This window comes from Mesocricetus auratus, unplaced genomic scaffold, assembly GCF_017639785.1.
Source record: "Mesocricetus auratus isolate SY011 unplaced genomic scaffold, BCM_Maur_2.0 Super-Scaffold_4256, whole genome shotgun sequence".
In the NCBI taxonomy this organism is placed as follows: Eukaryota; Metazoa; Chordata; class Mammalia; order Rodentia; family Cricetidae; genus Mesocricetus; species Mesocricetus auratus.
The window spans coordinates 50,429,633-50,501,721 of record NW_024429182.1 but is presented as its reverse complement, the minus strand read 5'-3'; the positions used below and the strand labels follow the sequence as shown (position 1 = coordinate 50,501,721).

Below are 72,089 nucleotides of genomic sequence, written 5' to 3'. Positions count from 1 at the left end.
AGTGCTTGCTGCTTTTTCAGAGACCCACAGCTCAGTCTCCGGCACCTCTGTCGGGTGACTCACTAATCATGTCGGTAACTCAATGCCCTCTTCTTGACCACTTACAACAAGTATGTGCGAACACACGTGCATTCTCTCTCTCTTACACACACATACACACACACACACACACACACACACACACACACACAGACCGCTTCCAAGTTCATGGTATAAATGCAAATCTTCCTGTCCTGGGTGGGATGAGTGGGTCTGTTCTGCATGACCAGGTCCTTCCATGGTTGATTACCCCAACCTTTGTTCCTCAGCTTGGATGACTAGTTAATGAGACATTTTAGTAAATTAATACCCAAGCAATTAATTTTAACCCAGAGTCAAACATTGCCTTCTTTCACATGGCCTACTGACTCCTGATGAGGAGGTGTAACCATTCACTTTTGAGGGAGGGAGGGAGAGAGAGAGGGAGGGAGGGAGTGAGAGAGAGAGAGAGAGAGAGAGAGAGAGAGAGAGAGAGAGAGAGAGAGAGAGAGAGAGAGAGAGAGAGAGAGAATTGGGATGGAAAAGACATGACATGTATTGGTTAATACTAAAAAGTCATCTTACTCCATGTAAAAATTAAGATATAGCAAGCAACACTACACAATACACTAGATCTTTTATTTGTCAATGACATGGTTTTAATAGAGTTTTAAAATACTGTTTAAACATTCTGGGTATCACTTTAAATTATGCTCTTAGCTTTAGTTATTTTAAATTTTAGTTATTTCTTGATTTTTTACACTATTTTAAGGCAATTATACAACATCTTTTTTATCTTATTTATATAGTTAATTTATTTAAAGTGTTAAAATAAAATCCAGAGTCTTAGATGTACTGGACAAACACTCCACAACTGACCTATATACCCATATAGTCAGGCAAATAATAGACTTTAAATAATTTTTTTCATATTTTTTATTTAACTTTTTACACATGTCACTCTCAATTCCCTCTCCCTCCCCACCTTCCCCACCTCCCAATCTTCCCAAACTCTCACCCCCACTCCATCCCCCCTCCACTCCCCAGGGAGGGTAAGGGCTTCCATGAGGGATTTTCAGAGTCTGTCATATCATCCCGGGAAGGGCCTAGGTCCTCCAACATGTGTCCAGGCTGAGAGAGCATCCCTCCACGTGGTACAGGTTCCCAGAGTCCTTTTGTATGCCAGGAATAAATACTGCTCTACTCTCCAAGGTCCCACAGATTGCCAAGGCCTCCTCTCTGTCACTCAGGTTTGGTGGGAGGGATGTCTGGATCAGTCCCATGCTGGCCCCTCAGCCATCAGTCTAGAGTCCATGTGTTCCCCCTTGTTAAGGTGAGCTGCCTCTGTGGGTTTTGCCAGCATGATCTTGATTCCTTTGATCATCACTCCTCTTTGCAACTGGGTTCCAGGAATTCAATTCGGTTTCCAGCTGTGGGTGTCTACCTCTGCCTCCATCAGCTACTGGATGACATATAAGACAGTCATCATTCTCATTATCATGGGAGGGCATCTAAGATAGGCTTAGTGACAGTTGGTGTCATTCTTGTAGATCTGTGACGATCTCACCAGTGTCAGATCTCTCCTCCAACTTATAATGGCTCCCTCTTTTATGGTATCTCCCATCCTTCTCTCCTCTATTGTTACCCTGGCTTAACCTTACTGCTCTCCCTTGTCATCCTCTACCTTCCTGTTTTCCCCCTCTCTTCTTCACATCTCCTGCCCTCCCCTTCTCCCCCAAATCCAATTAGGAGCTCTCATCCCATAACCCTTTTCTGGGTTACCATGCATATGTCCTCTCTGGTGGTGGGATTGTAGGCTGGCAACGCCCTGCTCCTTGTCTAAAATTCATATATGAGTGAGTACATACCATGCTTGCCTTTTTGTGACTGTACCTCACTCAGGATGGTTTCTTCTAGTGCCATCCATTTGCCTGCAAATTTCAAGATTCCATTTTTTCCGCTGAGTAGTACTCCATTGTGTAAATGTACCACATTTTCTCTATCCACTCTTCAGCTGAGGGACATCTAGGTTGTTTCCAGGTTCTGGCTATTACAAATAATGCTGCTATGAACACAGTTGAGCAGATGTCCTTATTGTATGAGGGTACATCTTTTGGGGATATGCCTTAAAAGTGGAATTGTTGGATCTTATAGTAGACTGATTTCCATTTTCCTGAGGAATCTCCATACCAATCTCCAAAGTGGCTGTACAAGTTGACATTCCCACCAGCAGTGGAGGAGTGTTCTCTTTTCTCCACATCCTCTCCAGCATAAACTGTCATTAGTGTTTTTGATTTTAGCCATGCTAATGGGAGTGAGATGGTATTTCAGAGTTGTTTTGATTTGCATTTCCCTGATGGCTAAGGATGTTGAGCTCTTTTTCAAGTGTCTCTTGGCCATTTTAGACTCCTCTATTGAGAATTCTCTATTTAGTTCTGTTGCCCACCTTTTAATTGTATCCTTTGGTGTTTTAGATACTTGCTTCTTGAATTCTTTGTAAATTTTGGAGATCAGACCTCTGTCAGATGTGGGGTTTGTGAATATCTTTTCCCATTCTGTGGGGTGTTGTTGAAGCTTCTCAGTTTCAAGTTGTTGATCTCAGTGTCTGTGCTACTGGTGTTATGTTCAGGAAGCGGTCTCCTATACCAGTTTGTTCAAGGGTACTTCCCACTTTCTTTTCTAAGAGATTCAGTGTGGTTGGATTGATGTTGAGGTCTTTGATCCATTTGGACTTAAGTTTTGTGAATGCTGATAGATATGGATCTACCTGTTGTCTTTTACATGCCAGCATCCAGTTACTCCAGCACAATTTGTTGAAGATGCTTTCTTTTTTCCATTGTATAGTTTTAGCTTCTTTGTCAAAGATCAGGTGTTCAAATGTGTGTGGGTTGATATCAGGGTCTTCGATTCGACTCCATTGGTCTACCTGCCTGTTTTTGTGCCAATACCAAGCTGTTTTCAGGACTATAGCTCTATAATAGAGCTTGAAGTCAGGGATGGTGATGCCTCCAGATGTTGCTTTGTTGAGCAGGGTTGTCTTGGCTATCCTGGGTCTTTTGTTTTTCCATATAAAGTTGAGGATTGTCCTTTTAAGGTCGGTGAAAAATTGTGCTGGTATTTTGATAGGGATTGCATTGAATCTGTAGATTGCTTTTGGTAAGATTGCCATTTTTACTGTGTTGATCCTACCTGTCCAAGAGCATGGGAGATCTTTCCATTTTCTGGTATCTTCTTTAATTTCTTTCTTTAAAGACTCAAAGTTCTTGTTATACAGGTCTTTCACCTGTTTAGTTAGAGTTACCCCAAGATATTTTATGGCATTTGTGGCCATTTGTAAAGGGTGATGTTTCTCTGATTTCTTCTTTCTCATCCCCTTTATCGTCTATATATAATAGGGCTACTGATTTTTTTTAAATTTTGTATCCTGCCACTTTGTTGAAGGTGTTTATCAGCTGTAGGAGTTCCCTGGTAGAATTCTCTGGGTCGCTTACGTAGACTACCATATCATCTGCAAATAGTGAAAGTTTGACTTCTTCCTTTCCAATTTGTATCTCCTTGACCTCCTTTTGTTGTCTTATTGCTCTAGCTAGAACTTCAAGTACAATATTGAAGAGATATGGAGAGAGTGGACATCCTTGTCTTGTTCCTGATTTTAGAGGAATTGCCTTCAGTTTCCATTTAGCTTGATGCTGGCTGTTAGTTTGCTGTATATAGCTTTTATTATGTTTATGTATGTTCCTGTTATCCCTGATCTCACCAAGACCTTTATGAAGAGGTGTTGGATTTTGTCAAAGGCTTTTTCAGCATCTAGTGAGATGATCATGTGGTTTTTCCTTTTCAGATTGTTTATATGGTGGATTACATGGAAGGCTTTTCATATGTTGAACCATCCCTGTATCCCTGGGATGAAGCCTACTTGATCATGGTGTATGATTTTTCTGAAGTGTTCTTGGATTCGATTTGCCAGTATTTTATTGAGTATTCGTGCATCAATGTTCATGAGGGAGATTGGTCTGTAGTTCCATATCTTGGCTGTGTCTTTGTGTGGTTTGGGTACTAAGGTAATTGTAGGCTTATAAAAAGAATTTGACAGTGATCCTTCTGCTTCTATTGTGTGGAACAATTTCAAGAGTATTGGCATTAGCTCTTCCTTGAATTTTTGGTAGAATTCTGCACTGAAGCCATCTGGCCCTGGACTTTTTTTGGTTGGAAGACTTTTTATGGCTGCTTCTATTTCATTAGGGGTTATAGATCTGTTTAAATTGTTTATCTGTTCTTGATTTAATTTCGGTAAGTGATATCTATCCAGAAAATTATTCATTTCCTTTAGATTGTCTAATTTAGTGGAGTACAGATTTTCAAAGTATGACCTGATGATTCTTTGGATCTCCTCAGTGTCTGTTGTTAATGTCCCCTTTTTCATTTCTGATTTTGTTAATTAGCATGTTCTCTCTCTGTCTTTTGGTTAGGTTTGATAAAAGTTTGTCTATCTTGCTGATTTTCTCAAAGAACCAACTCTTTCTTTCCTTGATTGTTTATATTGTTTTCTTTGTTTCTACTTTATTGATTTCAGCTCTCAATTTGATTATTTCCTGGTGTCTACTCCTCCTGGGTGAGTTTGCTTCTTTTTGTTCTAGAGCTTTCAGGTGTTCTGTTAATTCTCTAATGTTGCAATTCTCCAGTTTCTTCATGTGGACACTTAGTGCTATGAATTTTCCTTTTAGAACTGCTTTCAAAGTATCCCAAAGGTTTGAGTATGTTGTTCCTTCATTTTCATTGAATTCTAGGAAATCTTTTATTTCTTTCTTTATTTCTTCCTTTACCCAGGGGTGATGCAATTGAGCATTGTTCAGTTTCCATGAGTTTGTGAGGTTTCTGCAATTTGTGTTGACATTGAATTCTAATTTTAAAGCCGTGGTGGTCTGACAGGATACAGGGGGTTATTCCAAGCTTTTTGTATCTGTTGAGGTTTGCTTTATTGCCAAGTATGTGGTCAATTTTAGAGAAGGTTCCGTGTGGTGCTGAGAAGGTATATTCTTTTTTGTTTGGGTGGAATGTTCTATAGATGTCTGTTAAACCCAATTGGGTGACAACTTCTGTTATTTCCATTGTTTCTTTCTTAAGTTTCTGTCTGGTGGACCTGACCAGTGGTGAGAGTGGGGTGTTGAAGTCTCCCACTATAAGTGTGTGGGGTTTAATGTGTGATTTGAGTTCTAGTAATGTTTCTTTTATGAACGTGGGTGCCTTTATATTTGGGGCATGTATGTTCAGGATTGAGACTTCTTCCTGATGGATTTTTCCTATGATGAATATGAAATAACTGTTGGGGAAGTCCTTTGTCAATAAAGCACTGCTGGCCAATAGGAATCTAGATATGTGGGACTAGGAGTCCAGGAGGACTCTGGGAAGGAGAAACACAGAGAGTCGAGATGTAACGCCATGGGGTAGGAAGCCCGGAAACTTCTCCGGTAAGAGACATACTTAGATTAACAATTATGGGATAATTACTTAAGTCAGAGCTAGCCAGTAAGAAACAAGCAAGGCCAACAGCTTCATAATTAATATAGCCTCCTGTGTGTTTATTTGGGACTGATGCGGCTCTAGAACCAGGCTGGCGGGAAGGCTTCTCTCAAGAAAAAGCTTCTCTTTACAAATAACCTTCTTCATATATTTTGATTAATTTTAGTTTGAGGCCTATTTTGTTAGATATTAGGATAGCTACACCTGCTTGCTTCTTATGTCCATTTGATTGGAAAGCCTTTTCCCAACCCTTAACCTTGAGGTAGTGTCTGTCTTTGAAATTGAGGTGTGTTTCTTGTATGTAGCAGAAGGATGGATTCTGTCTTCGTATCCATTCTGTTAGCCTGTGTCTTTTTATAGGTGAGTTAAGACCATTAATATTCAGGGATATTAATGACGATTGATTGTTGATTTTTGTTTGCTTTGGATCCATTTTTGGTGGTGGTTTTGTGTGTGAGTTTTTTCTCATATTTCTGATTTCTGGTAAAGTAAGATTATCTGTTGCCCATGTTATTTTGAGTGTAGTTAACTTCCTTGGGTCAGAGTTTTCCTTCTAGAACTTTCTGTAGGGCTGGATTTGTGGATACATATTGCATACATCTGGTTTTATCATGTAATATCTTGTTTTCTCCATCTATAGTTATTGAGAGTTTTGCTGGGAATAGTAGTCTGGGCTGGAATCTGTGGTCTCTTAAGTGTTTATAGAACATCTATCCAGGACCTTCTGGCTTTCACAATTTCCATGGAGAAGTCAGGTGTAATTCTGATAGGTTTGCCTTTATATGTCACTTGACCTTTTTCCTTTGCTGCTTTTAATATTTGTTCTTTGTTCTGTATGTTTGGTGTTTTGATTATTATGTGATGAGGGAACTTTTTTTTTTGGTCCAGTTTATTTGATGTTTGGTAAGCTTCTTGTACTTCCATAGGCATTTCCTTCTTCAGGTTGGGAAAATTTTCTTCTATGATTTTGTTGAATATGTTTTCTGCACCATTGATCTGGGCTTCTTCGCCTTCTTCTATACCTATTATTCTTAGATTTGGTCTTTTCACGGTGTCCCATATTTCCTGGATATTTTGTGTTAAGGATTTGTTGGATTTAAGACTTTCTTTTTCCTCTAGTTTATCTTCAGTATATGAGATTCTGTCTTCTATCTCTTGTATTCTGTTAGTTACGCTTGCATCTGTAGTTCTTGATTGTTTATTCAACCTTTTGATTTCCAGCATTACCTTAGTACCTCAGTTTGTGTTTTTTTTATTGTCTCTATTTCGGTTTTCAGGACTTGAACTGTTTGAATTGTTTCCTTCATCTGTTTGATTGTTTTTTTCTTGGCTTTCCTTGCTTTCTTTAAGAGATTTGTTGATTTCTTGCATTTTTTGTTTTGTGTTTTCTTCCATTTCTTTAAGGGACTTTCTCATATCCTCTTTGAGGGCCTCTATCATTTTCAGGAGGGTTGTTTTGAAGGTCATTCTTTTCTGTTTCATCTGTGTTGGTGTAGAGTTTCTAGATTCTGGTGGTGTCATACTGGTTCTTCTGTTGTTGGCTGTGTTTTTATATGCCTTCTTTCTGTCCCTTCTTTCAGTGGGATCTCGTGGGGTCTCTTCCTCTCCTGGTGGGTTTGGGTCTAAGGATCCCTTCCAGTGCATTCAAGCAGGTCCAATACTCCAATAAATGCAGGTGGGTCTGAGATACTCTCAAGCACAGGGTAGAGACCAGAGGGGACTGAAGACTCAAGCCCAGGGCAGGGGCTCAAGCACAGGGCAGAGAATGGAGGGCACAGAAGGCTGAGGTATGGCCAGACTCAGGGTGATCCTTCTGGGTGGGGTGGGTCCTTTCTAGGCACAGAGAACACCGAGGGAGACAGAAGCAGGGGGATGTTGGGAGTTGGGGCCCAGAGCAGAGTCCCCACTTACCTCAAGCACTGGGCAGAGGCCGGAGGGGGTTGAAGACTGAGGTGTGGCCAGACTCAGGGTGATCCTTCGGGGGATGGAGGGGAGTTCTCTCCAGGCTCAGAAAAAGCCCAGGGAGACAGAAGCAGAGGGATATAGGGAGTTGGGGCTCAGAGCAGGGCCCCCACTCACCTCAAGTGCAGGGCAAGGACCGGAGGGCACTGAAGACTGAGGTGTGGCCAGATTCAGGTGATTCTTCTGGGCGGGGCAGGTCCTCTCTAGGCACAGAAAATGCCCAGGGAGATGGAAGCAGGGGGATGTATGGAGTTGGGGTTCAGAGCAGGGTCCACACTCCAACTTTAAATTATCTTATATAACAAATATATTTGTCCTAAGAAGTGCTCAAAGACTGAGACAGATCAATAGTCATACTTCTTACTTAAAAAAAATCCACTTCCACAGATAGAGAGTCTGGGAAACAGGAAAGAACCTAAAAGATATGCATATATGCATAGTACCCAAGAGAAGAGGATGGAGACAAGATCCTCTGAATGGATGGGGAACACGGCGAGGGGGGGGTAGTGGGACCTGGGAAGAATAGAGGGGGTAAAGAGGAAGGGAGTTGGTCATGGGGGAACAGGAAGTTGAGGGGGTGGGGGTAAAATAGGGGGAAGAGGGAATCATAGGATCGAAGACAGATCAGGCACCAGAGTGACCTCGAGTGATCTAAAGGTATAACATCAATTGGCAAGCTAAGCAATAGTGGAGAGACCACCTCGAATGCCCATTCCTGATAATGAACTTGATGTCTATAACCATCCGGGAGCCTTCATCCTGTGACTGATGGAAGCAGAGGCAAACACACAACTAAGCACTGAACTGAACCCAAGGAACCCAGTGACAGAGAGAGAGGAGTGATGAGCAAATTGGCAAAGAATGGGCTGGCAAAACCAGCAGAGACAGCTGATATGAACAGGGGAGTGCTCTTGGACCCCAGACCGACAGTGGGGAGGCCAGAATGGGACTGATCTGGACCCCCCCCAAATGTGAGTGTCAGTGAGAAGGCCTGGGCAACCTATGGGGCCCTGAGCTGTGGATCAGTGTCTATCCCTGGTATACAATCTGTCTTCATGTGCCTATAGCACAAAGAGAGATGCTCTCTCAGCCTGGACTCTTAGGGGAGTGCCTTGACCCTACCAAGAGTAAAATGATAGACTCTAGATATCCCCTATGTGGAAGGATTTGGCAATAGGGTGGGAGGGAGGGTGGAAGGGGAGTGTGGGAGGAGGGGAGGGAGAGGGAACTGGGATTGACATGTAAAACAAGCTATTTAAAATTAAAATAAAAATGATATAAAAAATCATTCCTTTTCATAAGATGTCTCTTTTTAAAAATGGTTTGATTTTTGAGATAATATAATTACATCATTTTCCCATTTCCTTTCTTTCCTCCAATCCTTTCATATACTCCTTCTTGCTCTTTTTAAAATTTAAGGCCTATATTTTAACTAATTGTAGCACCCTCATACACTCATATATATGTATATTCCTAAATTTTTACGTACAATGTGTTCAGCCTGTATGATGTTCTGTGGGCCTCAGCCTCACACATGCTAGTCACTTATACTTATACCCCTGCAATTCATGGAAATTATTTAGCATGCCTCTTTTCTCCTGTCTTTACCATGTTTCTGCTCTTGTAATCAAGTTGACTTGATGTGCTGCATGCAATAGAATTCAGTTTCCCCATTTTCAGTCCCTAGATTAATCAATTCCCACATGTTCTACCCAACATATTAAATGCATCTTCTGTCTTGATTTGAAGTGATGCCAGTAAAAGTGCTAAATGTTATTGCCTTACTTGAATTTAACATGGACTAGCAGTTGAGGTGCTTGATAAGAAAAGAATAAAAATGGCTACCTCATCAGCCACTTAAACTATTCTTTTTATGATGTTGCTCTTAAAGTCAGTCTTTTATAATGCAGTGGCCAAGGTCAATTCTCTAGTCCTTCTGGTATAGGCAGTTCAAAGAAATTACAGGTCTGTAGATCTACAGAAGACAATATCTATTATCTAAAGGAAGAGCAGAATGTTGACCTATCGAAATAAAATTTTGACTAGTGTCAGATTACCATGCTAACAAAGTTTCTGCCAGCTTCTTTCATAGAATAACCTTCAAATCTTTACTCATTTTTTAAAATTGAAAACATTCTTCTCTCACATAATACACCCCAATCACAATTTCCCCTCTATCCACCCCTCCTAGCTCCCTGCTCACTCCTGTAGATCCACCCCCTCTCTGTTTTCTCTTCAGAAAAGAGCAGGTCTCCAAGAGATGACATTCAGACAGGATAAAACAAGATACAATAAGACAAGGCGAATGCCCTCATATGGAGGCTGGACAAGGCAACCCAATAGGAGGAAAAGAGATAAACGCACTCCCACTGTTAGGAGTCTCACAGGAACACCAAGCGAATGGCCATTGTAGGCCTTGTGCTTGCTGTTGCAGTCTTTGTGAGGCCATGTGAGTCCTGCTTAGTTGACTCACTAGGCCACGCTCTCCTAGTGTCTTCCATCCTCTCTAACTTTTCCTTCCCCTCTTCCATAAGGTTCCTTAATCTCCAAAGGAAGGGACCCAATGGAGACCTCCAATTTAGAATCTCTCTCCATATAATGTCTGGCTGTGGGTCTCTGAACCTGCTCATATCTGCAGCTGGAGGAAGCCTCTTTGATGACAACTGGACAAGGCACTGATCTATTAGTATAGCAGAATATCATTAGGAATCATCTCATTGATTTTCTTTTGCCAGTCATGTTTGGTTCTACCTTAGGTCTTTGGGCTATCCGGTCCCTGGTTTCGGGTCATCCAGGCAGTGTAGGTCATGGGCTCCCTCTCAGGGGATGGGCCTCAGGTTAAACCTAACACTGGCTAACTACTCCCATACATTCTCTGCCACCACTGCCCCAGCACATCTTGTGGACAGGACAGATTGTAAGTGGAGGGTTTTGTGGCTGGGTTGGTGTCCAGGGTTCTCTTTGCATAGCCTGGTGAGAACCTTCTCATGCCTAAGACTAGCACATGGGGTGAAGGCTTCATGTCCCCACCAACTCTATCTTTCCTTGGCAATGGGGCCCAGGAGGTAGTTTACAGAGAGTGGCCTTCTGTCCTAGCATCATCCTGCTTTGTTTAGAGATCTCCATGGAGTCTCCTCTGCCAACACCTCAAATGAATGCAACCCAGTGTCACCACTGGAAGCCTTGCTTGGCTACAAAAGATGGCCAGTTTAGATTCCATATTCTTTATTACTAGGTGTCCAAAATCTCTTTATCCATTGTTCAGTTGAGAGACATCCAGGTTGTTGCCAGTTTCTGGCTATTATGAATAAAGCTGAAATGAACATAGTTGAGCAATTGTCCTTGTGGTAGGATGGAGCATCCTTTGGGTATATGTCCAAGAGTGGAATAGCTGAGTGTTGAGGTAAATCCATTCCCAATTTTCTGAGGAACAGCCATATTGATTTCCACAGTGGCTGTACAAGTTGACATTCCCACCAGCAGTGGAGGAGTGTTTCCCCTTGCTCCACATCTTCTCCAGCATGAGCTATCACTTGTGTTATTTATCTTAGCTATTCTGACAAGGGTAAGATGGAATCACAAAGCAGTTTTACTTTAAATTTCTCTGATGGATAAGGATGTTGAACATTTCTTTAAGTGTTTCTCAGCCATTTGAGATTCCTCTTTAGAGAATTCTCTGTTTAGATCTGTACCCCCATTTTAAAATTGGATTATTTGGTTTTTAAATATCCAGTTTATTTAGTTCTTTATATATTTTGGATATTACATTTCTACTGGATGTGAAATTGGTAAAACTCTTTCCCATTCCACAGGCTGCTTTTTCAGGATTGTTTTTAACTACCCTGGGTTTTTTGTTTTTCCATATGAAGTTGAGAATTGTCCTTTCAAGGTCTGTTAAGAATTGTGTTCTCTGGGGAACCAGCATAGGACTGAACCAGGTCACCTGAAAGTGGGTGTCAGTTGGGAGGCCAGGGTAGACTATGGGTCCTCTGGCAGTTGAACCAGTATTTATCCCCAGTACATGGACTTTGGGAGCCCATTCCCTATGGAGGAATATTCTCTCAGTTTAGATACATAGGGAGGGTCTAGGCCCTGCCCCAAATGATGTGATAGACTTTGATGACCCCCATGGGAGGCCCTAACCTCCCTGGGGAGTAAATGGGGGGGGTGGGATGGGGAGTTGGTGTGGGGTATGGGAAGATTTGAAGGAGAAGGAACTGGGATTGGTATGTAAAATAAGATTGTTTTTAATTTAAATTAAAAAATTAAAATTGTGTTGGAATTTTGATGGGGATTACATTGCATTTGTAGATTGCTTTTGGTAGGATGACCGTTTTTACTATGTTAATCTTACATGGTAGATTGCTGCTCTAAGGACTGACCTTCAGCAGTTCAGGAATTGAAGGGGCGTCACACAGTCAGTGACTAAATCACTCAATTGACCTTTCTACCAAGGGAGTAAAACTTTATTCTCTGGTGCTGGTGAAAAAGGGACACACACACACACACACACACACACACACAGACACACACACACACACACACACAGCCCTCCAACATGCCAAGATCTCTCCAAGGGGGTGCTGAGGAATGGCAAGCCTTCAGCAGGTCAGAGAAACTGAAGAGGAGATGCAGAGTAGGTAAACTACTGCACAGATGAACAGACACACGAGTTTTCTGAGGGTCAAGACTTAGTTCTTCATTTTATTATTCTTTCTGCTGTTTGTTCTGCTCTGTTACTCTTCTGTTCTTCTGCCCTGATGTTTCCTTTCTTCTTTCATGATGACTTCCCTCTCACTTCTTTACTTTTTTTCCTTACAGCTTATATCCCCCAGCAGAATCTTTCAAGCAATACAAAAATTACAATGTGGTTATATTCTATTTTTTAGTGAATGATTACAGTGAATATGAGAAAAACCAGCATATTTCCCATTTCCCTTATATGTTACATTTTAAATGTTACAGATGAAAAATTATCTACAAGAGCCCACACATGGTTAAACATTTATCTTTTAGACTTCTCATGGAGCAGGAGCCTTTCAGCCAAAGCTATTTAGATAGGCAGTAGTTTTTATAATTGCCAGAAAAACAGGTTGCTAGTTTCACTTTTCATATTTCAGAGTCTTGTCCAATTATCTTAACTAATTATGTAATTCTTTGTTTTCTAGTTGCATGAAGTCAATTGTTTAATACCTTATTTTAGCTATGATGCACACCAAAATCCACAAACACATTTCCCAAAGTAAAAAAGAACTTGAGCTAACTCCTGGGACTTGATTATTTTCCTTAATCATTAACCTAAACCATAGTCTATAATGGCTCCTCAAGAGAAACTCCTAAGTCCTAGCTGCTCTCTGTAGCCCTTGTTTTATTAGGTTTGGGGGAAACACTATATTCTACCTTTACCTATATTAATTTCCCCATTAAACTAACCTCTATCATAATCCCTTACAATATTTGTTAAAGACCCTTAATCATCAAAATTCTATCTAAACTAACACTATTATTGTATAAAATCATTACTTCAATTAAACAGTGCAGCTTAAGAGGAAATCATCACATTATAATCCACAGATAAAAATGTTCAGTAGAGACCCTAAGGGGGACACATGGATCACCCTGGGAAGGGGAAATAGATGAGATCTCCCGGGTAAACTGGGGACGGGGGTGGGGAGTGGGGGTGGGGGTGGGGGGTGGGGGGTGGGGGGGAGGGTGGTGGTGGTGGTGGTGGTGGTGGTGGTGGTGGTAGAGGGGAAGGTACAGGGATTGAGAACATGAGTGAATGGGACAGTCTAGTTGGGGGAGGGACAGAGTAGAAGAATAATGAAAGAGATATCTTGATAGAGGGTTAGAGAGTAACCAGGTGTTAGGGAAATTCCCAGGAATCCACAGGGAGGACCCCAGCTAAGACTCCCAGCAATAGTGGAGAGGGTGCCTGCCTGACCTGGTCTTCCCTGTAATCAGATTGGTGACTGCTCTGTCATCATAGAAACTTCATCTAGTAACTGATGGAAGCAGATGCAGAGATCCACAGTCAAGCACCAGGCTGAGCTTCGGGAGTCCAGTCAAAGAGAGGAGGAGGGGTTATATGTTCAAGGGGGATGGGGTCAGAATCATGATGGGGAAACCCACAGAGACAGCTGACACAAGCTCATGGAAGCTCATGGATTCTAGACCAACAGCTGGGGAGCCTGCATGGGACCTAACTAGGTCCTTTGCATGTGGGTGGCAGTTGTGTAACTTGGTCTGTTTGTGGGACGCCTGACAGTAGGACCAGGATCCAACCCTGGTGCATGAACTAGCTTTTTGGAGGCAATTTCCTATGGTGGATTGCCTTGCTCAGCCTTGATGGGGGGGGGGGAGGGGTTGGTCCTAAATCAACTTAATGTGCCAGGCTTTGTAGAAGCCCCATGAGAGGCCTTACCCTTTCTAAGGAGTGAATGAGAGATGGCTTGGGGGATGGTGGGGGGGAGTGGGAGGAGGGGAGGGAAGGGGAAACTGTGGTTGGTATGTGAAATGAATAAAAAAATACAAAAATTTCCAGTAGAATGGGATATTTCCATGAGACAATCACATTACATTAAAAGCAATGGGGATTTCCCCCACACCCTTTCACACAATGCCAGATTGTTTCGGGATTTCTGCCTGGGTCCTATCGCCACTTCAGAGCCCCCAAGTAACACGCAGAGACTCTGTAGTTACAATGCTGTTGGCCAGTGTTTAGGGCTTCTTATCGGTTAGCTCTGTCTTAAGTATTAACCCATAACTACTAATATATATATATTTCTACAAGGTCTTATGTTACTGAAGATACCAGACTCATGCGTCTTCTCCTCCTGGGATCACATGGCAAAACTCCCTACTACATTTCTCAGAATCCTCCTTCTCTCCTAGCCCCGCCTATTTGTTTCCCTATTGGCCAACAGTGTTTTATTCATCAACCAATAAGAGGGACGTATTTGCAGAATGACATCTCCCATTACCTGATAACAAAGAAAAATGTCAGTGGCAAACATGTAAAGGCACAGTAGTAGCAGGAGACATTCTGGAGCTGAAGCCCTCTGGGCCTGTCTGAGATTCATTCATCAGTATCTTGGTTCCTGGTGTACTGAATTCCTGAAGCTCAATTGCTATCTACTGCCCTTCTGACATGGCCATTGGCAGGAAATCTTCCCATTTTCTGATATCTTCTTCAAGTCCTTTCTTTAAAGGTTTGAAGGTTTTTTTTTTTATCATGTAACTCTTTCACTTTCTTGGTTATAGTTACCCCCAAATACTTTCTATTACTTGAGGCTATTATGAAGGGTGTTTTTTCCCTGAGTTTTTCCTCAGTCTGTTCGTCATTTGTATATAGCAGAGCTCCTTTTTTTTTTTTTTTTTTTTTTAGTTAATCTTGTGTCCATCCAGCCACTTTACTGGAGGAGTTGATCAGCTGTAGGAGTTCCCGTGTAGAATTTTTAGGGTCACTTATGTAGACTATCCTATTATATGCAAATAGTGATACTTTGACTTCTTCCTTTCCAATTTGTATCCCCTTGATCTCCTTCAGTCGTCTTATTGCTCTAGTTAAAACTTTAAGTACTATATTGAATTGATATGGATAGAGTGGAAACCTTGTCTGGATCTTAATTTTAGTGGAACTACTTTGAGTTTCTCTTCATTTAATTTGATGCTGGCTGTCAGCTTGCTGCAAATTGCCTTTATTATGTCTATGTATGTCCCTTGTATCCCTAATCTCTCCAGTACTTTTATCATGTAAAAAGTTGGATTTTGTCAAAGGCCTTCTTTCTGCATCTAATGAGATAATCATGTGGTTTATTTATAGTGAACCACATTTACTGATTTTCGTATGTTGAACCATCCCTGAATCTCTAGGATGAAGCTTATTTGATCACAATGGATGATCATTTTTGATGTGTTCTTGGATTCTATTTTCAAGTATTTTATTGAGTGTTTTTGTATCTATGTTCATAAGGGAATTCTGTAATTCTCTTTCTTTGTTGAATCGTTATGTGGTTTCAGTATCAGGGTAACCATAACCTCATAAAATAAATTGGGCAATGGTTCTTCTTTTTCTATTTTGTAGAATAATTTAAGAAGTATGACATTAACTCTTCTTTGAAAGTCTGGTAGAATTCTCTGCTAAACTGTCTGTCCCTGGACCTTTTCTTTTCTTTTTTTCATTTGCTTTTAGGTTTATTTTCAAGGTGCATTTCTTTTTTCCCCTTTTTTTGAAATTTTTTTTTACTTCAAAGCAATCTTATTTTATATATCAATCCCAGTTCCCTCCCCAACCCCCCATCTACTCCTCAGGGAGGGTGAGCCTTCCATGGGGGATCATCAACGTCTGTCATATGTTTGGGGGAGGGTCTAGGTCCTCCCATGTGTATCTAGGCTGAGAGAATATCCCTCCATGGGGAATGGGCTCCCAAAGTCCATTCGTGCACTAGGGATAAATACTGATCCATTGTCAGGGGTCCCTAAGATTGACCCTGGGTCTTTTCTTGTTTGGGAGACTCTTAGTGGCTGCTTCTAGTTCACTATGTGTTATAGCTCTATTTAAATCATTTATCTGATCTTGACTTAACTTTGCTAAGAGCTATCTGTTGAGAAAATTACCCATGTTTTTAAGATTTTCCAATTTGGCGAAGTACAGGTTTTTAAAGTATGCTCTTATGATTCTCTGGATTTCCTTGGTTTCTTGTTATTTCCCCTTTTCATTTCTGATTTTATTAATTTGGATATTCTGTCTCTATTTTTTAGTTAGTTTGGATAATGGTTTGTCTACCTTATTGATTTTCTCAAAGAACTGACTCTTCGCTTCATTGATTCTCGGTAGTGTTCTCTTTGTTTCTATTTGACTGATTTCAGTTCTCAACTTGATAATTTCCTGCCATCTACTCCTCTTAGATATGCTTACTTCTTTTTTTCTAGAGTTTTCAGGTGTCCCGTTATGACATCTCTCTCCAAATATTTTTTATGCAGGCACTTAGTGCTGTGAACTTTCCTCTTAGCACCATTTTCATTGTTTCCTATAAGTTTGGGTATGTTGTGCACTCACTTTCATCAAATTCTAGAAAGTCTTTAATTATTTCTGTCTTGACCCATTTTTTTCATTGAGTAGGGTTGTTCAGTTTCCATGAGTTTGTAACTTTTCTATTGTTGAAATACAGCCTTAATCTATGGTGATCTGAAAGGATCTAGGGAGTTATTTCAATTTTTTTTAATTGAGACTTGCTCCGTCCACCAGCCCCTCATCCCATTCCCCCTCCGCTCCCTGGGGAGGGTGAGGCACCCTTGGGGGATCCCCAAAGTCTGTCATATCATCCTGGGCAGGGCCCAGGTCCTCCCCCATGTGCCCAGGACGAGAGGGCATCCCTCCACGTGGAATGGGCTCAAGTGTGTTTGTGTTTGGGTGGAATGTTCTGTAAATATCTGTCTGGTTTATTTGTTTTGTAATGTCAGTTAGCACCAGGATTTCTTTTTTGTCTGGATGACCTGTCCATTGGTGAGTGTGGGGTACTTAAGTCTCCCACTTTCAGTGTGTGAGGGTCAATAAGTGATTTAAGCTGAAGTAGTGTTTCTTTTACAAAGGTGGGTGCCCTTGTGTTTAAGAAATAAATGTTAAGAATTTAAATGTCATTTTGGTAGATTTTTCCTTTGATGAACATGTAGTGTCTCTTTCTATTCTTTTGATTAATCTTTGTTTGAAGTATATTTTGTTAGATAAACATTAAAATGGCTATACCAGCTTGCTTTGTAGGTTCATTTGCTTGGAATATCTTTTTTGAACCCTTTTCCCTGAGATAATGTTTTTCCTTGATTTTGAGGTGTGTTTCTTATGTGTAATAAAAGACTAGGTTCTGTTTTCATATACATTCTGCTAATCTGTCTCTTTTTATTGGTGAATTGAGGCCATTGATATTGAGAGATATCAATGACTAATGATCATTAATTCTTGTTATTTTGTTGTTAGTGGTGATAGTGTGTGTGTTTCCCTTCTTTTGGTTTTGTTGATGTGAGGTTATTTGCTGTGCTTTAATGTGTAATTAACCTCCTTGGTTTGGATTATTCCTTCTAGAACTTTCTACAGGGCTGGATTTGTAGATAGGTATTGTTTAAACTTGACTTTATCATGGAATACCTAATTTTCTCCACTTACAGTAATTGAAAGTTTTGCTGGGTATAGTAATCTGAGCTGACATGTGTGAGCAGCACTTCTGTTTAAGTCCTCCTGACTTTTGGTATGTCCATTGAGCAGTCATGTGTAATTCTAATAGTTCTACCTTTATAAACATTTGGCCTTTTTCTTTGCAGCTTTTAATATTCTTTCTTTGTTCTGTATGTTTAGCGTTTTGATTGTTTTGTGGCTAAGGAGCTTCCTTTTCTGGTCCAATCTATTTGGTGTTCTGTAATCTTCTTGAACCTTTATAGACATCTCCTTTAGGTTAGGAAAATTTTCTTCTACGATTTGTCACGTCAGCGCCACAAGCAACTCCAAGGTATCAGGAAAAGAGAGACAAGACGTCCAGCTGTTTGTACTAATAGAATGCATGTGTTGCCTTTATTGCCAGGAGAGTGTGTATGTGTGTGTCTTCATTGCAAGTGCTAAGAGGTCCTTCCCTTGTAGGAGGGAGGAGCTTTTTATACAAGTTTACAGCACAGTGGAAAAAACCCCAGGTAGAAGAGATTGTTGTTTTCCTCCTGCTGGATGTTGATGTCAGAGGGTCAAGGCCAGGGCAGTAAGCCAGGACTAGAAAACAGAAAGCACTTGGACTGGAAAACAAGTTGCACTTGTAGGCTGACCAGCAACTCACAGAGACCCCATGGGGCTGGGGCCCAACAACGATTCTGTTGTAAATATTTTCTGGGCCTCTGAGCTGGTATTCTTTCCCTTTTTCTATTCCTATTATTATTAGGTTTGGTCTTTTCATAGTGTCCCAGATTTTCTGAATGTTTTATGTCAGGAATTTTTTTTTATTTAACTTCTTCTTTGACTAGTGTATCCATTTCTTCTATCGTCTTTTGAATGCCTGAGATTCTTTCTTATATCTCTTGTATTCTGTTGGTGAAATTTGCCTTTGTAGTTCCTGTATTCATTCCTAAATTTTTCATTTCCAGAATTCCCTCAGTCTGTGTTTTCTTTATTGCTTCTATTTCCATTTTCAGTTCTTGAACAGTTTTATTTGTTTCCTTCAACTGTGTGTTGTTTTTTCTTGGTTTTCTTTAAGGAATTTATTCACTTCCTCCAATTGTTTGTGTTTTTCTTCATTTCTTTAAGGGATTTATTAATTTCCTCTTTAAGGACCCCTATAATCTTCATATAGTGGTTGTAAGGTCTTTTTATTGTGTTTCAGCTGTGTTAAAATATTCAGGACCTGCTGTGTTAGGATAGCTGGGCTCTGGCAGAGACATATTGCCCTGGCTGTTATTGTGTCTTTATACTGACATCTTGGTATCTGGATTTGGTATGTATAGTATAGGTACTGATTTCTGGTTTTGTCTTGGTTGCTTGGGTGTTTGTCCCTTTGTTTCTGTTTCCTCTCTGGATTTTCAGAGAGTGTGTTGGCTGAGTGTTGCCTGTTTTCTGGCCTACTTAGCTGGTGTGTTCACAGTGAATGCTTTCTGGTGTTGGAGGCTGGAATAACAGGAGGTCAGAGGTAGATGGTCTGAGGGATTCCCAGGAGGCCTGGGCGTTGGGGAGGAGAAGCTGCCCATGGCATTCTGTTGCGGCTCTGGGGTGACTTGAGAATTGGGTCTGAGGTAATAGAGAAAGTGGGTGAGGTACATGGGCAGCCTATCTGGTCTTCTGGCAGGTGTTGCCTGTGGTTGAGTAGGGGTGTTCATCTGCCTGGCTTGTGGGCAGGGACACATCTATGAAGTGGGAAGGGAAAGGCAGTGGGGAATGGTCTGTATGATCCACAGGAGGGTGCCAAACTATGCTCTTTCTCTCTGCATTAAATTGAGAGTCTTTTGGTTTAATCCAGATTACTACTTAAAATAATTGTTAAACCCAAAAGAGTTATGGTTTTGAAGAATACCTGATTTTTTTCTCAGCAACAATTTTCTGAGACCCTCTTCTTTATTCTCCCTCCATTCTCCTGCTCTTTCTCCCTGAAATACCATAACTTCCATTTTACATTTTCATCCGTTAAAAATTATTTTTGTGTCCAGGCATGGTGGCACATACCTTTAATCCCACCATTCAAGAGTCAGAGGCAGGCAGGTCTGGACTACATAATGAGTTTCATGCCAGTGAGGGCTGATGGGGGATGACCTTCCGTATGCTATGAATATATGTTTCTCTTATTGGTTGATTAATAAAGCTGTGTCAGCCTATGGGCATACCAGATGTAGCCAGGCAGGAAGTATAGGTGGGGTGACCAGACTAGGAGAATTTAGGGAAGAGGAACTTGGAGAGTGAGTCTCAGAGGAGACTCCATGCAACTGCAGAGGAAGCAAGAGGTCCAGGCATCACCGGTAAGACAAGACCACATGGAGATACACAGATTAATAGAAATGGGTTAGTAATTAAGAGGGAGCTAGCCAATAGGAAGCCTGAGCCATCAGCCAAACAGTTTTTAATTAATATGAGTCTCTGTATGTCTATTTGGGACTAAATGGCTGAAGGACTGGCGCCCAAACATTTGGGAAGAATTGTCATGTAAAACCTGACAAAAGCTTAAAAAGGGATTCTGAACAAAGAATGGAATCAAGCAGGGCTTCTTGGTAGCAGCATTTTCTCTGGTGCGCTCTGTTTGCTAGAGGCAAGCAGAGGCATGGCTGCTTTATGAGAGGCTTCCTCTTCCTGACACAGTGTTAGTGGCAAATCCTGCAAGGCTCTTTTAAGAGGCCCTGCTACCAAACACCTAAATGGTGTTTACAAGCAGCAGGTGGCATGAGACTGAGAAACTCGGCAGAATTGTGGCAATAAACATGGCTCCTGCTAGTACCTCTGCCATGAAGCTAGACTCCCAGGAAGCCAAAGAACGGGGCAGAGCCAGCCATCAAAACTGCAGCTTTAAGCCTAGTCTTGCACTTTAGCAGAATAAGTCAGAAAAAGATAGGGATATATAGTAAACAGATACAGAGGAAAAACCCTCTAAAGCGTTTACACTGTGCTTAAAAATGTGTGTAAGTCTGGAGAGAACAGAAAAAACATAGAGAAAAATCCTTTAAAAGGAAATAGAGTAGCTGGGTGTGGTGGTGCACGCCTTTAATTCCAGCACTCGGGAGGAAGAGGCAGGTGGATCTTTGTGAGTTTGAGGCCAGCCTGGTCTACAGAAAGAGTTCAAGGACAGCCAGGGATATACAAAGAAACCCTGTCTCACCCCCCCAAAATAAAAGTAAAAGAAATAGTGTAATAAAACAAGCCATGTAAAGATGGAAAATACACAGAGAGTCTGGATACTGTATGACATTGTGTTGCCTTTGGATTGCTTGATTGCTGAGGAAAGGAACAACAGTTGTTAAAAGACACTGGATTATCAATGCTGCTGGATTAATCCAGCCTATATATTTTGAAAATACCTTGACTTCAAAATTTAAGTCTAAGGACATGTTACTTTGGAAAAGAGATTTTTTTTTTTGGTTTCCACAGGAGATGAAAAGCTATGGGTTTCTTCCAGACTAAGATGGTTTGATCAAACAAGACCCCTGAAGCAGTGGCCCAGGTGATCCAACATTCAAATCAGCTGAGACCATGCAGCCTCACAGACTCCCACAGACAGGATTTGGCCAGGGTTCTGGGTTTTCTCAGGATCCCCATGGGATTGACAGCACCCCAAACAGCAGGAAGCAGTTTGGAGAGAACTATGCCCACATTCCCAAATATTGCTTATAAATTTTGGTTTTCATTTAAATGGAGTTGGTTGTAAATGGTTAATGACTGCAGTCAATCTCTTTCTTAAAAAAGGGAATATGATATAGAAATGAATACTTTGCATTGGTATGGATTTTGGTTTATTAATACAAATTTAAGGTCAATTTTGTTATATGTATATTTCTACTCCTGTTTAGGTATTATGTTTATACAGTTCTTTTAAAAATGTATTGTATAATTAAAATACAGATTAATAGATAGTCATCTATAATAATCAAAACTTATAGTCATGTTAGTTTCTCTAGATATAGAGCGATATATTTCAGATGGATAGGTATTTTTCAAAACATTTGAAAGACCTATAGAATTTGGCATTTAAAATGGTTTATTAGAGCTTTTTATGACAATGAGACACATCTCCTGGCCACACCAATTATGTTAGAGAGGAAGATGGGCATTGAAGAAACTCATTATGAAGCTTGCCTTCCACATGGCAAGGATAGTCATTTGGACAAGACACTGCTCTTCATGGTCTTCTTGACAGCATGCTGTCCAAAATGGACAAGCAGGTTATAAAGAAAAGTGACTGCTGAACTTGCCAAGAGACAGAATGATCCTTCTAGGCTCCTGCTTCATCAAAAAGTCTGCTAAACATTCTGGGCTGATGGGGTATGTTCTTCTGTATATATATTTCTCTTGTTGGTTGATGAAGAAAACACTGATTGGCCAGTAGCCAGGCAGGAATATGGGTGGGGCTACCAGATGAGGAGAATTCTGGGGATAGGACCCAGAGAGGAGCCTCCAGGGAGATGCCATGTAGCTGCTGAAGGAGTAACATGCTAGAGCCTTCTCTGTATAAGGCCATGTAGAAATACATACATTAATAGTTATGGGTTAATAATTAAGAGAGAGCTAGCTAGTAAGAAGCCTGAGCCATCAGCCAAACAATTTCTAATTAATGTAAGTCTTTGTATGTTTATTTGGGGCTAATTGGCTGTGGGACCAGGTGGAACATAAACTCCATTTACACTGGGCCTATAGGCTGAAGATGGATGCCCCAACATTGTAGAGGAACTTTTGATGACTGTCCAGGCAGCAAGATGTCTCTGTAAATTGTATATTATCCTTCTGGAGTCTTTGATGGAGTTGAAGAAAGTTATGATTATGATTTTCCTTAGTTATGATAAAAGATAAGTTACATACAAAACTTAAGACTCTCAAAGATAAAATAGATGATAAAATATTTTCTTTAAATTTTGTCAAATGTTAATGGATTACATGCTAACTATAATTCTTGCTTGATAACTGTTTTGATACATTTAATTTTACTATGTTAAAGTTAAAACCTTTCTTTTTATTTACACATAAAAGAGGAGATGATGGGGGATGTCCTTCCATATGCTGTGAATATAAGTTTCTCTTATTGGTTGATGAATAAAGCTGTTTCAGCCAATGGACAGGCCAGATGTAGCCAGGCAGGAAGTATTGGTGGGGTGGCCACACTAAGAGAATTCAGGGAAGAGGAACTCGGAGAGTGAGTCTCAGGGGAGACTCCATGCAACTGCTGAGGAAGCAAGAGGTCCAGGCATCACCTGGTAAGCCATTAATATAAATGGGTTAATAATTAAGAGAGAACTAGCCAATAAGAAGCCTGAGCCATTGGCCAAACAGTTATAATTATTATAAGCCTCTGTGTGTTTATTTGGGACTGAATGGCTGCAGGACCAGGCAAGACAGAAACTTCCATCCACAGAGGGCTGCATAGTGAGTTCCTGCATCAAAAATTTTATCTCTTTGCTTTTCTGGCATTTCTCACAAGTCTCATTAGCTGTCCTTTAATAAATCAGTCCTTCATATTCTTCAAGGCTCACTGAGGAAGTGACCTCATAGATACAAGCTGGATTTCAAGTTCTTAAAACTATTTATTTTTAGAAACTAAAATATAATTACATTACACTTCCCTTTGCTTCCCTCTGACCATTCCCATGAACCTCCTTGCTTTCTATTTTTTAATTGTTGCTATACACATACTGCACACACACACACACACACACACACACTTTCCTAAAAATATAAATACAACCAGGAACTATTGGTAGTGAATGACAAATTTGAGGTTTTTTCCTTTGGGAAGACTATTTCTCCTGCTCTCAGCATTCCTCAGTTGCCTGTGGTTGAGATTTCCCCTTTTCATAGGCAGAAAGACTGTAAAATCAAAATAAATAAAAAACTTTCTTATCCCAAGAGGGCATACCCAGAGCACAGTTAATCACAAATCTGGACAAAGCAAAATCAAATTTCAACAGTGTAAAACGTTCAGTGACTGACTCATGATCCTCTGGGCCCCAAAGAGCTTCATTTCTCTAGCCCTGCTGCTCACAGCACACAGAGTTTGTAGGCGCAGACTTGTGGCACTCCATACCTGCTGCTGTCCTTGGCAGTCTTTGGATGATACTGCCATCTCCAAAATGCTGCGTTCCCTACTGCAGCTGGGCTGCACCTTTACCAATAGCCTCTTTTGGGGTCTCTTCAGGGTCTTAGACCCTGCTTTATGTTGACAATTCTCAACTTCTTTCCATGACCCCTTTACTCCTAGGGCTTCTACTTCATCTGAGGGTGCATTTTCACCAATGAATGGACTTTCCTAGCTCTCATGGCACCAAGCCTCTGTTGCTCCCCATGACCTCTTTATGCTTTCAAAGCCAGTACCATCTAGGAAACTCTTACATAACCAAGTTTGGCTTCCAGCACACAGTACATCCTTGGACCCCTCTAAACCAGAGCTGACCCTGAGGAAACATTTCCTAGGAAATTTCCTCTCAATGGTGCTGATACCTTCTTTATTACAGCTTATTCTTCAGCCCTGGTTGATCAACATCAATTGTCCCAGCAAAGAAGTTTCACTTTAGTAGTTCTAATCCAAAATATCAACAGACCAGATACAGTCCTTAGGGCACTTGCCAAATTTCCCTCTCAAACTTCACAAGCAAGACCTCTGTTGTCTTCATTATCTTCTAAGTTCCCACAGGTTTTCATTAAGCTCTCAATGAATTTCCCAGCCTAAAGTTCATAGATCACCATACCCCTCCTCAAAACATTAGTTGGGTAGCTTTGGAGCCTGTCCTGGAACTAGCTCTTGTAGACCAGGCTGGTCTTGAACTCACAGAGATCCACCTGCCTCTGCCTCCTGAGTGCTGGGGCTAAAGGCGTGCACCACCAACACTTGGCTTAGCTCCATGGCTAGCAGTAACTTGGGAAGGAAAAGGTTTATTTCACTTATACTTCCACATTACGGTTCACCGTCAAAGGAAGTTTGCAGAGACTCGGTGCAGGAACCCGGGCGGCGGGAGCCTGAAGCACAGGGTGTGGAGGATGCTGCCTACTGGCTTGCTCACAGGCCAGTCTGGTGGGGTCATTTTCTCCATTGAGATTCCTTCTTCCCAAAAGGCTCCAGTTTACATAACGTTTACATAAAACTAACCAACACAGGCATGCTTTTCCTTCTCTTCAGAACAGAGTACTCTTTTAGTATCTTCTGTAGGGCAGGCTTGATGGCCACATATTACTTTAGCCTGCTTTTATCATGGAAAGGTTTTTGCCACGGACTACCCCAGCCAGGTATAGAAGTCCCTGGGATTAGGGTTCTCGAAGACTAGGTGGGTAAGGATTCGGCAGTGACAAACAGAAACAAATACAGAGGCAGTTTGAATCTGAGTGTATTTTGCAGCTCTAAAGCAAGGCTTTTAATCCAGGATAAAACAAATAGTCTCTCAGGGATTGTGTTCAGTGAAAAAGATCCTGATAGAACAAATGACATCATGGTTACTAGGCCCAATAACACACAACTCATCCAAGGTTAACTAAAACAATAAATCAGAAAACCATTCAAGGCTAACCACAGGTAACCGCCTATTTCTAAGATCTGGTTAATAAATTTTTATCGTCAGTAATTGTTTGACATTTGTTGCCTAGCTCTTGTGAGTCTTTTAACAAAGCTATTTTGACTCTTTCTTATTAAAAAGCTTTCTTTACCAAACATTAAACCCACTCTTGATTACACATGTACAGTCAGATAAGATTTTATTGTTGGGAAAGTTTTTATCAATACTGTTTGTACTTATGTGAATGACATGAATGATTTGAAAAGCTCTGGCTTTCCTGGAGATGAAGTCACGGTCAGTGATCATGTCTCAGAGGACGGTTTCTCATTTATTTCTTTTGTTTAAAATGTCAGCGTAGGCTTTCAGGAATATCTCATTAATATTAGAAAGGAGTTATTATAAGAACAGAGATTTCCATGAGGACTATGGCTCAATATTTTCCTCTAGTCAAGAATTTTCACAACCGTTTCCAGAAGACCTCCTTCTTTTGAAGTTATTGCCTCAGTCTGTGGAACTTGTCACACAGAATCTACTAGATTTGGTGGGTGTGATAGGTTTTCTTTCTCTCTCTCTCTTTTTTTTATTACGAGACAGGGTTTCTCTGTATTGTTTTGGAGGATGTTGGTCCAGCCCAGCCTGGAACTCACAGAGATCCTCCTGCCTCTGCCTCCCAAGTGCTGGGATTAAAGGCGTGCACCACCACTGCCCGGCGGTTTTCTTTCTCTTTACACTATGAAAGAAAGTTTTGCTGGGCAAGCCCAGAGATTGGTTGGTCTTCTTGCTCAGGAATTGGTTGGTTTTCATGCATGGCTCTGGTTTCAGGGTCAGGTTGTGTTTCTTTGGCTTTGAATTCAGGGCCAAAGTGTGTTTGTTTCACTGGCTTCAGTTTTAGGGCCAGAGTGTGTGGTTTTTGTTGGCCCTTTACCCTACAAACCTAGGTTCCAATTGCCAGATGAGTGGATAAAGAAAATGTGGGGGCTGGAGAGATGGTTCAGTGGTTAAGAGCAGGTGCTGCTTTTCCAGAGGATCTAGGCTTAGTTCCCGGCACCCGCATGGTCATTTACAACCATCCCCAACTCCAGTTCCAGGGGATCTGATACCCCCTTCTGGTCTTCGTAGACACTGGGAATGCACGAAGTGCACATAAATACATTCAGGCAAAGCACCCACACATAAATTAAATCTAGAAAAAAGAAAATGTGGTGTGTATGTTAGCGTTTCGGGATGGGTCAGGACAGGATGGAACAGGATTGGGTCAGGTATTCTGGCACTCGGGAGTCACAGAATACTGAGTGTTACACAGCTCAGGTGGAAAAGTATCCTGGAGCTCGGGAGCCAAGGATACTGAGTGTTACACAGCTCAGGTGGAAAGGTATCCTGGAGCTCGGGAGCCAAGGACCACCACAGGTTGCAGTAAACTTGGCAGTTTACAGCCTTGCCTCAGAGAAAGGCTTCTCCGGTGTATCAGCTCCGCTCGGGCAGGACAGGGTCTTCCAGCTGGGGATGTTCGCCTAGTGTAGCAGTTTTGCCAGGCAGGAGGTTTCTCAGGCGAAGTTGCTACAGTTCAGCTCTGCTCCTGGAGAGCAGAGAACCGGGAGGAGAGCGTAACAACTCCGCTCTGCCAAGGAAGGTTTCCCGGGCAAGTGTTACAGCGCTGCTCGCTCTGCTCTGCTCTGCCCAGGGTCGCCTCTGCTTGCTCTGCTCTGCTCTGCCCAGGTCGCCTCTGCTCTGTCGCCGCAGCAAAAGAAGATCTTCACCCAAAGCTCATCCAAAGGGGTTTATTGGAAAGCAGCTGGAGCAGCCAAGCTGAACATACACAGGGTTTATATAGGGATTCTTGGGGTTGGGGAAGTTTTTCCAGGGTAGGGATTGGTCCGATTTCAGTGCTGAGCTCAGATTGGCTAGAGCTCTGCTCCAGGATTGGTTACTTTTTTACACAGGATTAGGGTCAGATTTGGCTCTGGTTTCAGGGCCAAAGTGTGTTTCTTTCTCTGGTCCTTTTTAGCCTTTTGGCTCCAATTTTAGGGCCAGGATGCATTTCTTTCACTGACTCTGATTCCAGGGATAAAGTGTGTTCCTTTGGCACTGGTTTTAGGGTCAGGGTACATTTCTTTGGTTCTGGTTGCAGGGCCAAAATGTGTTTCTTTGGCTCTGCTCAGGTTGTGTTTCTTTGACTGGTCCCTTTTCCCTACAGTGTATATACACAATGAATATTTAGTCAGCTGTGAAGAAAATAAAATTACATCACTTGCAGGAAACCTATCACAGTGATTTTATTGTTTTAGTTGTCACAAAGGAATTCATCTAAGAGTTTGCACTGCATTTCGTAGAAGTCTTTAGAATTGAACTTTGGAGAAAGGAGGGGACAGTTAAGAGCTGTGGGGAATCTGTAGTAGACCAAATACATTTAGCCTTGTGAGATGAACATCGTCTTAGGGTTTCTATTGCTGTGATGAAACACCACGACCAAAAAGCAGGTTGGGGAAGAAAGTGTTTATTTGACCCACTATTCCAGATCACAGTCCATCATTGGAGGAAGTCAGAACAGGAACTCAAACAGGGCAGGATCCTGGAGGCAGGAGCTGATGCAGAAGCCATGGAGGAGAGCTGCTTACTGACTTGCTTCTACTTGCTCAGCCTGCTTTCATATTGAACCCAGGACCACTGGCCCAGGGATGGCAGCACCCACCATTGGTTGGGCCCTCCCCTATTGAACACTAATTGAGAAAATGCCTTACAGTTGGATCTCATGGAGGCATTTCCTCAACTGAGGCTCCTTCCTCTCTGACACCTCTAGCTTGTATTGAGTTGACACACAAAACCAGCCAGTACAAACATGGACTGGCCACTAAGGGACAGACTTACATGTTGGGTCCTGGGTGTCCTGAGCAGGTGACACCATTGGGAGGTGGTAGAAACAGAGGGTGATGCCTTGAGTAAATTGTGTCACTGATGTTATATTACTGGGAACATGTAACTTCTGTTTTTTATTTTATTGCAATCATGAAGTTAGCAACTTAGTTACATATACCACAGGCTGTCTGCTCTGCTTCACCAAAGGACAAGGCAAAAAGGCAAAGCAGCCACAGCTGGAATCTTATGAAACTCAGGCAAAATGCATGTTTCTCACTCTGAGTTTTTTACATTATTATAAATTTTTCAATGCTGCAACACTTAGCAGGTGTCTATACTATTATTGTTAATCTACATAAACTTAAAATATATTTCAAGTAATTCTCAAGTCTGGTATTATCAATTATTCTTATTCCACCCCCCCCCATGAACTCTGAAAGAAACCATGCTTGTAGCCTAGTCTACCTTCCTGTTACAGTCTCCCAAAGTCTTATTATTTGAAAATGTTAGGGTTTACTACTGCCCTGAAGAGACACCATGACCACGGCAACTCTTAAAAAGGAAGCATTTAATTGTGGTGGCTTGCACATAGTTCAGAGGTTCAGTCCATCATGGCGGAAGCATGGCATTATGCAGGCAGACATGGTGCTGGAGATGAGAGTGCTTTCATCTTGACTCAGAGGCAACAGGAAGCTGGCTGACTGTCACACTCACTGAAGCTGGAGAAAAAGACCTCAAAGTTCACCCCCACAGTGACATACTTCCAATAGAAGTTGTGACCCAAAATGAAGGTATCCTCCAGCCTCAAGATATGGGTTAAAGATATGTGTCATCCAGCGCCCTCCAACAAGACCACACTTCCTCCAACAAGGCCACACCTCCTAATAGTGCCATTTCCTGAGCTTATGGGGGCCAAGCTACTACAGTATTATTTCAAAAGAAATGATAATTTTCAGGAGGCTCCTTCATGGAGGCAGTGGATTAATAATAATTATTTGAATAATTAATAATAACTTAATTATTTGAAGAGTGTTTTGTTTATGGACTTACCTCACTTCTTATCTCTTTTCTGCTTCTCTTCCTCTCCTCTCCCCTTCTCTGTCTCTCTGTCTCTCTGACTCTGACTCTCTCTGTATTTCTCTGTCTCCCGGTTCCTGTCTGTCTCTCTCCACACACTTGTCTTCTCAGCTGCCGTGAAATGGGCAGCTTCCCTTCAGCACACACTCTCCCATTGGGTGCTATCTCACACAGGCACTGAAGAAGTGGACTAGAATGGCCATGGAAAGGAAGCCAATGATATTGGAACCCCCACAAATCTTTCTTCTTTAGGTTAATTTTCTCAGATATCTCATTACAGCAATGGGAAGATGACTGACTTTTCTTGGGAAGACATAGCACTCACAGTGCACTCACCCCAGAAAGGAACCCAAACAAAGTAGTGTATCAAAGATTGGTGAACCAGTGAATTTTCTTGGGGCTAATAACAGGAATTTGAATGAAGGATTACTTGGGGGGCAAGGATGACTCAAAAGAGAAGCTATACCACTAAAAGCCCCCAACACCTTATGAAAATTGTTGGGGCTTTCTGCACAGCTTGTGCACAGCTCAACAGTTAAATAATCCCTCCTTTGAAGCTTGACTGCTCAGTTTCCTCCCACAATGTGGTTCACTTCTTTCATAAAGCTAGGGAAAGATCTTCCAGAATCTTCAAATTTGGGTTTTACCAGGCATGCAACCTTTGTTTACCTAGTGAGTCTCATAAGGTACCCACCCCACCCTTAGACTCCAAGACATAGAGGGAAGGTTTCAATCCATGAAACTGTCATGAATCCACATTCTATCCAGAAACTTGACTGCTATCACTGATTACAGAAGTTTTGGGCCAGGGTTTCTTCAATATATTATGGTTTTTTTCTGCAGATTTATTGCTGTGATTTATTATAGCTATTTTATATATGGTAAACTGGTATAATTTTAATTTAACTCACTACTTATACATATGGTTTATATGGAAAATTTTGATAACATTTACGAACAATCCTGGGGCGCTGTATCCTGAATGATTTTTTCTTTGTTTTTCTCCTTGATCAGAGGTCAATTGGTGGAATCCTTTAAAATGGTGTCACTTTGGTGACAGCATCCTTCTTTGCCTTTCTTGAACTTTTCCTCCTGGAACAAATGCAGCAAACACCGTAAACCAAAAGAAAATGGAAAAGGGCACAGAGAAGACGGATATATATCCCTGCATTCGTCACAGCAACCTCATCCTTTACCCATCAGCTTTGGGAAAAGCCACAGTTTTTCACAAAGATTGGAATAAATCTTGTGAATAAAAGACTGAAACCTCTGTAAACCAGCTCTGACTCCTACTTTTGTTATAATGGTGTTCTCAAATGGGTTCATGGGAAACACACCAAAATTTTAAAATCCTTCCCTTTTCCTTCCACGATTTTATTGATGACACCATTCTTCTCTGACATGAACATTTTATTCCTAGTAGAACCAATATTGTCTAAATTACACAGCAAACACAAGAGTCCATCCCTCAGATACATTGTCATGGGTGGCAGGTTCTTCAGTCTTATATATAATTTGTAAATTAGGTAGTGACTGTCACAATCCAAGTCTATGAAGACTATTAGTTTTAGAAAGCTTACAAGCATTCACTGGCCTAAGGGATGAAATGCCATTTATATTTATGTGTTATTGCGAAGTATCTTCCAGGATATGAGCTTCATAATGGGGCAAAGTAGACATAAGGTACATGAACTTGTCAGGATATGTGTTTCATAATGTGTCAGAGTAAAACAGAAGATATATGAACTTGTCATATTTATCGTTAAATCTTCTACTACCACCTGGTCAGACCTGGTTCTTATGATGTAGAGTTCCCAGGTACATACAAAATCCCTATATAGAGGGATGCACAAAAGGTTGCTATGCCAATAACCATATGTGGAAAAGCATAGCTGTCAGCTTACCAAGGAGAGACTGACCCTGAATTCCCATTCACCGTCCTCATCACAGACCTTCGACACACAAGTCCCCTACAGGGAAGGTAGAGGTGTTACTCACTCATTTTCCACATCTTGGATGGAGTCAGGCAGGGGCTGATTTTTGGTCTCAGGAAGGAGAAGAGCAATGAGGCCACCAATGATGGGGAAGACTCCATAGATGATCCAGGGCAAGGAATCAGAGTATATGGTGAGGATCATAAACAGAGGAGATACGGCTGCTCCAGCACTGCCAGCAATTCCCACAACTCCTAGACCGGTTGCCCTTGGAGCATAAAGTATAAATCAGAAGTAATCTAGCAAGTTCACACAGAATTTGTTACTTTACATCTCACATTAAGTCAATGAGCAGTGTAATTGACTTAAGGATGCTGGTAACTTATTCTTGACTTTCAAATTTCTGTTTCATTTGGTGTCATCTAAGTACTATGACACTTGCCTATCACAATAAAATGTGCTATGGAGGATAAATGCTACATGTTTTCTGTCATATGCATATGCTACACTTTGGTTTTCATTTGTGTATACATATGGGTGGGGGTCTGGGTATAGACTATGAAACTAGAAAATGATCATAAGAGAGGAGGAGAAGGTCTTAAGTAGAGAGAGGGATTTATAGTATATTTGTGACATGAAAGGAAAAGGGGGTACTGAGGAGTCGACTGGGAATTTGAGTGGGGATAGAAAGACAGGAGTTAGATGGATAAAAAGATAGTATTTGAAAATGTTCTATTGAAATACACATTTTATGTGCTGGCTTAAAGACATGCAACTAAAAAAAGACACGAGTATAGGAGGTAGGTCAGTGTGGAAGGAGTTAGCAAGGATGGCAGAGATAAGAGAAGGAAGATAATGGGGGAGTGAATGTCATCATACCTGCATGAAGTCATAAATAAATAAAAAGCACACAATGAAAGACCAATCCAAAATAAAACATTAAAAAAGTTGCATTTTTCTAAGTGGTTCCAAATTATACAGGTTAGTGGTTTAGATCTATCTGACAAAAATAAAATTGTGGCCATTCCTGTTATCATCACAATTAATTGCTTAATTACCCAGCAGTTTTTCTTTCTTCTTGTCCTTTCAGGAATAATGAATTAAACTGAGAAAAATCTGCTCTGACCCTGAATCATACCTGATTACGGTGGGGACTAGCTCATTTGCATGCACAAGAGTACTCGTTATACAGGCAGAAGAAATTGCTCCTCCCAGTGCTGCCAAAATTATACGCAGGGTCTGCATTTCTGGATAGAGGAAGACCAGTGACAGTCAAGTGAGACAGACAGATAATAAGTGTACAAATTTGCAGCTCCCCAGCCCCAAATGGATTGTAATTTTGTTGGAAGTTTGTATAGATCTAAAATATAGTGAGTGAGACTGCAGAGAGCTGTAAATTGTCAATGGTTACAAGCTGAGAAAGGTGACCTATCTTCATACACTGATTTACAATGAAGAAAAGCTTCTGAGATGACTGGATGCTGTATCTTTGATATTTGCTTGAGAAGTGGAGAGCATGGTAGATGCAGAAGGAGATCACAACCCCCTTCCTCTCTGTGGTCTCAGCAATCCTTCATGCAGAATGTAGGACTGCCATGGAGAAAATTATGGAGGACTGTCAACTTATTCAGATACACACGGTGTTTAAATCTATGGTGTATGTGCAATATTACAGAAGAGCGGAAGGACAGAGGTCTGCAGTGGTGTGCCAGCTGGGGACTGGTTTGATTTGAAATAGTGTCTGAGGACTCAAGTGTTCAATTCATACAGTCAATTTCCACTCCATTTAAAAAGTCTCATGAGGATTTGATTCCCAGTACCTACAAGGTATCTTACAACTGTCTGTATTTCAGGTTCCGATGGATCTGATGTCACTGGGCACCAGACACACATGTGGTGCACATACATGTGTGCAGGCAAAACTCATACACATAAAATAACTAAAGTTTTAAAATGACTCAGGAAAGCTTTACATTAAAGTGTTTCTTGAGGTAAGGAAGAAAACTGACATCACAGCTGACATTCAAGCATCACCACCATTGTTTGAGGATTTTATGGAATGCTAGAGTCCTGGGTTCACCAAAGATTGGTGATTACTTGGCTACTTCCTCCTGATATACACTCATTTAACTCAATAAAACTGATTTTAACAGTCCTGTGGCTTAGTCCATTCCTACTTCTTTCCCCTTCTTTTGAGGTTCAACACTAGTGATGTTTCTTTTCTTGAGACAACTCTCCAATCTAGGGTTGGATTCATGGTGATATAATGTGAGAATTATGAGTAGATAAAGTAATGAGAACCTGTAGGACAGAGGAAGTAATGGTGTGTTTTGGTCAGAATTATAAGGCTTTAACCTACGTAATTGCTATGAAAATTATAATTCACCAGTGACTGATTTATTGTTGACCTAAACACATTTGGGAATAAATGTAGCAGGCACTTCTTGCATGCAATAAAGACAAATATCTGAACTGAAATTTTGGCTGTTATCCAAATATCTTAATAGAACAATGTATTCTAAATTCTTGGACTACTTACAGCAAATCCATAGGGTACCCTTTCCCCCAGTTTCTTATAGGAAGGATCTGACAAATCTGGAGAATAGGATGGATGTTTTTCTGTGCTCATCCTGTGTTCTAATCTCACCTTGAGGCAAAAATACAGTGGAGAGGATGAAGATTCCCAACAGAGGCATGAAAATCAGCTGGGTTATTCTGCGTCCCATGTGGTTCATTGAGAAATTTCCAAGAGCATTAGCTGGAATGGATATCACACCGTAGAGACACTGCAGTAGGAACACGTTATTGCTCAGGTATTGGAAGTGGACAAGCAGGCCCAAAACAGGTATCAATGACACAAATCTGTGGGGAACATAGAGAATGTCACATTATAAGGTTTGGAGTGGTTGCTCAACACATGGCAACATAGTCATCTCAGGCAGCTCATTTTACTTGTTAAAATATTGAGGCATCTGTTTTCCAGAAAATTTACATGTGGGAAATAACTTTGTAATCACAAAAACATTCTACAATGAAGGAAACTTATCAACAATGTTAAATTTTGTTTTTAAGGGGTTAGGGAATTCTTGGGATACAAACTGGGTCCATCCAGGCTTTTAGAGTTTTTCTTATATCTTGATCTGAATGAAAGTTCTAACTTCATATCTGCATATACCTACTGGTATGTATACAGTTTTATAGTTGATGTTTGAAGTTTTATGACCTTTGAAATGGAAATAGACAAACGGTGAAGCTTAGATCCCAAGTTTTTCTATGACTGCAGTTCTAAGCAGCAGTTTCTGGTAATTAACTTGTCAGAATGATTGGATAAACAGTCTGTGATAGTATAATCGAAATCCTTTGGATTCCTCCAGCTATAGAAATTTCTCATCATTTATCTTCAAGTCTGTTAGTAAAAAATTAATGTCTACACTGTTTTTTGAGACAGGGTTTCAAAATGTAGCCTTGAACTCTGTATGTAGACCAGGCTGGCTTCAGACTCACAGAGCTCTGCCTCCATCTGCTTCCTGAGTATGGGACTAAAAGCAGGAGTCACCACCACACCATTTTCAGAGTTATCTGTGCGAAGCCCACCTCACAAAGCACAGGACGCAGATCCGCTTACGCAGGTTGGGTGAGCGGAACAAGTCCAGTAGGGAGTGTTCTGTCTGTGCTGCTCCCAGCTCCTCCTCCATGGCGTTCCTCACAACCTTCAACAACATCAATAAACTGTTGTCACAAAATGATGAACATTGTGAGAAGGTTAGATCGACAATTATTGTTTCTGTGTAGTGAACAATATATAGACATCAATGAAATAATGGCAGGCATAGACGTGGTTAGAAATGTGAGCCCAAGAGTGAAAGGAAGCTCATGCATTTCTGTTGTGAGAATTCGGTCCTATAAGCCAATGGTATTGGGGACGCTTGTCCCAATGGGAGTGGTCTTCTCTGGAGGTATATGACCCAATAAAATTAAGAGAGAAGAGGATCATGGAATCATGTGGTCTTGGGTGTAGTTGAGCTGGCAGCAAGCCATTTGGGGAAGGGGTTATTGCACAGTAAGGGAGAGCTGGTTCCCCAGCCGGAGGGCAGAGAGGCTGGTGATACAACCCAGATTCTTCCTTCTGTCTTGTAATCATTGTGCATGGATTTAACATTAATAAAAGGTAAAACAATCTCCAGGATTCTCGAATTACATTTCTACAGTGAGGATATGTTAAACAGGAGACTACAGTTGGGTGTAGATTATTGAAAGGTAGTTATAGGTTGCAGATACAGATTAGGAAGGAAAACAAGTGAAGAGTTATTTAGAATACAGTCCTGCATTCCACATACAGTAGATGAGTTTGCATGACATGGCATCTAAGCCTGATGCTCCACTGATAACTTAAAATTTTTTTTGAAATAAAAATACAATTACATAATTTCATCCTTTCTTTTCTTCCCTCCATCCCATCCTATGCAACCCACCCTGCTCTCTCTCAAATATATGGCTTCTAATTCTTTAATTACTGATACACACACACACACACACACATAAATAAATGAATATGATCTGCTCAGTCTGTATAATGTTATTTATGTATATATGATTCCAGGGACGATCACTTGGCATTAGAAAAAAATCTCAGTTTGGGCCTCTTCCCTAGGGAACTCTCTTGCTTCCATCATTCCCTTAGTTGCTACAATTCTTTCTTTGTAGTTGCGCCTCCATGGAATTTCCACTTTCCATTGACCGGAAGGTTGTAAGAGCAAGAGGAACATAAAATTTGCTGAGAGATTTTTGTTCTCTAGATGTGTCGAGAAACTACATTCATGAAGTCTTTTTTTTTTTTTTTTTGGTTTTTCAAGACAGGGTTTCTCTGTGGCTTTGGAGGCTGTCCTGGAACTCACTTTGTAGACCAGGCTGGTCTCGAACTCACAGAGATCCGCCTGCCTCTGCCTTCCGAGTGCTGGGATTAAAGGCATGCGCCACCAACGCCCGGCTCATTCATGAAGTCTTATCAATGTGGTTGCTTTAACAAAATATGAACAGGGGTGACACAAATATACATGCTAATTCAGAAGGGAGAAAGCCATTGATTTTTAATGATTGAAAAAATAGTCTTAAGTTGGGCATAAGACTAATAAACTCCTAGTCATGTTAATGAAAAGAAAGAGTTAAAGTCTGCATTAATAAAGTTAGACATAAAAAGACACTAAACAAATGCTACTAAAACAGAAAACCATAAAGACACAACACAAAACCAATATATCACCTAATTATAGAATCTTAAAATTGATGAAATTATAGATGCATATTGCTTAACAAAATTAAAGCAAGATAAAATGAATAATTAAAAAAAAGATACATAAACTGCCAAGATTCAATGGATTCACTGTAGAATTCCCAATATTCAAAGAAAACCTGAGACCAACATAGTTCAAATTATTCCACAAAATAGAAAAAAAGGCTTACCACCTTTTTTTTAAAGAAGCCAATATAACTCTGATGCCAAAACTGTTTCAACAAAACAAAAAGTTTTAATTCTGGCCAATAAAATAAAAAAATCATGATCAAGTTGGCTTCAGAGATTCAGTTTCAACATAGGTAAACTAATAAATGTAATCAATGGAGTCAAGACATAAATCACATAACTATCTTAATAGATGCAAAAAAATATTGAACAAAATCCACTATCCTTTCAGAATTGAAATCATGGAAAGGCTAGGAATAGATGGACTAAACAGCAACAGAGTAAAGGCTACATGTTACAACCCTGTAGATGACTCTGTTGGTTTCTTTTCTGTCATTATGATAAATACCCTGACAACTCAAGAGAGAAAGATTTACTTTGGATTACAGTCTCAGAGGGTCAGAGACCTTCATGGTAAGTAACACGTGGTATAAATTAGGGAAGGCGTGGAGGCATGAGCAGGAAACTGGGTGAGCATACTGCACATGAACACAGGAAGCAAAGACAGAGCAGCAAGTGGGACCAATCTGTAAGTCTCAGAGCCCACCAGCAGTGGATTACTTCCTTCAGTAAAGCCCACCTAAATGTTCATAACCTTCATGAATATTGACACCAGCTGGGGATCAAGTATTCAGACACATGAACCGGTACAGGACATTTTGTTTTCCTACAGATGAGGCTTTCCTAGTCATTTTTAAAATTTGTTTGTACAAATTACATACACTTTTTTATAAGTATGTTTTTATTTAAATTAGAAACATGCATGCGAGCCGGGCGGTGGTGGCGCACGCCTTTAATCCCAGCACTCGGGAGGCAGAGGCAGGCGGATCTCTGTGAGTTCGAGGCCGGGCTGGACCGATAGCCTCCAAAACAATACTGAGAAACTCTGTCTCGTAAAAACCAAAAAAAAAAAAAAAAAAAAAAAAAGAAACATGCATGCTTCAAATGTCAATCCTAGCTCACCCCTTCTCCTTCCACCAGCCCCACCCACACGTCCCATCCCCAGCCCAATCCCCACATCCTTCCCCAGAGAGGGTGAGGCCCTCCTTGGGGGGAACTCCAGAGTCTGTCATTTCATCCAGGGCAGGACCTAGGCCCTTCCCCATGTGTTCAGGCTGAGAGAGCATCTCTCCATATAGAATGGGTTCCCAAAGTTCATTTGTATGCCATGGTGAACACTAGTCTACTATCCAAGGCCCCAGAGATTTCTGAGGCCTCCTCACTGACACTACATTCATAGAGTCTGGATCAGTCCCCTGCTGGCCTCATCAGTCTGGGGTTCAAGAGCTCCCCCTTGTCCAGTCAGCTGTCTTTGTGGGTTTCACCAGGACAGTCTTGACTGCCTTGCTCATCACTCCAGGTCTTACTGGTGTAGAATCTCTAGACTCTGGTGGTGTCATATTTGTTTTTCTGTTGCTGTGTGTTCTCATATTGCCTTTTCCCCATCCCCTCTTCCAGTGGGTGTAGAAAGAGTTTCTTCCTCTCCTGGTGGGTAGGCGACCAGGGTTCCCTTTCAGTGGGTGCAAGTAAATCCAATACTGTCTGGCCTCTGCCCTGGGTTTGGGTAGAGCAGCTCTCTCTGCAGGCTCCTGGTGGCTTGGTCATCTGACCAGGGGTGGGGGTGGGGAGAGTCGACCTGGCTGCAGTCCCCAAGCCAGGGGATCCAACAGAGGTCGAGGGCGGAAATTGGGTCTAAGATGGGGACCAGGTGCTCACCTCTGCCCTCTGCCCTAGGTTTGGGCAGAAGTGGACCAGCTCTCTCTGCACGCTTCTGGTTGCTTGGTTGGCTGTCCAGGAGTGGGGATAGGGGAAGTCGACTTGGCTGCAGTCCCCAAGCCAGGGAATTCAAGAGAGGGTGAGCTTGCTCACCTCTGCACCACAACATGCCCTTTGCCTCCACAAGCTTATGACCAGGACATGTTGCAAAATGCATTTACTACAACTTCAAAAATCCTCATAGTCCTTAACAGTCCCAACATTGTTCAACAGTTTAAAGTTTCTTCTGGGACTTAAGGTAATCTTTTACCTGTAACCACCTGCTGAAACAAAGCCATTACATACCAGCATAATAGCACACATTATACATTTCCATTCCAAAAGATAAGAATGGGATCATAGTGAGGAAATAACTGACCAAAACAGGACCAAACCCAGCATGAAAACATCAAGTCCTATAGCTCCATGTCCCATATCTGGGACTTAAGTTTTAAAGGGGTAGATGGTGCCATATCTCCAGCTACATATTCTTTGTCACACAACGTCTATCTTAAGTTAGTTCCATTTAGGGCATGTGGCTTTTGTTGGCACTCATCCCACAGTTCAGATACAATATCTTTGCATTTCCATCTCAATTTAGTTTCACCTTCACAAATTCATGCAATGGTCTGTCAAAGTCACATTGCAGTGACTCCAACTCTGCTACTTAATTGTCTGGCTTCCTCTAATACCTACAACTGTGTAACAAAACTCCATGAACTACTCTATCTTGCATTTTTAATATCTGCAAAGCTAACACTATGTGGATCATGCTGCCAAGTATTGTTACCAGTTAAGGATGAATCCTAGTCTTCTTGGAACACATTTGTTTCTGCATCCTTAGGTTCATCCCAGGGAAATAGTTTACTAGGCAATTGCTTTTGAGGAAGAGGGAATCCTATCAACTGTGTCATCAGCTCGCACCTTGTATTTTTAAATAAGTTTGAGTTTCACAAGTGGGAGTCTATGATATGTAGGGTCTTGCTCCCAGGGTACGTTTTCCACTGTTTCAGATACAACAAGATGTTACTTAACAATTTCAGCTTCTTTTTCACAACATGCATAGGTTGTAAAGTTTAAGTTTCTTGATTTCTTTGCTTCTTGGCAAACTGCTCATTTTTTCTTTTCTTTTTTTCCACTGCAGACCTATGTAATACAGTAAAGACTAGCCATTCAATAGTCTGGAATTGTCTCCTGTTTTAAAATTTTCTCCATCAAACATATTCATTCAGTATCTTTAAGTTTCACTTAACGCAAATTCTCAGGATATGGGCATTGGTAAATTAATCACACGCATGGCATTGATCCTCTTTCTGGATATAGTCATTGTTCATGTCTGAAACCCATTAGTCTGACTGCACTGTTCATGTCTTTCAGCATTCTTGTTTTCTCAAGTCCAACCAGAATGGCCTGTTGATCTCCTCGTATCATTTTCTGTATCACTTACTTTCCTGTTGCTGTGACAAGACACTCTGACAAAACAAGGGTAAAAGATAAGGGTTTATCCTGGCTCATAGTTTGAGGGTCTGATCTTTTATGACAGGAAGTTGCCAGGCATCTGATCATACTGTATCTGCACTCGAGAAGCAGGGAGTAATGCACGCTCAGGCTCAGCTAGGTTTCTTTATGTAACTAGGGGCCCAAGCCCTAGGAAATGTTGCTGCCAGTTTTTGTAAGTTCTTTTACTTCAGTTAAACTAATCAAGATAATCCCAAGATCAATTATTTCAAGAGGTTAACCTAATCAAAACTGTCAAACACGGGTATGTTTGGGAACTTATCTTCTAGGACATTCTAGATATTTTCAAGCTTATAATTAATACTAACTATCAAACAATTTCATTTAAATTTCCTGACAGAACTAATGCTAAGGACCTTCTACTAAGTATACTGTCTGTTTTGGTTGCAGGATGTAGAGAAATAAAGCTAGAACTGATTTGGAAACTTCCTCCCTGCTGGCTAGCTTTCACAGTGTTAGAAGGCACTATGTATGTTGCTCTGGAGAGCTGTCATAATTTTACTCAGCTGTGGACATTTGTGCTGCTTGACTGATCCTTGCTTGGCAAGTTATACTCGAGGTGTGTCAGTGATATCACTGTTATGGTGGTAACCAGCATTTGAGGTATGCTTACAGGAGGGAATTTACATTGGTGCTTTAAACCCCATCAAAACCCCATTATTATAGATGTCACAGTACTTGGGGGGAACCTACTATAGTTATTTTGCTAGATAGAGATATTTTTGTTAATTTCTATAGATTAATGCTTTGGTTAGAGAAGCTTCTTTTTCTGTAGTTGGTGGCAGTTACTGTAGGGTTGCAACTGATCAATGTGCTGGGAATAAGCTACTTGCCCATAAATGGGATATCTATATACCTCTTTCAAAGTTCAAGGAACATTATGAAAGTGGGGAAAGAGAGAAGGTAAATGGCAGTGGAAAGGATGATGCATAGTCTTGTCTTCTTGTCTTGACATGGTTAGTGAGTTTTAAACTGCAAAGGGTTGGGCCCATCAACTCCCATGATGGGGAGTAGAGGAATTCATGAAGCCCTGCTGTAGTGATATGTTATTTATGATTTATTAATCACTGAGGATTCAGAAAAACAGAGTCAGCCTCAAGATATAGCGATCAGGCAGTGGTGATATACACCTTTAATCCCAGCAGCCAGAAGTTAGGAGGTGGTGGTACACACCTTTAACCCTAGGACTCATGATTAAGAGGTAGACAGATCTCTGTGAGTGCAAGGCCACCTAGGGGTACATGAGATTGAATCATTCTAACAGAGTAACAGATCACACTCCTTTAATTCCAGAACTAGAGGGGGATAAAAGATAGAAGCAGGGACTTCAGTAGTCAGTAGGTGGTATTCATTCAGTTTCTAGCCATGTTGAGGAAGGAGTATAGTCTGAGGCTTGGTGAGAGCTCATGGAGACAGGATCAGCCAATTCAGCCTGAGGTAGAGGTACAAAGCCAGTGGCTGGCTGCTTTGCTTTTCTGAACTTCAGTTTAAAGTTTGAACCCCAATATCAGTCTCTGGACCTTTTATTTATTTGTGTTACACCCTGCCTCTCTTTGAGGATTTATAGGTAGTTAGCTATTGTTAATTAGGAAAGGCTCATAAATCCCAACTGGGGATGCATAGGAAGTTCAGCAGTTAATGGTTGCTGGGAGAAGAAAAGTCATTTTCTTAAGTGGTGTAGCCGTGTGTTGTTGCTCAAGCTATTGTAATTAAATCTTCACAGTTCACAATGTTTCTGTAAGAAACTTGAATTAAATTATTTGTTTAGAAAGAGAGAGGGAGACACACAGAGAGATATTAAAGTAGAAGCAGGCTGGGCGTTGGTGGCACACGCCTATAATCCCAGCACTCGGGAGGCAGAGGCAGGCGGATCTCTGTGAGTTTGAGGCCAGCCTGGTCTACAAAGCAAGTTCCAAGACAGACTCCAAAACAATACAGAGAAACTCTGCTTCAAAAACAAAACAAAAAGTAGAAGCGGGACTAATTGGGAAGAGGAAGGAATCAGCAGAATTGTGAAGGTATGAAAATGGAGTTGGCATGATGAAAGATGATAAACATACACTATGTACATGTATGAAACTGTCAAAATGAAAACTAACACAACATATAACCAATATATTCCAAAAAAGTAAACAAAAATTAAATGAAATACCATGAAGAAGGTCCTAAAAATTGACCAAAAGCAACTTGGAAAGGAAAGGGTTTATTTCATCCTGTAGCTTACAGTATGCCATGGAGGGAAGACAGTAGGACTCCAGGCAGGAACTTGGAAAAGAAAAGGTCATGAGGAAAGCTGCTTACTGGCTGTCTCTCTTTGGTTCTCTCAGCTTCCTTTCTTATATAGCACAGAACTGCCTATTCAGGGTGACACCCCCACAGACGGCTACATCCTCCCCCATCAATCACTGGTCAAGGAAAGGCCTTACAGACGTGCCTAAAGGCCAATCTGATAGAGGCATTTTCTCACTTCAGAGTTCCTCTTCCCAGATGACCTTAGCTTGTATTGACAAAAAAGTAATCAGCACAGAATTCAAGAAACAAAATGAAACAGATGTGATTTAATTTTTTTTTGATTTTTCAAGACAGAGTTACTCTGCATAATCCTGGTCATCCTGTAACTCTCTGTAATTCAGGGTGGCCTCAAACTCAGAGATTCTCCTGCCTCTGCTTCCCCAGTGCTGGGATGAAAGGCATGTGCCACTGCCACTGTGATTTTAATTATTTTTGAATGAAACATCCTTATGAAGTGTTTTTAGTGACCACACATTGCATCTCAGTCACTAACATGAGTACATGTCAAACTTGTGTTTTCTTGTGTCATAACAAGCTCCCATTGTGCTTACCTCCATGGTTAGGACATCTCTAGAATTCTTCATTCCATTCCTGCATGCAGCCTTTTGAAGCTCCTTTAAGCCCTTCTGGGGTTTGTTGGTCATAATCAGCCACCGAGCTGATTCTGACAGCCACCTGCTCAAGATGTTGAAAGTGAGACAATTCTCAAGCAGTCATTTCAAAACCACATTTATCTTTGAACAATTATATTCTTTAATTTAATGCCTACTACTCATTCAGTTATATTAATAAATAAAATCTTACACTGTCTAGACCTACACTACAAAAATGGGAAATGACTCATGTATACATTATATTTGTACTTCCAGAATGCAGACATGGAGTTATGTTGGTCTGCTCACTCTTACCCAAATATGTATTTACATGGAGTTCACAGAACTGCAACATGAAGGCTACTTGTATACAGATATTTTCCAAATTCCTTGCTAAGGTGAACATTTATTCTTACTTTGTTCTTTTCCTAAAATCTAACCACTGGATAACTTTTGTACACTAATTCTATCATTCAAAGTGTAACCATTTCTACTCATAGCAACCATTGCTTTCTGGCCACACAAACAAGTCAACCCTACCTTCATTTCTAATCTATAAACCGGGAACAGCAGCATCATAATTTTTTCTGTTTTCTTTTGAGACAGGGTTCTCTGTGTAGCCTTGACTGTCCTGGAACTCAATTTGTAGACCAGGTTGGCCTCAAACTTGAAGAGATCCTCCTGCCTCTGCCTCCCAAGTGCTTGGGTTAAAGACGTGAGCCACCACCGGCCAGGTGTAGCAGCATCACACTTTTCATGGATGTGCTGTGAGGAAGAGACGATATGGAGGAGCCTGCTACAGGGTTCTCCCTCTTTTCTGTGTGGATTCATCTCACTATGTTACTCTATAAACATTTAATGGTCTTTCCTGGCCAAACATGCCTCCTTTGTTGATAGCATCATAACACTTCTTAATTCTTTTTTTTAAACGAAAAGCAAGTGAATCCAAAGAGCCAGTGAGAGAAGTAGACCATTCTGCCTACAGCTTTAATTAGAGAGGCCATGATTTTCTTTCATTGAACAGTTGTGAAGATAAACTTATTTTATATGCTTCTTACTAATATCAAAGTTACCATAATTTTCAAAGCATATTTTTTGTTTGAAAAATCACTCATAGAGATACAAACCACAACAGAGACAATATGATCTTGAAATGTTTATTCTATTACTTCCTGGATAATTTAGACTTAGTAGCAGAGACAGGCAGAAATGCCATGAACATTCTGGTAAGGATTCATTACTAATTTCTGCTTTTGGGTGTTTTTTTTCTCTAGTATATAAAATAAATTCGTGCATGGTAAAATTTGAACATCACTTAGTATACTTTTTTTAACTATAAATATACCACATCCATTACTTTGGATATGCTTACACTGAAAAGTACTTATTACTTTTAAGTAATATGAATACACTGAAATGTTATGTATTCTACCCAGCTATTAAACAAAAATACAGAACTAACAGGTAAACAGAATCTTCAAATAAAGAATGAGTTCTTGGCAGAAAACAAGGATCTTTCACTATACATATGTATGGTTATGATTTTATGAAACTACGTATTGCTTATCTTGAATTCAGCCTCTGCAGTTTTATCTGACAGAGCTGCTTGTCCTCATGTCACATAAGTGCAAAGAGGAGTGCACGCTGCTGCCTTGTGTAGACCAAGCACAAATACATTTCTTATGTCCTGAGTCCATGTACATGCTCATCCCTGGATTCCACAACAGAAGGGGAAGGAAATCTCCTACCTTGTGGGAATAAGGAAGAAGAACATTGGTACAGACATTGCCAACTGGAGGTGGTGCCAGTGTCGAATAACGAAAGCCAGGCCTCCCAATATTACCTGCCCAATGCCCCCAGAAGCAAATGCCAGTGCCATTACCAAAGCTTGGAATTTAGGGCTTGTCCATTCTAATACTGAAAGAAAAGAAAATGAAGCTTAACTTTTAAGAAAGCTGGAAAGGACATCCAGGTCAAGCCCAATGCTTGGACAATGTCCATCAAAAGCTTTGACTTACTGAGCAAAACACTGTTTGTCCTCATGGATGAGGAAGAAATCCCTGCCAGGAAGCGAAATGAGCAGTAGATGAGGAAGGTGGGAGCAAAAGCTGCACAGGTTTCGGTGATGGCCATCTGCAGTAAAGCACCTGTGAAAACAAGCTTCCTCCCAAACCTGGGGAGAAGGAAGGCTCTGGTTATGGGAACAATAAGAGTTTGCATAAACAAGAAGACAGGAAGTACTTTGAAATAATAAATAATCAAGAAATTAAACAGGGCAGACATCCTCTACAATGAAAAGCTTCTTTCTGCCCTGTTTCTTTTTTAGATGGAGTCTTATTATGTAGTCCTTGCCAGCCTGGAATTTACTGTGACTCCAAGGCTAGCTTCAAATTATGAGAGATCTGTCTGCTTCTGCCTTCCAAGTGCCGGGATTTAATGTGTGCACCTCCACATCTGCTCTTTTCAATTTCTTTTCTTTTTTTCCCCTCTTTTGGCTTTTCAATACAGGGTTTCTCTGTGTAGCTCTGGCTGTCCTGGAACTCACTCTGTAGACCAGGATGGCCTTGAACTCACAGAGATTTACCTGCCTCTGCTTCCCAATTGCTAGGGTTAAAGGTGTGCACCACCACTGCCTGGGTCTTCTCGATCTCTTACCATTAGTTTTATATGAGTTAAGCCATTTATGACAGTCTACAAGCCTGGAATTTTAACACAAGTACGTCATACTAAATTATGCATGTAACATACCTATTTTATTAATCTTGGTAACAAGATATCCGATGGAAGCTACTTAAGGGAAAGATTTATTTGGGTTCACAGCTTCTGAGGGGTCAGTCATCATGAGAATCTATGGAGAATCTATGGTGTCAGGAACAGATGACAGAGTCCTTCCCTTGAAGTCTAAATCAATTAGAATTCACACGGAAACCAAAGTGGGTATCTCCTTCAACATCAACCACAGCAACCCAATTATGCCAACCAAGTCCTACACTCCAAAGTCTCATAACTTTCCAAAGACTGTCCTTCAGCTAGGGAACAAAGTATTCAGATACACACACACCTATGGTTCAAAAGATTTTATTTCTAAAGAGAAAATATGAAATGAGAATCAATCATTTTTATACAAGTGCTTATATACAATCTTTTGATTATTGATTCTACAGAATTTCTATAAAAGAAGATCTTTGCATTCAGTGTCTTAGATTTTACCTTATTGGATTTATATATTGATATATCAAACATAACATATTTTTCAAAAAGTCTGTTCCTTTCCCACTCTCCTCCTTCTTATACCCCCATAATGGATATTTTTGGCCAGCTTGCTGATGTCCCATAAGTTCACTGAATGCTAGTAACTTGTAAATCTATCTTTTGGCTTCATAATCTTGACAGTTTTACTGTTTTGTTTCTCTTCTCTAATTCATTATTGTATTAGTGTCATCTTCTACTAAATGTCTCTAGTGAAAATTTTGATTTCTTGTATTTTTAAAATCCAGATTTCTATCTTGTTCTTTTATGTACTTTCTGTTGCTGATGTTGCTACACACTAATTTGTCATTAATACTTTGTCCATGCTCTCTTTCATCCTTTTGTATACATCTAAGATATGACTTCTAGAATGTTTATCTAGTAAATCTCCCACAGAGCCATTTCTAGGATGTTTCATTTTGAATAGGCTAAACTTCTTTTTCATTTCATATTTATTACTTTATTATTCTTGTAAAATTCATATTTGATTGTTGTAATGTGGAATTTGGAATTCAGATTCTCATTTTTACAAAGAATGTTCTTTCTTTATTTTATTTTTGAAGGATAGCTGTCTGTAACTTTTATGACTTTACCAAACTGTTGCAAAGACAGTTCCTTTGTCTTGTGTTGTCTGTCACTGAAGTTTTAGATTTCTGTATAGCCTACCATCTAAAGTTTTTAATGCATATTTCTTGGAATGCCAGGATAGCTTCCATTTTTGGTGGTAGACTGGCATTTGGCAGGATACTCCTTGAAGATGAAACTTATATTTCTCTAATATTAGAACTATTTGATATATAAGCTTAAGATCTCCATGCTGTTTAAGGACATGTGTCACCACTAGTTATACAATGCTGTTCTATTTTCACACACATGTCTGCTGGATTAATTAAAATAAAATGATAGAGTAAATGCAACCATATTGGAAAAATACCCAATGTGAAAAGGCTAAAAACCTCAATAAAAAAATAGAGATAATGAGAATGAGTTAAAGATAAAGATCTAGATGTGAACTAGTTCATTGAATAGATGAAATAATATTGTCAATTAACATATTCTATGCAAGAAAGAGATGGTTTAAGAGGCTATATTCATATTGGACAGAAATACATTCTAGAAGAACTATTTATCTGAGTGCAGTGGTATCCGCCTGTAATTCCATAACTTGGTAAACTGAGGTACCAGGATTATGGTTTGAATGCTACTCTATCACTCAAAGAATTTGAGGACAGTGTAGATTACATAGTAAGACATTATTAGGAGTTTTGTTTGCAGAAGTCTTGTTTCTTATGCTGCCAATGTACAGGAATTCACAGCAGTCCAGGCAGAACAATCAGTCATAGTTTATTCTTAATCAGGAGAGTGAGCAAGAGCACAAAGCCTACTCCAGAGTGGACAACCAAATGAGCTAAGTGACAACAAAGCTTTCCTCTAATATCTGATTTTGTACATCTGTGTTTATTAGATGTATTCCCCTTGTCACTTTCTAGCTGTTTATGAAGGTAGAAGTGCCCATAGAGTTGAGAAATTTACTAGGGCAAAGTTGCTTTGGGCATGCCCCTCGGAGGGGGTCTCTGTGGGTGCCAGCTTCATTTTCACAGTCTAATGGCCTTCCCTTTGTCTATGTGGTTTTCTATCTCATGGCCAACTGCTTGCCTTTTCATTTATCTTGCCCTGCATTCCCAAACCTTAACATCTGTTTCAACCCTTATTTTGGAATATTAATTTAAGTATGACATTTGTTTATGTTGTGGAATATTTGTTCAATATGCAAAGATGTGGTGCATTCTTTTATGTTGCATTTGTTTAACTCTGTGAAGCTGTGTTACTTTGCCTGCCTAAAACACAGCTCCAGATGCCCAGATCTCAGTGCAGAAGCACAAATATGGTTTAATAAAGATCTGAGTGGCCAATAGCTTTGCAGGAGAGGGATAGGTGGGGCTTCCAGGCAGAGAGAAGAAAAAGAAGGAAAGAATGAGAAGAAGGAGGAGCAAAAGGGGAAGGAGAGAAGATGCCAGGGGCCAGTCATCTAGCCACACAGCCAGACACAGAATAAAAAGAAAAGAAAAGATGAGCAGAAATAGAGAAAGGTAAAAGCCCAGTGGCAAAAGGTAGGTGGGATAAGTTAAGTTAAGAAAAGCTGGCTAGAAATAAGTCAAGCCAAGCCTAGGCATTAATAAAAAATAATAAGTCTCTGTGTGATCATTTGGGAGTTGGGTGGCAGGCCCCTCAAAGAGCAAAGAGTAAAAATGAAAACCACCAACATACCATAATAATCCTGAAGCTTGGCAACTTGAGGGAATACATGTAGAACCAATATATGCTACATAGTGCTAAATAATGAGACACTGTGTTTTAAAAAGGGAATAATAAATTTACAAACCAAGTAATTAATACTTGGAGGGTCATGTAGACACTTGCTTGGAAGAAATGGGTTTCTATTTAAAAGAGTCCAAATTATTTTTTATAACATTTTAAAATTTAAATTAGAAACAAGCTTGTTTTACATGTCAATTCCATTTCTTCTCCCTTCCCTCTTTCCCTGCCCCTCACCGACCCCCTCACCAGGGAGGGTGAGGCCTTCCATGGGTCCTTCCATGGGGGATCTTCAAAGTCTATCATATCATTTGGAGCAAGGCAACCTTGTGTCTAGGTTGAGAGCTCCCAAAGTCCATTCCCGTACTAGGGATAAATACTGATCCACTACCAGAGGACCCATAGATTTCCTAGACCTCCAAACTGACATCCACTTTCAGGGGGTCTGAAACAGTCCTATGCTGGTTTCCCAGCTATCAATCTGGGGTCCATAAGCTCTCCTTGTTCAGGTCATCTGTTTCTATGGGTCTCTCCAGCCTGGTCTTGACCCCTTTACTCATCACTCTTCCCTCTCTGCAACTGGATTCCAGGAGTTCAGCTCAGTGTTTAGCTGTGGGTGTCTGCCTCTGCTTCCACTGGATGAAGGCTCTAGGAGGGCATACAAGGTAGTCATCAATCTCATTATCAGGGAAGGGCATTTAAGGTAGCCTTTCTACTATTGGTTAGATTGGTAGTTGTAGATCTCTGGACATTTCCCTAGTGCCAGATTTCTCTTTAAACCTATAATGGCTCTCTCTATTATGATACCTCTATTCTTACTCTCTATTCTTCCCCTGACTCAGTCTTGCTAATTTGTTAGATATTAGGATTTCTACACCCACTTGTTTCTTGGATCCATTTGATTGGAAAATCTTATCCCAACCCTTTACTCTGAGATGTTGTCTGTCTTTGAAGTTGAGGTGTGTTTCTTATATGCAGTAGAAGAATGGATTCTGTCTTCGTATCCCTTCTGTTAGCCTGTGTCTTTTTATAGGCTAGTGATTGATATACTTTGTTGGGTATAGTAGTCTGGGATGGGATCCATGGTCTCTTAGTGTTGGTAGAACATCTATCCAGGACCTTCTGGCTTTCAGAGTTTCCATGGAGAAGTCAGGTGTAGTTCTGATAGGTTTGCCTTTATATGTTATTTGACATTTTTACTTAGCTGCTCTAAGTATTCTTTCTTTATTTTGTATGCTTGGGATCTTGATTATTATGTGGCAAGGGGACTTTTTTGTGATCCACCCTATTTGGTATTCTGTAAGCTTCTTGTACCTTCATTGGCATGTGTTTCTTTAGGTTGGGAAAGTTTTCTTCTATGATTTTGTTGAATATGTTTTCTGTCCCTTTGAGTTGGGTTTCTTCACCTTCTATTATTCTTAGGTTTGGTCTTTTCATGGTGTCCCATATTTCCTGGATGTTTTGTGTTAAGGATTTGTTGGACTTAAGATTTTCTTTGGTTGACGAATCTATTTCTCCTAGCATATTTTAAACGTTTGAGATTCTCTCTTCCATCTCTTGTATTCTGTTGGTTATGCTTGCATTTGTAGTTTCTGATTGTTTAACCTAGCTTTTCTATTTGCAACATTCCCTCAGTTTGTGTTTTCTTTATTGTCTCTATTTCAGTTTTCAGGCCTTGAACTGTTTCTTTCATATGTTTGATTGTTTTTTCTCGGCTTTCCTTGCTTTCTTTAAGAGATTTGTTGGTTTCTTGTATTTTTTGGTTTGTTTTTCCTTCTATTTCTTTAGGGGATTTTCTCATATCCTCTTTGAGGACCTCTATTATTTTCATGAAGTTGTTTTTAAGATCATTCTCTTCTGCTTCATCTGTGTTGGGATGTTCAGGGCTTGTTGGTGTAGAGTCCCTAGACTCTGGTGGTATCATATTGATTTTTTTCTGTTGTTTAATATATTTTTATATTGTATTCTTCACATCCCTTCTTCCAGTAGGTACAGGTGGAGTTTCTTCCTCTCCTGATGGACATGGGTCCAAGGTTCCCTTCCAGTGCATACAAGCATACTGCAATGGCTCCCCTCTTCCCGTGGGTGGAGGCAGGACTAATACTAGGACGTTGGCAAACCCTGGATGGGCTGTTCTGCTGGGATGGGTTCTCCAGTGTGCAGTCCCCAGGCCTCACGAAGCTCTAAGATGGGTACCGGATGGCAGTGAGTGGGAATCAGGCCCAAGCTTACCTCTTCCTGTGGGTGGAGGTGGGACCAGAATTCTGGTAGTTACTGGGTGGGCTGGACCACTGGGATGGGTGCAGTCCCCAGGTCTCAGAATCCAAATTCTTATACACAAATTCTGATGACCATTGTTGTTAGATGAATTATTTTGCATGACTAAAAGTGTGATTTTTAGAAATCTGCTTTGAGACAATTTAGCTCTTTCCACCTACCCTCTCAGCCTTTCCCAGCCCAGCTCCATCCTTTATGTTGCCCACCAACCTTCAGAAGCACTGTCTCCTAGGAACCTCACAGTCACCACATTTGCCTAGCATCCAGAGGGCAACAGCAACCAAAGAACAGAGCACTCACTTAACAAAGACAAGACCAAATGTCTACATTAAGAAACACCTCAAATAGCACAGCTGCAGATGCCTAGAACTCAGGGCAAAAGCACAAATATGAACTACCAAGATGTTATGACTCCACTAGAACCCTATTACAGTAGGTTCTGAAAAACACAATACAGCTGGAGCACAAGACAAGGACTTCAAAATAACAATTATGAATACATTCAAGGACCTTAAAGAGAATAATGAATAAATACCTTAATGAAGTCTGTAAAAACAAAAATCAACAGTTGAATGAAATAATGAAAACAATAGAAGGAGAATTTAACAAAGAAACAAAATCACTAAAGAGCCCAAACTGGAAATTAAAAATTTAGTATGTCAAACAAAAACCTCAGAGGTAAACTTCATCAACAGATTGCAAAACATGGAAGAGAGAATATCAGGTTGAAGGCAAGGTAGAGGAAATGGATATCTCAGTCAAAGGAAATGTTAAATATAAAAATACCCAGGTAATTTGGGACAAAACAACTAGGAAATCTGGAACACTTTGAAAAGACCAAATCTATAAATAATATTGATGGAGAAAGGAGAGGAAACCCAAGTTGGAGACATAGAAAATATTTTCAACTAAATCATAGAGGAAAATTTCCCCAGCTTAAAGAAGGAGGTACCTATTAAGGTACAAGAAGCATACAACGCACTAAATATATAAGATCAGAAAATAAATTCCCCATGAAACTTAATCAAAATACTAAATATACAGAATAAAGAAATATTAGAAGCTGTGAAGGTAAAAGACTATGTAACATAGAGAGGCAGGCATATTTGAATAGCACCTGACTTCTCAAGTGCCTGGATGGATTTCTACAGACTCTTAACAACATCAGATTACTATACCCAGGCCAGACTACTACAACCTACCAAGATATCAATCACAGTTGGCATAGAAAGAAAAATATTACACTATAAAACCAAATTCAAGCAATTTCTATATACAAACCCAGCTCTACAGAATGTTCTAGAAGGGAAACTTCAATTTGAAGAGGTTGACTATACCCAAAAAGTCACAAGGATTAAATAATTCTAGGGGGAAAACTCTACATGGTAACAAAATAACAGGAATCAACAAACACTACTCATTGATAATTTTTAATATTAGTGGTCTCAATTCCCCCAATAAAAAGACACAGAACTAGAATATTGGATTAGAAAACAGGATGCATCTTTTTGCTGCCCCCCAAAACAAATCTTATCACCAAGGATAGACATAACCTCAGGGTAAAAGGATGAAACAAGGTATGACAAGTAAATGGACCCAAGAAACAAGCAAGTGTAGCAATTTTAATATCTGAACAAATAGATTTCAAACCAAAACTAATCAGAAGAGATAGGGAAGGACACTACATATTCACCAAAGGAAAAAAAATCCACCAAGAGTTATTGCAATTATAAACATTTATGCACCAAACACAAGTATACCCAAGTTCATAAAAGAAACACTATTACAGTTAAAATCACATATTAACTCTCACACACTGATAGTAGGTGACTACAGTAACCTACTCTCACCAACAAACAGGGAATCCAAACAAAAATAAACAGAGAAATGTTGTAGTTAAAAGCCACAATTAATCAAATGGATATCTACAGAACATTTTACCCCAAAAGGAACTTTACAAACTCATGGAAACTGAAACGAGTCACCACTGAATGAAAAATGGATCAATGAGGACACTGTTAGCACAGGCACTAAGAACTACTATTAATAAATGGGACCTCATAAAACTAAAAAGTTTCAGTACAGCAAAGGATACGACCATTTAGGTAAAGTAGCAGCCTATATAATAAGAAAAAAGTCTCTATCAATTACACATTTGATAGTGGACTAATATTGAAATATATAAAGAACTAAAAAACTGAACACCCACAAACAGAAACCCAGTTAAAAATGGGGTACAGGCCGGGCGTTGGTGGCGCACGCCTTTAATCCCAGCACTCGGGAGGCAGAGGCAGGCAGATCTCTGTGAGTTCGAGGCCAGCCTGGTCTACAAAGTGAGTTCCAGGACAGCCTCCAAAGCTACAGAGAAACCCTGTCTCGAAAAACAAAAAAAAATGGGGTACAGACTTCCTGTTCCCCCATGACCTACTCTCTCTTCCTCTTCTCCCCTCTCTATTTCTTAGTTCCCACTCCCCCCAATCCCTTGCCGTGTATGTGGAAGGAATTGGCAATAGGGTGGGAGGATGGGGGGATGGTAGGGAGCATGTGGGAGGAGGAGAGGGAGAGGAAACTGGGATTGACATGTAAAACAAGCTATTTAAAATTAAAATAAAAAATAATATACAGAAAAAATGGGGTACAGAACTAAGCAGAAAATTCAAAGCACATTATTGTTAAGAAACAAAGAAATGTTCAACATCCTTAGGCATCAGAAAAATGCAAATCAAAATTATTTTGAAATTTCACCTTAAACCAGTCAAAATGGCCAAGATCAACAGCTCATGCTGGAGAGGATGTGGAGTAAAGGGAGAACACGCATGCATTGCTGGTGAGTGCTGTAGCCATAGTGGGAATCAGTGTGGTAGTTCCTCGGGAAGCTGGGAACAGATTTACCTCAAGATCCAGCTATACCACTCTGGGGTATATACCCAAAGGACTCTACATCCTACTACAGAGATGCTGTCTCACCCATGTTCATTGCTGCTTTATTCAGAATAGCCATAAATTGGAAACAGCCTAGATGCCAATCAACTGAAGAACAGATAAAGAAAATGTGGTACATTTGCACAATGGACTATTATTTAGCTGCTAAGAATAATGAAATTATAAAATTCTAGGTAAATAGATGGATCTAGAAAATAAAATCCTGAGTAAAGTAACCAAGATCCAAAGAGACAAATAGTATGTATTTTCTTTTATGTGTGTGTGTCTTAGTTAATGTTCTATTGTTGTGAAGAGATGCCATGACAACAGCAACTCTTATAATGGAAAACATTTAATTGGGACTTGCTTGCAGGTTCAAAGGTTTAGTCCATTACCATCATGGTGGGAAGCATGGTGGCATGCAGGTAGACATGCAGGCGAGATAGCCAAAAGTTTAACATCCAGATTGGAAGGCAACAGGAAGAGTGATAGGCACTGGTCCTGACTTGAGCATTTGAACCTCAAAACTTACCTCCAGTGACACACTTCCTCCAACAAGGCCTCACTTCCTTATAGTGCTACTCCCTGGTGACCAAGCATTCAAACCTAAGATCCCATGGAGGCCATTCTTTTTTTTTTATAGGCAAGTTGAGGCCATTGACATTGAGGGATATTAATGACCATTGATTGGTGATCCTTGTTTGTGCTTGACTTATTGTTAGTGAAGTTATTTTGTGTAGTTTCTCCTCCCTTTTTCTTTTGGTGTTTTGTAAAGTGTGATTATATATTGCCTGTGTCTTTGGTATGTAGTTATCTTCCTTGGCTCTAGGTTTTCCTTCTAGCATTTTCTGTAGAGCTGGATTCATGGATACGTATTGTTTAAATCTGGCTTTGTCATGGAATATTTTGTTTTCTCCATCTATGGTAATTGAAAGCTTTGCTGGATATAGTAGTCTGGGCTGGCATCCTTGTTCCCTTAGCGTTTGTAGGACATCTGTCCAGGATCTTCTGGCTTTCATCGTTTCCATTGAGAAGTCAGGTGTAATTCGGATAGGTCTGCCTTTGTATGTTACTTGGCCTTTTTCTTTAGCTGCTCTTAATATTTTCTCTTTACTCTGTAGGTTTGATGTTTTGATTATTATATGGCGAGGTGACTTCTTTTTCTGGTCGAGCCTATTTGGTGTTCTGTAAGATTCTTGTACTTTCATAGGCATATCTTTCTTTAGGTTAGGGAGGTTTTCTTCTATGATTTTGTTGAATATGTTTTCTGTACCTTTAAGTTGAATTTCTTCGCCTTCTTCTATACCTATTATTCTCAGGTTTGGCTTCTTCACGGTGTCCCATATTTCCTGGATATTTTGTGTTAAGGATTTGTTGGTTTTGAGATTTTCTTTGGTTGACGACTCTATATCCTCTAATGAGTCTTCAACACCTGAGATTCTCTCTTCTATCTCTTGTATTCTATTGGTGATACTTGCATCTGTAGTTCCTGATCGTTTACCCAGCTTTTCCATTTCCAGCATCCCTTCATTCTGTGTTTTCTTTATTGTTTCTATTTCAGCTTTCAATCCTTCAACTGTTTGAGTTGTTTCCTTAATTTTTTTGGTTGTTCTTTCTTGGTGCTCTTTAGATTCTTTGAGAGATTGTTTATTTCTTGAATTTTCCCCCATTTCATGGATTTTTTTGTTTGTTTTTTCTTCTGTTTCTTTAAGGGATTTCCTCGTTTCTTCTTTGAGGGTCTCCATCATCTTCATGAAATAATTTTTAAGGTCTGTCTCCTCTTCTTCATCTATGTAGTGCTTTTCGGGTCTTGCTGGTGTTGGATCCCTGGATTCTGGTGGGGTCATGTGGTATTTCTATTGCTGAGTGATCTCTTATTCTGTCTTCTTCCCATCTCTTCTTTCAGTGGGTGCTGGTGGGGTCTTTCCGTCTCCACTGGTCTCCTTCCTTCCTGCAGCTGAAGCTGGGGATGCTGACACGGAGTTTGGGTCCTGGTAGGGCTGATGTCTTTCCTGAAGCTGGTCTCACTGGGGTTGGGGTCTTGGAATTGTTGACTTCTTTGCTGTGTGGGCAGGTCTCCTGAAGCTGTACTCGCTGGGGTTGGGGTCTTGGAAGGGCTGATGTCTTTCCTGAAGCTGGACTCGCTGGGGTTGGGGTCTTGGAGGGGCTGATGTCTTTCCTGTATGGGCTGGTCTTCTGGATGCCAGGAGCGGCCCCGAAGATCGCGGGGGATGGGGGACGGGTGGGCAGTACCCGCCGGAGACCCAATCTCACCTGAAGCTGGACTCGCTGGGGTTGGGGTCTTGGAGGGGCTGATGTCTTTCCTGTATGGGCGGGTCTTCTGGATGCCGGGAGCGGCCCCCGAAGATCAAGGGGGATGGGTGATGGGCGGGCGGTCCCTGCCGGAGACCCAATCTCACCTGAAGCTGGACTCGCTGGGGTTGGGGTCTTGGAGGGGCTGAAACCTTAGATGAGATAACAGGCAGCCTTACATTTCCACACTTCTCAAATTAGTGAGAATCAGAAGAGCAGGAAGTGGGGTCCCAGCATTCAAGCAAGTCATGCTCTTGGTCATCACCTTCCTGATAACATCAGAAGGAAAGGGTGTCACAGCAGAAGTGCTGGGGCTGGGTCACACGGACCTGGACTCAAATCTGACTCCGTGGCCAGGACCTGGACATCAACACATTCTGGCTAAGCTGTTTAGCTAGAAAATCCATGGAGGCCATTCTTATTCAAACCAAAATGTAGATGTTAACTTTCAAGTTTTCTCATGTGTATGATAATCTCAGTAACCACAGAGTACATAGTAAGGACTAGGGAAGAAAAGATCTTCAGAAGAAGGGAAAATAGCATATATTGTTATGGATAGACAAAAGGAAAACTTTAATAGGAGGATTAAAGAGAGAAAGTGATGAGAGATGAGAGTGAAAGACAAAGGAGGCATTATGAGGAAAGACAACCAACACTAAAGGTCATTTGAAAAACCATATGGAACCCTACTACTATAAAGGCTCCCCAAAACACTCACTCACACACACACACACACACACACACACACACATCTATATGAAAGGAGTCTAAATGGAGTCACCAAATAATAGGGAGACAATGTCCCAACTAGACATCTCATGCCACCAAGGAAAACTTCCAGTGTCAAGAAGGGGTTACATTTTGTTGAGTTATTGGCAAAGGGATCCCATGGAAACCCCTAAACATCACAGACTATTGCCAAGGTTATTGGTTACTCTCTACAACCTGATGGTAAGACCCTATTTATTACTGAAGGCTATACTTACATATGTCAGTGAATATGGAGAAGTCAAAGTGGTGCCTAACTAGAAGGCTCACTTCTATGGATTAGCAGTCATAGTACTATAAGGTTCTCTGAATGTTAACCAAGGAGAAAGGCAATCATCAATAGCTCCCAGATACAAATCCTGTTATCTGTGAAAATGACCTGCCTGTAAGATGTACTGGTATAACAAAGACATAAATATTAAGGGAGTAATCAACTACTTTCTGGTTGGATTTAAGGACCACTCCATGAGATGGAACCCATACCCAAGAACACTAGGTAGGACATGGGAGTAGGGAAAACCTATTTTTTTCTGCTAAAGGAACATAGCAATAAAATTTTGCCTACTGACATACTGCTAAACCCATAGGTCAGTTCCTTGCTCAGTTGTTATCATCATAGAAGCTACTTATTGCAACAGATAGGAATTAGCATAGAGGCCCACAACTGGTCGATGTGCAGAGAGTGAGAGACTTTGGAGCTCTCAGTCCTAAATGGGATGTTTTCATCTCTTACCCTAGGATCAGGGAACTATGTGGAAAAGGTGGAAAGACTGTAAGATCCAGAGGGGAGGGGAGGGATGTCTCTAAGAAGACTGTCTTCCAGACACAAAAGGATTGATGCACATACGAACTCACCAATACTGTGTCAGCATGCACAAGACATGTATAGACTCAAGTCAGACAAGGTCCCAGCACTGAGAGCAGGAGGGGACACAAGCTCCTACCCCTAACCAAGAAGCTATCTGAAATTTATACTCACCAGTGTAGGAAAAGTAAGTTTTTGCCAATGGAGTCGCATTGAGTGTATTAGACACACTTTGGGGTAGGCCCCAGGTCCAGGAGTAGTTGGCCAACACAAACTCAGTGGTATCTTTGTTGACTTTTGATCTCATTTTGATTTGTTTAGACATTTTTTGTCTCATTGGTCTTTTGCTTGTTTATTTTGATTTCTGCTCTTGTGCTTTTTGGGTTTTGTGTGTGTGTGTGTGTGTGTGTGTGTGTGTGTGTATGTGTGTGTGTGTGTATGTGTGTGTGTGTATGTGTGTATGTGTGTGTGTGTATGTGTGTGTGTGTGTGTGTGAGTGTGTGTGTGTGAGGGTGTGTGTGTGTGCGTATGTGTGTGTGTGTGTGTGTGTGTTTCTTGGGTGGTTTTTTTTTTGTATTCTTGTTTGTTTTAAAATGAAAGAGAGAGGAAAAATAGCCTAAAGTTGCATGAGTAGAGAAAATCTTGGAGAAATGGGGACTGGAGGCAAACATGATAAAAATATATTGTATGAAAATTTTCTTTTCAATTAAAAAAAAAAAGAATCCACTTTGGCAGAAGCAAAGATAAAAACAACAGCTTCCCAGTACACCCATTGCATCTTTTACTGTATGCTCTGGCAATCAAAGGACGTTTCACTGCATGCTTGAGCAATTAAAGCATAGTTTCTGTTCTCTTGCCACCATGATTGTTTAGGGCAATGTCTGAGAAGCATGGGGTCTCTTAACCTAGACCAAGATTGACAATGGTGCTTTCCACTAAATATTTTACTACAATATTCAAATAGGATAAATTCTATATGGTGAAACGTATTTGTTTCATTCCCATAGTTATCTTCTTATCTTTCTAAATCATGTTGTTTCACCTCTTCTCTAAACCATATCTTGAATAGCTGCTTCTGTGCTCACACAATACACAGACTTTACAACACTTAGCATTTCCATTTGTGTTTAGTGATCTCCAGGCTCCAAGCTACGTACAGAGAAATAAAATCTGCAACGACGACTTCTTAATGAATGAATAAGGAACTGACAGATGATAAAAATACATGTAGAGAGAACTGTGAAGCACAGCCACTCACCTGTCTGATAAATGGCCACCTATGATATGTCCTAAAAAAATGCCAGACATGAATGTAAATTTAGCCACTGAATTCAGTGCCTGAGATTCACATACCAGGTCCCACTGAAAGAGAAGAAAAGCAGCATGACAGCCTATGGTGTAACTTGTTCAAAATTCTTCAACACGAGCTTCCAGTTATACTGTGCCAGCCCTGACCTTCCTCTACAGTTTCCATTTTCATCACCTGACTTCTACCATCAAGTCTCAGCTTAAACAAACCTGATTCTGGGAATCTTCCTGTAATTCTGTAGGTCATATTAGTGACTTGTAAATTGTGCTAAGAAGTTCTCAAATGTCTAGGCAAAGGTGGGGCATAGCTTTAATTCCAGCACTTTGGAGGCAGAGGCAGGTACATAGCTAAGTTTGAGGCCAGACTGGTTTACAGAGTGAGTTCCAGGATAGCCAGGGCTGCACAGAGAAATCCTGTCTCAAACTCCCATCCACCCTCAAAAGAAGTTTTCAAATGTGACCTTATAATGCAATGATTTGAGACCATTGAAGAATTTGCTGGATCTTGTGTGTCAACGTCAATTTCCCATATGACTACTTCAGGTGTGGAAACTGGGAACTGACTTTATTTATCTATCTATCTATCTATATATATATATATATATTTAATCTATCTATCTACCATCTATCTGTCTGTCTGTCTGTCTATCTATCTATCTATATTTTTGGCAACATTGCTGATGAACTGTAGGGCTTTTAACATTTGGAAAATGTGCTAGCCATTAGTCACATTCTAGTCATAAAAGAAGGTAACATTTTTTGAGGGGATAGTTTTAGAGTTTGAATCCTCGACCTTGCATGTGCTACATAATTGCTCTAGCACTGAGCCACATTTCTAGCCAACCACTGCAGTTTTGTACAGTCTTCCAGATATCTTAAATTTGAAATTAAAGCTAAATGATACTGACTTGCCATGTTTGTGAGATTCCACATGAATTATTTGCTTAAACTGACTTGGCACAAAAATTACTTCTTAAACAGTGGTCATCTCTATAATAAAAGAACAAGGAGAATAAATTCTTAACATTTTCAAAGTGAACACTAGATGCATTAAATAATAAATACAGAAATAATTACAGTGCTAAAAGTAAAGTCCATTCTCAAAACATGTGCAATACTTAAGCTCCCAGCAAAGCTCCATCACAAACTCTTGGTGTGGAAGGGAACTGACTGACCTGGGACACAGTGGTGGAGAGGAAGGTGCTTCTGTCATACACCCAGCCGTCCACACAGGGCTCTGTGTCTGGCCCTGTCGCACTGGAGAAGGTGCCATTCAGATGAAGGAGATGCCACTGTGGCTGGGTGAAGCGACGGCACCTGTCTGGCCTCAGGTTGGAGTCCAGTGGGATGGAGATCCTCAGGAGGTCATCTCGGCTCAGGATCCCACTGTCATTGTCAGAGACAGTGTCATTGTCGAGGATGGGGACCCAGCAGCGGTGACTGGGTATGGCTGCAGTGAAGTTCTCCAAAAGAGTGTGAGGAATCACAAAGCCATTGCAGATAAGAATGAAAGCCATCTGAAGTAACTGGAACCTCCCCAGGCTGCCAATGTGAATAAAAAGGTCCTGAAAGGCCATCTAGGCTGAAACCCTATCTCCAATGGGAGGCAAAAATGATTATATCAAAGTTTCTAAAAGTTCTTTTTCACTAAGACACTGAAGAGGTTAGTCCTGAGCTCTTCTTCTGTGGCCCTCTTCTGAGTCAGAGTTAGGTGGGGCCCAAGAGGCATAGTTTGATGATTTGCCCTAAGTAATTGAATCTGTTAATGATCCACTGTGTGAGAAATTTTGTCAGTGTGCTGCCCCTGTCAGCTGTGGACCCTGATCTGCACATTCTCTGAAACACAGTTAACTTACTATTTCATGCAGTCCTTTACAGAATATGTAATTTCCCAGAATCCAAAGTAAAGTGGTTTTCATTTTTCTGCATGGGAGTAAACATTTTGTTTAGTATTGAGTTTGTGTAAAAGAGTTAGTGAAAACCATTAGACGTTAAAATTTGGAAGTGAAGTGTGGTGGTCCATGTCCTCACTACAGCCAGGGACTGCATCATTGCCTGAGGTTCCTATTAGTACCGAGGGCTATGTAAATGCCCGCAGTCTGGTCAGCCACCTGAGACCATGGCATAGGCATATGAGAGCTGGCCCTGCCCCTCATCCGCCGGGGCGGTCCCAGCATCCCAGAATGATGAGCTCAGCTACCATCCAGGCCCACGTCCTCAGCTTTGGGTTGGTGTACCCTAACACCTTCCCCTTTTATGACCCAGAGCACATGAAGGGACTGGATCTACAGAACCATGGCTGCAGGATCTCCATGACTTGAGGCAATAGTAGGATATCCAAGAGTCTTCGTGAGGGTCCAGTGATGATGGTGTCCCAGAGGCCAGAGGCCTTAAATAAGACTAATGACTCATTGCAATGAATATTTATGGATGGGGCTGATTAGACAAAAGAATATACTGAGTCTTAGCTAGGGTTTCTGTTGTTGTGAAGAGACACCATGACCAAGGCAGCTCTTATAAAGGAAAGCATTTACTTGAGGAGGGGGCTTACATTTTCGGAAATTATCATCATGGTGTGACACGGTGGCCTGAAGGCAGGCGTGGTACTGGAGGAGCTGCTACATTTTGATATGCATGCAACAGAGTGTGTGTAGTGGCATCTTGTTCGCCAGTGGACTTGTGGTGGTGGCTGCATCCTAGGGGTGTGGCTTCAGGTGTGCACATGTGACCCTTATAAGGAAGAGTAGGAGTTGACTCGCTCTCTTGGACAGCAGTCAGGGATCTGGAAAGGCAGCGACTGCATCTTCAGGAGCAGGAAGACCATGGCGGTTATTTACCATTAATTGTGTAAGTGCTTCCCTAATAAATACCTGTTAATCATTTATCTGGGTCTTGTGGACTCATTTAAACCCACCTTAATTGGCACCCCACTTAGTTTGAGTCCCACGTTCAGCCCTGCCAACTTGGCTGCTTTCTCTTGGTCAGACGGCCCATCTTAGTTTTATGTCACACATTTAGTGCAACTTCCCCCGCCCCCTGCCCAGAGCAGTGTGCACTCCCGTGCCACTGAGGCTCCTGGCAACCCGCCTGCGTGGCCCATTGCACTCCCCCCTTAATTCCCAGAGCTGCCAAGAGTTTTCTTTCTGCTCCCACGTGCCTCTTTTGCGCAGTCCAGCGCAGTGCCATGTCTAGAGCCGTCTCTTGGCTTTCAGGGACCCACCATTGGGCACACCCCTCCATAACTGAAGCTCCAACCAAGTATGGCTGCCTAGCTCTGCTGGCCCTTCAGCACCTGCTGCACGTGCAGGTTGCTTCCATTCCTTTCTCCGTAATAAAAATTCATTCAGTTTGGGGTTTGTGGTGTATTGTTTAGAAATTACAGATTGTAGTACATCAGAGACAAATCAGACCAGAGTGCCTTTGCCCTTTGATTTGCTTTGGTGGTATACCTATGACACCTGCTGGCCAGACATAGTTATTGCAACTTAAGGTCAACAAGCAAACCAGCAAACACAGACCTCAGTCTTCCCGGATTTTACTTGAGGTAAATTACTGGATATTTTGCAATTTAAGTTAACAGACAGACAGACAGACAGACAGACAGACAGACAGACAGACAGACAGACAGACAGACAGACAAAATTAGCTACTTCACACCAATGGCAGATAATATTACTACACAAGAATTTAAATTTTTTTCGTTTCTGCTATGGATTGACTTTTAGAAGAGGTATACGACTAAGATTAATGACATGCTTTCAGATAGAACATTGTTTCTGGAATACAATCTACATGCCATATAAATAATCTCTAAAGATGAGAATATTAAATCTCTAGAATCATATGTAAATAAGAAGAACAAGAAACTTACTGAGTTAATGAAATCTTTGGAAGTTTTTTACTGTCCAGGAAGTTCAAATACTCCAAGAAACAATGATGAATAGACTACAGGCCATAGAAGGCCTTCTTAAAAATGATACACCAGCCGGGCGGTGGTGGCGCACTCCTTTAATCTCAGCACTCGGGAGGCAGAGGCAGGCGGATCTCTGTGAGTTCGAGGCTGGGCTGGTCCGACAGTCTCCAAAGCAATACAGAGAAACCCTGTCTCATAAAACCAAAAAAAAAAGATACACCAGGAGTTAAGATACAAATTAAAGAGAATAAAAAAGATTTAACATCACCAGTACCTTTCAGAGTCAGAGATGACTTATCAAAGGTTGTATCATCATCATCACCTGCTATAATCTATCCTGTTACTACTTCTGAAAAGCCAGCAAATATTGAATGCCAGGAGGCTATACTGAATGTAAATGGAGCCGATACATATGAAACAATTAAAAGCTACTAAGGAAACAGTAGTTTCCTTATGGCATGCATTCGCCATATATGAGGCAGTTAGTAAAGGCATGGGCTACAAGAAATAGAATAGCTCCCAATGACTGGCTCCAATTACTCTGCAGTTCTAGAACTTGGGCCACAGCTGCAGTGGAAGTCATTTTGGAGGGAAGAGGCCAAAGCCCTTGAACATCAAGGATATGAGGCTTCCCAAGATGAGATTCTTGGAGAATCCCATTATGTTGATGCAGAAATTCAAGCTACATACAATGAACATACCTTGTCCCTATGCTGTACAGCAGCCTTGAATGCTTGAGACAAGATTCAAGAATGAGGGAAAAGAATTTAGTCATATACTAAGGTTATACAAAGCTCAAAAGAACCCTTTAGTGATCTTTTTGCAAAGACTGACCAAAGCCGTAGAAATAGGGATAGCAGATCCAGAAGCTAGACAAGTACTCATTTAGTCTCTGGCTTTTGAAAATGCTAATTTAGAAAGTAGAAGGGTGCTTGGGCCTTTAAAGAAAAGATCAGCACCAATGGATGAATAGATCCTGCACACGACCAGTGTTGAGTCTTTTGACTATAACACTGATGTTTGGGTAGGAGAAGCAATTTCCAAAGGTGTAAGCAGACATCAAAATACCAACTTTTTAATTGTAGTAGAATAGGCCATTATTAAAACTTAAATCACACATAAAACCACACACACTTATAGTGGGAGACTTCAACACCCGGCTCTTACCACTGGACATGACTACCAGACAGAAACTTAATAGAGAAATAAAGGAGCTAACCAAATTATGACTCAATTGGGTTTAACAGATATCTATAGAACATTCCATCCAAACACAAAAGAATATACCTTCTCAGCACCACATGGAAACTTCTCTAAAATTTACCACATACTCAGTAACAAAGTAAACTTCAACAGATACAACAAAATCAGAATAACTTCCTATGTCTTACTGAATCACCATAGTCTAAAGTTAGATTTCAACAGCAACACAAATTGTAATAATCCTACAAACTCATGGAAATTGAACAATGCTCAATTGCATCACCCCTGGGTCAAGGAAGAAATAGCGAAAAAAAATTAAAGACTTCCTAGAATTCAATGAAAATGAATGCACAAATTCCCCAAATTATAGGACTCTGAAAGCAGTGCTAAGGGGAAAGTTCATAGCACTGCAGCTCTGGTTCTTCAGAACCAGTTCCTTCACACACTGTAGGAGCTCATAAATGGTCGTAGATATTGGGATGGACTGACTCAAAGCCCCGAATCTAAGCCCTGATGGTAGCTTAGTTAGTGCTGGTGAGCCCTGTGTCTTCTGCCACCACTGACTGGGATTTGCTATGTTCTTAGTATCCACTGTCTCCTTCAAATCCACTGTTGTTCTTGAAGGCCATGGGCCAAAGGAGCCAAGAGGAATCCATAATGTTTTAGTGGATACACCTGAGTTTTCTTCAGGAGGAATAAAAATAGGGCAAGTTGATGCATCAGTTTGCTTATTTCCTTCTACAACAAACTCAGGAAAGTTAGTGTATGTCTAGTATTAGTCTGTTGCTGGAAATAATCCTACAACACAAGCAAAGCCTGAAACAATATTTAATGGTTTATTAATTAACTGTAATAGATGAATCAAAACTACCAGTTCTACTTGTTGGAGTGAGGAAAATATATTAATAGATTGATAAATATCTGGACCATGAATTTCCTTCTGTTCTCTTAGATGCCTGTGGCATGGAAGATTTTTGGACAATTTTTGTTATTACAAATTCAGTTTGTGTGAGAAAATCCCATAGCTTACCAGCTGGATAATGGCTTCCTATGCTTTTATGGAAATCTTCAAATGGAATTTGAAAATCCATAGAGTTTTGTGTCACTCTTAAAAACTGATTTTTAGATCCAGGCCTGCCTTCCAGTGCCTGGGGACTGCTCCAGAGCCTCCCCTCCCGGCAGGAGCCACGCACCCCAGATACCTGGCCTTCTCTTCCACCAATGGGACCAGGGGACCAGGTAAACCAGGCCCTGTATCCAGGCCTGCCTTCCAGTACCTGGGGACTGCTACAGAGCCTCCCGTCCTAGTGGGAGCCACGCACCCCAGATTCTGGGTCATCTCTTCCACCAACTGGACCAGGTACACCAGGCCCTGTAACCTGGCCTGCCTTCCAGTTCCTGGGGACTGCTACAGAGCCTCCCCTCCTGATGGCACACCCCAGATTCCTGGTCATCTCTTCCATCAATGGGACCAGGGGACCAGTGCCTGTAGACCGCCAGTGGGAGCTTACCCACCCCAGATTCCCGGTCTTCTTCTCCACCCACAGGACAAGGACTAGGGACCAGGAAGAGGAGAACTACAAGAGTATTGGACTTTCTTGTACCCACCGAAAGGGAACTCTGGTTCCCTAACAACCAGACCAGTAAGGGGCTCTTTCTGCACCCACTAGAAGAAAATATGGGAAAGAGATAATTCAAGAACACACTCAGCAACAGAAAAACAAATATGACACCACCAGATTCTAGAGACTCCACACCAGCAAGACTCCAACATTCTAATGCAAATGAAGCAGAAAAGAATAACCTTAAAAACAACTTCATGAAAATGATAGAAGCCCTATAGGAGGATATAGGAAAATCCCTCAAATAAATGGAAGAAAAAACAAACCAAAAATGCAAGAAATGGAAGAAAAAACAAACAAAAAATGCATCAAATGGACAAAAAGGCAAAGCAAAATTTCAAGAAACAATTCAAACAGTGCAAGGGTTGAAAACGGAAATAGAGACAATAAAAAACACAGTCTGAAGGAAGGCTGGAAATAGAAAAGCTGGGCAAACAGTCAGGTACTACAGATGCAAGCAAAACCAACAGAATACAAGAGATGGAAGACAGAATCTCAGGTGTTGAAGATACACTAGGAGGAACTGATTCATCGACCAAAGAAAATCTTAAGTCCAACAAATCCCTAACACAAAACATCCAGGTAATATGGGACACCATGAAAAGACCAAACCTAAGAATAATAGGTATAGAAGAAGGTGAAGAAAACCACCTCAAAGGGGCAGAAAATATATTCAACAAAATCATAGAAGAAAACTTTCCCTAAAGAAAGTTATGGCAATGAAGGTGCAAGAAGCTTACAGAACACCAAATAGAGTGGACCACAAAAAAGTTCCCCCCACCTAATAATCAAGACCCCAAATATACAGAATAAAGAAAGAATCTTAAGAGCAGCTAAGGAAAAAGGTCGAGTAACATATAAAGGCAAACCTAACAGAATTACACCTGACTTCTCCATAAAAACTCTGAAAGCCAGAAGGTCCTGGATAGATATTCTACCAATGCTAAGAGACCATGGATGCCAGCCCAGACTACTATACCCGACAACGCTTTCAATCACTATAGATGGAGAAAACAAGATATTTCATGACAAAACTAGACTCAAACAATACATATCCACTAACCTAGCACTACAGAAAGTTAAATATAACCAGAAAAACATAGGAATTAGATAATCCCACCTTACCAACAGCCAAAAGAAGAAAGGGGTGGAATTCCAGACATAATTCCATCAACAACAACCATTCAAAATCAGAGAAAAATGAGCAATCAATCAATGGTCATTAATATCCCTCAATATTAATGGTCTTAACTTGCTCATAAAAAATAAACAGGCTAACAGAATGGATTCGAAGCCAGAATCCAGCCTTCTGCTGCATACAATAAACACACCTCAGCTTCAAAGACAGACATTACCTCAGAGTTAAAGGTTGGGAAAAGATTTTCCAATCAAATGACCCAAGAAACAAGAGGGGGTAGCAATTCTAATATCTAACAAATTAGACTTTAAAATGAAATCAATCAAAAGAGATGAAGGAGGTCATTATATACTCATCACAGGAGAAATCCACCAAGATGAAGTTTCAATTCTGAACATCTATGCCCCAAATACAAAGACATCCACGTTTGTAAAAGAAACACTACTAAAACTCAAATCACATATAAAGCCCCACACACTTATAGTGGGAGACTTCAACACCCCACTCTTACCACCACCTGTCTGACAGGAATACCAGACAGAAACTTAACAAAGAAGCAAAGGGGCTAATAGAAGTTATGACCCAATTGGGATTAACAGACATCTATAGAACACTCCATCCAAATAAAATAGAATATACCTTCTTCTCAGTACCACATGGAACCTGCTCAAAAATCGACCACATACTTGGCAACATATCATTCCTCAACAGATACAAAAAAATTGGAGTAACTCCATGCATCTTATCAGACCACCATGCGTTAAAATTAGAATTCAACAGCAACACAAATTGTAGAAACCCTACGAACTCATGGAAATTGAATAATGCACAATTGCACCATTCCTGGGTCAAATAAGAAATAAAAAAAGAAATTAAAGACTTCCTAGAATTCAATGAGAATGACGACACAACATACCCAAACCTATGGGACACTTTGAAAGAAGTGCTAAGTTCATAGCATTAAGTGACACTGGAGAAGAGTTACACTAGAGAATTAACAGCACAGTTGAAAGCTCTAGAACACAAGGAAGCAAACTCACCCAGGAGGAGTAGGCACCAGGAAATAATCAAACTGAGGGCTGACATCAATAAAGTAGAAACTAGGAAAACAATACAAAGAATCAATGCAACAAAGAGTTGGTTCTTTGAGAAAATAAACAAGATAGACAAACCTTTGTCCAAACTTACCAAACAGCAGAGAGTGAACATGCAAATTAACAAAATCAGAAATGAAAAGGGGGACATAACAACAGACTCTGAGGAAATTCAGAGAATCATCAGGTCATACTTTGAAAACCTGTACTCCACAAAATTCAAAAATTTAAAGGAAATGGACAATTTTCTGGATAGCTATCACTTGCCAAAATTAAATCAAGAACAGATAAGCAATTTAAATAGACCTACAACCCCTATGGAAATAGAAGAAGTCATCAAAAGTCTCCCAAACAAAAAAAAAAGCCCAGGTTCAAATGGCCTAAGTGCAGAATTCAACCAGAAATTCAAAGAACAGCTTATACCAATTCTCCTCAAAGTATTCCATGCAATAGAAGCAGAAGGGTCTTTGCCAAACTCTTTCTACGAGGCTTCAATAACCTTGATACCCAAGCCACACAAAGACACAACTAAGAAAGAAAACTTCAGAGCAATATCCCTCATGAACATTGATGCAAAAATACTCAATAAAATACTGGCAAATCAGATTCAAGAACACATCAAAACAATCATTCACCACGATCAAGTAGGCTTCATTCCAGGGATGCAGGGATGGTTCAACATACGAAAATCCATCAACGTAATCCACCATATAAACAAGCTGAAAAACAAAAATCACATGATCAGCTCACTAGATGTAGAAAAAGCCTTTCACAAAAGAATCAATAGCCCTACTATATACAGGTGATAAATGGGCTGAGAAAGAAATCAGAGAAACATCACCCTTCACAATAGCCAGAAACAACATAAGATATGTTGTGGTAACTCTAACCAAACAAGGGAAAGACCTGTATTACAAAAACTTTAAGTCTTTGAAGAAGGAAATTGAAGAGGATATCAGAAAGTGGAAAGATCACCCATGCTCTTGGATAAGTAGGATCAACAGAGTAAAAATGGTGATCTTAACAAAGAAATCTACACATTCAATGCAATTCCCATCAAAATACTGGCACAATTCTTCACAGATCTCAAAAGAATTATACTCAACTTTATATGGAAAAAACCTATACAATAAAGGAACTTCTGAATGTATCAGCATCCCTCACTTCAAGCTCTATTATACAACTACAGTACTGAAAACAGCTTGGTATTGGCATAAAAAAGGCAGGTAGACTAATAGAATCTAATTTAAAACTCTGACATTAACCCACATAGCTATGAACACCTGATTTTTGACAAAGAAGCTACAATTATACAATGGAAAAAAGAAAGCATCATCAGCAACTGGCACTGGCATAACTGGAGATTGACATAAAGAAGAATGCAAATAGATCCATATCTATCACCATGTACAAAACTCAAGTCCAAGTGAATCAAAGACCTCAACATAAATTCAGCCACACTGAACCTCACAGAAGAGAAACTGAGAAGTACCTTGAATACATTGGCACAGAACACCACTTCCTAAATATGACATCAGTAGCACAGACACTGAGAGCAACAATTAATACACGGGACCTCCTGAAACTGAGAAGCTTCTATAAAGCAAAGGGCACAATCAACAATACAAAACGGCAGACTACAGAATGGGGAAAGATCATCATCATCCCCACATCTGACAGAGGGCTGATCTTCAAAATATTTGAAGAATTAAAGAAACTAGACTACAATGAAAATGTTTGACGCTTCAATTTTTCTTCAAGCCTCTGGAAATCACCTCTCCTATGCATGCATCATCATGGTCATGAGATTCAATAATGATTGTATCTCAGATCCATTCCTCCAAGGGTACTTACCTTGCCTTTAATAGCCTAATTATTCCTTTGAATTGATAATTAGCATTTTCAAAAGCCAGAGATTCAATTATTGTGTCTAGCTACTGAATTTGGTATCATTCTATTTACTGCTTAAGTCAGTCTTTGTAAGAAATCCATGAAGGCTTCCTTTGAGCCCTGTATAGCTTTAGTAAATGATTCAATTTTCTTTTCTACCTCTCCCAGTCTTTCCCAAGCATTCAAAGCTGCTATGCAGCATAAATCCAGGAAATTGTTATCATAAAGAGATTACATTTGTATATCAGCATAATCTGCCTCTCCAAGAAGTTGATTTTGGGAGATTTCCATACTCCTAGACCTACACCCTTGTTCAATGATCTTAGCCACATCTTTGACCAGGTACTCTATTATAATTGTGGATCAGGCTCTTAAATAGCTTTAAGTCTCTCCAGTCTCTAAAGATAATTCTTTTACAAGTTGACCACCAGTTGAACATCTGTTTCACAAAAGGTGAATGCATGCCATATGAGACTATCGCTTTCTTGAATCTCCTTAAATCTAACATTTCCATAGGAGTCCATTTAACTCTTACATAGACTTAGGACTATCTATCATTTGGCAGTTGTTCCTATAAGGTGGCTGGATGAATTAAGGTTGGTTGTTTGAAAACCTTAGGTCGTTCCTCTCTAACCTTATAATGTAATGTAATGCTGAAATTGGTTCTCCATTAAATTCCTCTGTCTGAGTCTGAATATCTGTTTTATTAAGTTTTCCTAAAATTTGTATGTTAGCACTCATATTAGCCAACTTTTTAGTGACAAAACAAAAATGATAAAAACTAATAATGTTTATAATTGACATTACATAAGCCCCATCTATATTCTTTATCCCCTCATTTAAATGTTCCATTTTCAAACCATCCAGTGTATTATCATATAGAGACCTAAATCTCTCCATTGTAATAGTGTTTCCCATTTTATAATGTGGGAAAAAACTCTTTTAACTAATTTCTTCCTTTAAGAATTCCCAATTGTCTTACCAAACCTGCTGACAATGTCAGTGAACTGTTAGGCTTAGCATAACTAAATAAAGAACTAGCATGTAGCCTTGAGAGTGGCAGCCCAAAGGAGGGGCTAACCCACTAACCCACAGCAGGGGGGGGCCTGAAAAACCTCACATGGAATGGTATGGAAAAAACATGTGTGGCGGGAGCAGCCTGAAGGCAGAGTCAGCAGGTCTAGGGTAGATAACTCCTGTGGCATTTGGAGCCCAAGTGTTTCTGTAGTTTGGGTGGCAGCTGGAGACTGTTTTAGAGGAGTTACAACAGGAAAATCCCAAACTCATTCAGAGGTTTGGGGATAAAAGAAGAGAGAACCTAGTTGGCTGTGCCGTGACTCTAGCAGGAAAATTGCATGCAGCTCCATCGCGTGTCACTGGCTGCACAGAAACAGGCAAGTGCCTTTTTCATGAATTCATACCCCAAATGTTGGGCAACAGATGTAGTTGGTGTTAATAATAAAAACACAGAGACACATATTGGTGTTAAAGCTGAAGATCAGAGAAGCAAAGCAGTCAGCCACTAGAGTTCTCACCTCTACCAAGGCTCTGCCTGAAGGGGTGATTCACTGAACCTCTGACTGCTCCTGAAGGCATTGCTCCTCAGACCACAATCATCTCCTGTCTCTTTGAGCCTTATATTCCTCTGTAGTGCTAGGATTAAAGGCATGGGATCCCAAGGACTGAGATCACCCTTGTATGAGCTCTGTTTCTGATTTAGACTGGATCAATTTTGTGTAGTTCAAGGTGGCCTTGAACAGAGATCCATCTGCCTCTGTCTCCTGAGTGCTGGGATTAAATGTGTGTACCACCACTGCCTGGCCTCTATAGCTGGCTAGTGTGGCTAGCTTTACACTCTGATCTTCAGGCAAGTTTTATTTGTTATATCATAAACAAAATATCACCACAATCTCTTTAATTGATTTTAGTTCAAAGTCTATTTTGTTAGAATAGACTTTTGTTATTAGGATAACTATGCCAACTTGCTTCTTAACTTGACTGGAAAGGTTTTTTTCCCAACCTTTTACCCTGTCTTCGAAGTTGAGGTGTGTTTCTTGTATTTAGCAGAAGGTAGGGCCCTGTTTTCATATCCATTCTGTTAGTCTGTGTATTTTTATAGGCCAATTGATTCCATTGACATTAAGAGATATTAATGACCAGTGATTGTTAATTCCTGGGGGTTTTTTTTGTTGTTGTTGTTTAGGTAGTGGTGGTGGTACTATGTGTGTGTTTCCCTTCTTTGGGATTTGCTGGTGTGGGATTATTTTTATATGTTTTTATTTAAATTAGAAACATGAATGTTTCACATGTCAGTCCCAGCTACCTCTCCTACCCTTCCTCCTTTGTCCCTCCACCAGCCCCCCAACCCCCTGCCCAATCCCCACATCATTCCCCAGGGAGGGTGAGACCCTCCTTGGGGGGATCTCTAAAGTCTGTCATTTCATCCTGGGCAGGACCTAGGACCTTCCCCATGTGTCCAGGCTGAGACAGCATCCCTCTATTTGGAATGGGCTCCCAAAGCTCATTCATAAACCATGGTGAACACTGATCTACTACCCAAGGCCCCAGTGATTTCTGTGGGCTCCTCC

At 40.6% G+C, this 72,089-nt stretch overlaps 1 protein-coding gene across 2 annotated transcripts; it reads right to left on the bottom strand.

The window, feature by feature from the left end:
* Positions 1-28,808: 28,808 nt before the first annotated feature.
* Positions 28,809-60,218, bottom strand: LOC101830108 (solute carrier family 22 member 19-like). Of its 2 annotated transcripts, XM_040732738.1 has the most exons (11): positions 59,817-60,218; positions 58,592-58,695; positions 44,702-44,856; positions 44,432-44,600; positions 42,642-42,765; positions 34,662-34,777; positions 33,715-33,929; positions 32,206-32,314; positions 31,132-31,335; positions 30,411-30,413; positions 28,809-30,222 (listed from the first exon to the last, which is right to left on the bottom strand). In XM_040732738.1, the coding sequence occupies exons 1-11, from the start codon at positions 60,216-60,218 to the stop codon at positions 30,168-30,170; spliced, it is 1,656 nt and encodes a 551-aa protein (XP_040588672.1). In that variant the 3' UTR covers positions 28,809-30,167. The 2 variants fall into 2 exon arrangements, with proteins under 2 accessions (XP_040588672.1, XP_005063943.1); XM_005063886.4 differs by lacking the exon at positions 30,411-30,413 and having other exon boundaries at positions 28,809-30,225.
* Positions 60,219-72,089: the final 11,871 nt, after the last annotated feature.

What these genes read in the sequence shown, in the direction of transcription:
- LOC101830108 (XM_040732738.1), bottom strand. Translation starts at nt 60,218, where the DNA reads ATGGCCTTTCAGGACCTTTTTATTCACATTGGCAGCCTGGGGAGGTTC. An exon ending in TGCGTCCTGTGCTTTGTGAG is followed by an intron (nt 33,930 to 34,661) that starts GTGGGCTTCGCA and finishes TGTTCCCCACAG; the next exon opens with ATTTGTGTCATTGATACCTG. An exon ending in CACTGTATTTTTGCCTCAAG is followed by an intron (nt 32,315 to 33,714) that starts GTGAGATTAGAA and finishes TCCTCTATCCAG; the next exon opens with AAATGCAGACCCTGCGTATA.